General features: G+C 40.7%; 2 protein-coding genes across 13 annotated transcripts; both read right to left on the bottom strand.

The window, feature by feature from the left end:
• Nucleotides 1–33,192: 33,192 nt before the first annotated feature.
• LOC145114861 (histone deacetylase 6-like) lies at nucleotides 33,193–36,751 on the bottom strand. The gene is made up of 6 exons (XM_079050960.1): nucleotides 36,014–36,751; nucleotides 35,429–35,869; nucleotides 35,196–35,338; nucleotides 33,751–33,841; nucleotides 33,520–33,644; nucleotides 33,193–33,409 (listed from the first exon to the last, which is right to left on the bottom strand). The coding sequence occupies exons 1-6, from the start codon at nucleotides 36,557–36,559 to the stop codon at nucleotides 33,349–33,351; spliced, it is 1,407 nt and encodes a 468-aa protein (XP_078907086.1). The 5' UTR covers nucleotides 36,560–36,751; the 3' UTR covers nucleotides 33,193–33,348.
• A 1,806-nt stretch (nucleotides 36,752–38,557) lies between these two features.
• Nucleotides 38,558–42,904, bottom strand: LOC145114862 (uncharacterized). 12 transcript variants are annotated; one of them, XM_079050968.1, is made up of 12 exons: nucleotides 42,624–42,903; nucleotides 42,473–42,522; nucleotides 42,294–42,387; nucleotides 42,095–42,190; nucleotides 41,842–41,958; nucleotides 41,193–41,291; nucleotides 40,811–40,940; nucleotides 39,963–40,043; nucleotides 39,839–39,875; nucleotides 39,736–39,747; nucleotides 38,968–39,089; nucleotides 38,558–38,887 (listed from the first exon to the last, which is right to left on the bottom strand). In XM_079050968.1, the coding sequence occupies exons 6-12, from the start codon at nucleotides 41,218–41,220 to the stop codon at nucleotides 38,842–38,844; spliced, it is 456 nt and encodes a 151-aa protein (XP_078907094.1). In that variant the 5' UTR covers nucleotides 41,221–41,291; nucleotides 41,842–41,958; nucleotides 42,095–42,190; nucleotides 42,294–42,387; nucleotides 42,473–42,522; nucleotides 42,624–42,903; the 3' UTR covers nucleotides 38,558–38,841. The 12 variants fall into 12 exon arrangements, 11 of the variants coding, with proteins under 11 accessions (XP_078907094.1, XP_078907097.1, XP_078907087.1 ...); XM_079050971.1 differs by having other exon boundaries at nucleotides 40,811–40,895; XM_079050961.1 differs by having other exon boundaries at nucleotides 40,811–41,058; nucleotides 41,203–41,291.
• Nucleotides 42,905–72,089: the final 29,185 nt, after the last annotated feature.

Here is a 72,089-nt window from a genome sequence, read left to right as displayed (position 1 = left end):
CGTCGAGTCCATAAGAGGACTCGACGAGTCGAGTCGGGTTGCCCCGCGACTCGCGACCTGTGACGACCCATGGAGTATAGGGTTGACTCAGCGAGTCAAGAGAGGACCGGGGGCGAAGAGGACAGGCGTGTACTCGCCGAGTCACCCTAGTGCACTCGGCGAGTCGGGTCAAAGTTGACCGTTGACTTTTGTTGACTTTAGGGTTCTGGTCAAAACTGGTTCAGGAGAGTTCAGGGAAGGGTAGAATGGCCTTCTACCCAGTCTGTAGAGATGAGATCATGAGAGAGTATTGATCAGGAATGTTATTTGAATAATATGAGGAGGCTAAGTCGGGACGTTGAGCACGAGAGTTTATCCGACTTCATTGAGGTGAGTCTTCTCACTATACTGTACCTGGAAGGGTACCTATGTGTGACCGGAAGGTCTTGTATGCTATGATGTATGTGCTATATGCGGTTATGTGATATGTATGTGCTATGTATGAAAGTGTATGATAAGGACCGGAAGGTCAAGATGATGTATGTATGTGCTATGTATGTTATGGACCGGAAGGTCAGGATGATATGGACCGGAAGGTCAAGAGGTTACGGGCCGGAAGGTCGATACGGGTAGGACCGGAAAGTCTACCGGGATTTGGGACGGAAGTCCCCTGAGACACATGGGTCGGAAGATCCTATAGAGTTATGGCCTGGAAAGGCGTATGTGGGGTATGTGGTATTTTGGGGAACTCACTAAGCATTTATGCTTACAGTTGTTATGTTATGTGTTTCAGGTACTAGCGAGGATCGCGGGTAGGCGCCGGCATGATCCGTACACACTGAGGGGATTTATGTATATGAGATCTTGGGACATGTTTTGTTATGTTACAGTGGATACATTACATTTTTATGATTTTCGTGTGAATGAAAGTATGTTTTGAAATGAAAATTTGTTTTGAAAAATTACGTCGTTACATTTGCACCCTGAGAGAAACCCTAAATGAGCTGGTATCATCTTTCTCTATGTGTGTGTGTGAGAGAGAGAGAGAGAGAGAGAGGCTAAAAGTGTATGATTTGGTGCATTCTTTGAAGGAGTTGGAGGAGCAAAAGGCTTGGAACGAGAAGGAGCCCTTGGATCCAGTATTTTTTTAGTGTTAGCTGCCATTTGGAGGTAAAAAGCTATCACCTTGACCATTTAATTGTTAGACCTCTTCACTAGGGAGTTTTGGGCCATTTCCATCTTTTCTTTGAGTCCTTTAGTTGTTTAAGCATGCATTGAAGATGAGACTTTAGATCTGGACAATATGAGGTCCCTTAGGCCAAAAGATTCAAGCTTTATGAAGCTTTGGCCAACTTTCATGCCTTAAACCCTCTATTGAGCTTTGGGTTGGCAAACTTAGCCCTAGAAGCCATGCATGAACGTAAATCTTGCAGCTTTACATGTTATTTCAGCCTTGGGAGGCTAGATCTGGAGTATGGGGCCTTAGTTCTGCTTAAAAACGTCTGAATGATAGAATGGACTGAAGGGACTCGACGAGTTGGTGAGCTACCTCGACGAGTTGGTTAGGGTTTTCCCCAATAGTCTAGGCGTGTTACGAACTCGGCGAGTTGGTGAGACAACTCGGCGAGTTGAGATTGGATTTCCTGATTTTTCAGAAGAAGTGAAGGAACTCGATGAGTCGCATAGATGCACTCGACGAGTTGGATCAACATGGACTATTGACTCGAGTGTTGACTTCTGTTGACTTTTAGGGTTTGGTCAAGTATGGACTTAGGAGACCATGGAAGGGTAAAATGGTCTTTCGCCCTTTTCGAGAGTTAGAAAATGGGTTATCTTAGCATCGTTGGAGTTGTTGTTATAAATTGTTAATTAGAGATGATTATGACATGTAGGCGGAGATTAGACCGATCATTGAGTACGAGACCTACTTGCTTACTTACGAGTTGATTCTTCTCACTATACTTACCTGAGTGCTAATGTTGTGTGACCGGAGGGTCTTATTTGAGTTATTGGCCGAAAGGTCTTATTTGAGTTACTGACCGGAGGGTCTTATGTGCGTATTCTGAGTTATTTGATATCATGCATTTTGTCTTTGTGATTTATGATGTATATTATTCTGTGCCTTATTGAGTTAGGACTGGAGGGTCCAAACCGATTCGTGAGACCGGAGGGTCTTCACTGATATACCGGACTGGAGGGTCCAACCCAAGCTGTGAGACCGGAGGGTCTTCACTGAGACACATGACGGGAGGGTCCTTATTGAGATATAGCCATGGGAGGCTAATTATTTGTGTGTGGTATTTTGGGGGACTCACTAAGCTTCGTGCTTACAGTGTTGTGTGACATGTGTTTCAGGTACCTCTCAGGATCGTGGGAAGGCACCGGCTTGATTGTACACACCAGCTTGAGATTATGTTTTGAGGATTTGGGGATATTGTCAAACCTTTTGTTATCGTGTGTTTTGAACAACTTATAAATTTGGGTTTGAGAATTGTGAAAAATGTGTTTTGTGTGGTTTTAAAATTGAAAATTTTATTTGAAAATTTAGAGTGTTACAAGTGTTGGATTAGTTGTCTAAGCCCATAACTATTATTGGTATGTACTCGACCCGAGAGTAGCATGGTCTATTTGTGTTTCACTTTGTGACAACCCTAAATTTCTATCTTGAATAGTTATCCAAATCAATCAAGGTTGGACTCATTTTGCTATCTTCTAGCATTATTTAGGGTCTATTTGAGTGTTTTAATCATAGTACATCCAAGGATCGGGTATTAAGAAGTGACTGCTTGAGTCCATTGTGTACCAAGTATGCCATAAACTTCATCATGTGGAGTTTACGGCCACACCCCATGAGTTTACGGCCGTAAACTCAAGGTGGCCATAAACTCGGGCCTTAAACATGATATTCCACCCTTTCTTCCTCATTATTCACCATTTCAACCTCAAAAACTCGAATTCTCTCTCAAGTATCATAAGGATCTTCATTTTATTCCTCAAAAATGTAAGTGTTTCATCCTTTGTTTAGTTGATACATCTCATTATCTAGTATCAACCTTTGATTTCATCCACTAACTTCATCTTTTTGGGTTTGATCTTCAAGATCACTAAGAACACCAAGAACACCAAGAACACACACTAGTGTTTTGGGCCGAAATCAACTCTATTTGCTTCCATATTGTAAGTACCTTCTTCCTATACATGTTATCTAGTAGGAACCCTCGATTTGCACCTTGAAAACATCATTTTCCCAAGAAAAATAGGAGTTTACGTTCAAGAGCATCTCCCTTGGTTGTAAACCCTTGTTAAAGGTGCATTTGTTGGCCATAAACTCCCTTAAGCTAAGCATTGAGTCTAGAACACTTCCTTGATGTGTGCAAGGCCTTGACAACACTTTTTGGCACAAAACTTCTTGAGTTTACGGTCGTAAACTCATAGGGCCGTAAATTCTAAGGCCGTAAACCCCATGGCCGTAAACTCCAATGTTTGGCCATACACTCCTTAGATGCAATCCCTTGTGATTATAACACTTCCATATAAGTGTTTCCTAGTTCCTAAGGTGTGTTCCTTACATGATTAGTTGTTTAAACACTAATTATATACATATATGTGTCATTATATGCTTATTAGGATCCGTTGTGCTCAAGGATTCACTTGACACTTAGCATCCTTCAAATCGATCTTTCATTCGTATAACTCACTGCAGGTGAGTTCATACCCCCATAACTTACCTTTTAAATAATTTTAAATGCTTTTATGGGGTGAATACAAGTTCAAACATAATAGTTATTATATCAATCACATGTGATTAATAACTATCAAACAGATAGAATTCTTATACTTCAAACTGTGTTTTCAAAAAATTGCTTCAAATAGTTTTACAAACTCTTTAATATATGCAAAACTCTTTATCAAACTCTTTTAAACTTATATTTTGTCAAAAGCATATCTATATTGTCACAACTAGGAATTTTGATGCTTTGTAACTACAACAATTATATCAATTACGAACCAACAATGTAAAAGCATGTATGATGCTTATTCAATAACAACAAAACTTCATCAAATACCTCATTCAAGCACTACAAATGGTCAAAAAAGAATTGGAAACCCTTGAAGTCACGGTTTAAGTCCATTTTGGACTAGGATTTCCTTATTGGGCCTAATGAACCAATAAGCTTCCAATTTAACTATCTTGAACATAGAACTCTCAAATGGGCCCTAATTGGACCCATATACATGAAACTTAATATTTTGGGCCATATAAGCCTAAAATAAACTAGGTTAACCCAAATGAGCCATAAAAATCATTCCTTGATATATTTGGGCCAAAAATCATCTAAGTAAATCATAAGATGGGCCTAAGGGCAAAAAGCCCAATTTTCTTCCTTTCCCCTCTCCTTTCTCGGCCCAACAACCCAAAAGAGAAAGAGTTGACTTTAGTATTGCCACCTCACATTTACCCATAGGTCTTCCATGCATTCATCTCATGTTCCCATGCAACATCCTTTCAATTCTCTCTCTTTTTCCTCTCTCTTTTTCTCTCGGCCGAAACAACACAAACACACACACACATTTCACTCAAACTCTCTCAAAGAAACTCTCTTCATCCTTCATCAAATTTTCGAGATTTAGGAGGCCTTTCAATGAGATTATTCCACAAATTCATCATCTAAGAACACATCTAAGTCAAAAATCTTCCAAGAAGACTTGCTAGGATCGAAACTTTCTTCATTTCTCTCTTCAAAAACCGAACCCACAACACAAGGTGAGCTTCATACCCCTCTCTTTTTGGTTTTTATATGTTTTATGGGGGAGAATACAAGAAAATGTGTAGATCTATGTGTATGTGTATGCTATGTGTGATTGTATGCATGTATGTACGATTTTATGTGTTTTTGTGATGAACAAGTAACCAAAAAGGGATGATAACTCGAGATCTATGACATGAGAAAGGAAACAAACATGATCTAAGTTATTTTACAAAAAAACAAGTCAAGAATAATAACTTATAAGATTATGATAAACATATTCCAACATAAAACCCATTTTTGGGCTTAAATGGTCAAATATACAAAATTTGGGTAAAAGATTGCCAATCCACGGTTTCTTAAAGGCCAAAGAGTCAAAACAGTTTCAATAAGTGTTTTTATGTATATTATAATTTTCAAAGGACTTGAAATGTAAAGTTTTAGCTTAATGGGCTAATTTTGAATTTTTAGGCCCAATAAGCCCAAAATTGCGAAAAATGACAAGTTAAGGGGCTGAAATGAAAATTTCTTTAAAACAGGGGATAAAAAGTGTAACAAAACTATTTCAGGGGTCAAAAATGCCATTCATTTCCGAAAAGGATCAAAAATGTAAAGTTTTTGGATTTTGGGCCAAAACTGTAAAAATGGCAAATAGTTGGGTTTTAACCGGAAAATACTATTCTGAAAGGGGCTGAACTGTTAACAAAATAAGTTTTGAGTTAAAACCATCATTTCAACAAATTTAGGATACAAAAGTGTCAAGAAAATGTTTTAAAGGCTAAAAATGTCTTTTCTTTTATATAAAGGACTAAAACCGTTATTTTCATAAAAGAAAGGTGTTGAAAAGGTCAAACCACCATTTTTCTTAAGCAAACTATTTCATTAAGTCAAAATACAAATCCACGACTTACGAAAAATCGAAAGATGAATACACGTTTAACTCCAAATATCGTTATAAACGAATCGATCGGTCTCGAATCGATACAAAAACAATAACCGTTCAATCAAACCCTCCAACAGATATGCGATACCTAAGACGAGTAAATATTCAAACTTTAGGCTTGAAAGTTTCAAATCATGCTTGTTGGACCTTGCAAGTCCATTAACATGATCTTTGGGCCCAAAGGGATAACGCTTATATGTTATTGGGCCCCTTATGGCCCAATTCCATATAAAAGGACTTTCAATGGCTTTTATGTGCTATTGGGCCCTAGTGGTCCATTAGTATTGCTAGTAAGGTCAAACTAATCAAATGCGAGTTGGGCCAACGTGTCTTTCGCATCCCCGACAGCCTAAGGTACTTACGATAGTAGCAGGACTTTGTACTCCTCTTCTCTTCGTTCGCTAAGGCTTATGAGTAATCAAAGTAGACGGAAATTAGGACGTCATTCAACAGTAATCAAGGTGGTTTGGATTAAGTGAGTATCAACGGACGACACCTCTATGGGACGTTCGTAGTTGGCTGTTATAACTTGTCTTCACCGGACATCGTTACAACGACTCACTAGGTTTATCCAACACCATCCGAGTATTCAAGGATGAGTAATCAAAAGCCATTCGTGGTGGCAGTATAACAATTTGTAATCACGTACATCTTTCGACATCGGAAAACATCGGGTTTTCCGGGGAAATTAATACTACTCGCTCGGAATTTCTATAACTATAATACAAAACACCCTTTTTTTATATATGTTTTGAAATCATTCATGCATCAACTTATGGATCTTCACACTTTGATAAACTATTGTCTTTTCAGAAAATATCGGATTTTCTGGGTTTTACAAACTACACAAATCATTTTATTCACAACTTTGCTTATGAACTCACCAACATTTCATATGTTGACGTTTTCCAAAATAACTTGTATTCTCAGGTAACAGGTAAGCGGAAGAGTAATACCAAGTATGTTAGAATGTTTTGTTTTGAAAACTCTGAAACAATTTGTGTTATGAATGTGTAATAATTAAATAAATGTACTGGATGTAAACAATATCAGTTGTAATGTATTGATGCATGGTGATGTTTATGTTATGATTCATGTATATTCATTGTGATGGTATTCAATTTAAGTCACGCGAGCCCCCGGACGTTTCCGCCGTCTGGTATAAAGAGAATACTATAACGAGAGACAATACTCACTATAAAGAGAAACAGATAGAGAATACTATAACGAGAGACAATACTCACTATAAAGAGAAACAATTCATACTATAACGAGAATCAATACTCACTACCCACTATACACTAGAGAACATACTACATATTAGACAGAGAGAACATACACTACACTAGTACATACTATACAAATACAAGAATACTATAACATTAATGTGAGATACTACTTCATGGCTCGGCAAAATACTGTTGTGTCACGTTTTGAACCCAGAGTCTCCTGGAGGGAGAGCATGAATTTGTGTATAGATCTATACGGGACTGACCCTCCTACACCTTGTTGCTAGCTACAGTGGGACCTGCAGGTCTATGGGTGACGAATGTCATATCATTTCGACGTCTCGAACGTCGTGTTATACTGGTCGATGAAGTATGGTTACAATCATATCACATTTTACCTTAATTAACTAACAAGTTAAATTTAGTTAGTACATTAGTAGTTACCTAGATAAAACTACAGTACATCTTTATTTTTCCCAATTCATTCACATTGTGATCTTCTCACATAAACGGTAATGAGAAACTATATTTTGGTAATGATAGTCATACTTTGGGAAAACTCACACTTTTACAAAAGAACAAACATAGAGAACAGTTGATTCTTGGTAGAAGACTACTTTAGTAGAAAATATAGGATTTTCTAGGAAGTTTACAAACATTTACATCAAATACTTACAAACTTTTACATCAAACATTTACCAGTACATTCTTCAAACTTATACAAACAATACTAAAATACTTATGAACTCACCAGCTTTAATGTTGATCTACGCTTTCAAAATAACTTGTATTCTCAGGTCACCAGTAGTCAGGTACCGATGACCAGGTTTTGAGAAGATGGAGCACGTTCAAGACTCATCTCTTATTTTGATTATTCCTTTTTGGTGTCTTATAAACTTCAGAACACGCTTGTATTAAAATAATACTATTAATGCAATGGATGATGTTGTTGCTTGTTTACTATTATGCATTGTTGTGATACTGTACATGACGTCCTCCGCCTCCGAACGTTTCCGTCGTTCCGGTTTTGGGGTGTGACACACTTCACAGAAACAATTTGTATGGATAATCTTTTGAGAATAGTATATTTATGATTTATTAATATATTATAAGTTATAATATATTAATATGAAATCATAATATTTAATTAGTATTGATCAAGAATTAATTTGGTGATCAAAAGAGACTAGTTAAATATGGACTCTTATATATATAGAATGGGTCAATGTTCATTTAGGATGGGCTAAGCTTGCATGGATAGTCCATGGGGTTTTTAACCCATGGATCCTATGGAAATGAAAGGTCATGGGTATTAGGGTTTACATGGATGTAACCCTAATCCACCATAATATATAAAGAGGTCTTTAGCACATGAAATGGGACTAGTGTGTGTGAGAACATAAGGTGGGCCGATTTCTACAAGTGAGTTATATGCTCTCAAGTTTTCCAAGTTGTTTTGGTGATTTGTGATTCCACTTGAGGCATCCATATTATTGGTGTCAGGCTCTTGAAGCTCCAAGGAATCAACCACAAGAAAAAGGTATGTAATCCTACTAAGTTTTATATTACAAGTACCCCATGGTATGCTAGTTAGGATGAGAACCTTGGAAAAATCATATTTGCATGTATAATAGAGAAAACATAGATCCTAGGTTTCTAGGGTTGCATGTACATCATAGGAGTGTTAGAATGCTCAAAACCCATCAGTGGTATCAGAGCCTAGGCTTGGTTTTCGATTATACTTGATGCAATGCTGTAAAAATCAAATTTCTGGGCTTCTGGACTGTGGACTCGCCGAGTCCACTGGGGGACTCGCTGAGTCCAAGACTAAAATCATCCTACTCGTCGAGTAGGTTCATACACTAGGCGAGTAGGAGGCCCTGAGTGCATATTTTCGACTTTTAAGGCTGGAATTGGACTAGAATCATTACCCTAAGCTGGTTTTGAACTTATAAACCTTTTTTTTGATGTTGTAATGATCATTCTAATCCAATTCAAAAGATAATTGTCAAAAGTTTCATGTTTTGTATTAGTTTGATGGTTAAGCTAAATACATGAAAATTGTTTGATTTGAATTGTCTTGTTCATATGAGTTTAATCTAAATCATTGTTTTTCTTGACATGTTTGTTTGTTTATTAGATGATCTAAATGGCCTTTAATGGATTCCATAACTTGTCCTCAAGTTATGGAAAACCAAAAGTTTTTCTTTAAAAGAGTTATTAAAGCCATAGTTTATAGAAACTTGAAGAGTCTTTTCCCATAAATTGTTTTATGACATCCATAACTTGTCCTCAAGTTATGGATTTTCAAGAGCCTCTTCATTAAAGTCTTTAAAACCTATATTAAACTCATATGTTATGGATTCCAAAAGTTTTTGAATTGTTCAAAACTTTCCCTCAAGTTTTGGAATTTCTAAAGTTTCCCCCCATGAATACTGTAATTCCAAGTTAAACCCTTAGAATTTTTAAAAGTTAAAATTCAAACCTTATACTATTATAATATTATAGGTTTAATATTTATATATATATATAAGAGTAAGTCAGTCTTACCGTTAGTAGGCCTCATTCACGAAGCCGGTCTATAAGGGGGGTATAAGGTTACTGCCTATAAAATGGCAGTTTAATGGGTGTCCACTCTCACCCACCACTTCCATGACTGGTGGAGGGTCGTTAGCCGAACGGGTGGGACAAGGAATATAAATCTCATTAAAAGTATAATGATAAATACTAAGTAACTAAACAATTATTAATTCTCAATCTTAGTTACTTTGAAAAATGTGAATTTGGTGCTAACCCATGAAATTACACTTTGTACCTTACCAAGTCGTTAGTGGAGCGTGTGTGGTTAACCTGCACACTAACATGGACTAGTAAGTGTGGCAAAGGGTAACTTAATGTTTATCATAGATCGGTGGAGCGCGTGTGGTTAACCGGCACATCGATTAGGTTATAAAGTTAAGGGTACCAAGTTAATTTTCATGGTTATTCACACCTTGTTTGTGATCCTCGGCATCCGAGTTACAAACTTGAGAGGGCACAATCGAGATTTAAACATGCCATTGAAAAGTTCATTGAATCTCAAAAGATCTAGGATTTTCAATCCAAGTAAAACCCAATACCTATTTCGTTTTTCATGGTGGAAATTGGTGAATCGTCATTCGCCAACCTTCAAATATTTTGTAGCTTGCATTACGGCATCCCTCTTCCAAGTTATATCCTAGCCTTAATATTTCATATTGGGTGTTCTATTAAGGACTTAAATCAACTAACTTGAATTTCTCCCATTGTAGATGTCTGGTTCAAACAACTATGGTTTTCCCAAATCCCTTGGAAGAAGCTTTCCTAATGAAGATGATGTCCCACGATTGGATCGTGGAAATCATACTTCTCTTCCTCCACCTCCTCTAATTATTCTCCCTGACCCACAAGCTCAAAGACTTGAAAATTTCAAGGTCACTCCTTACTTGCAACGAAACATGAAGATGGAAGGCATGTGTGTTCTCACGTCTTGGAGATGAAGTCACATATCGACAGGCTGAGAGTGTTGGGTGTCGAAGTCTCAAGGAAGTTGGTTGTTGACTGGGTTCTTCAGTCACTTCCTAAGTCGTATAGTGAGTTCATTAAGGACTACTATGTGATAGACCACGACATGACCCTTATTGATCTTACTTATTTTCTTGTTGCTGCTGAATCAGAAATGTTTTGGCGCACTGGAAAAGTAAATTTGGGTGGAATATCTACTTCTCAAACTTCCAGGGACATTGAAAATGGTAACATTGGAAATCCGGAAAAGTTTTCTCTTCCCAATGGAAAGGGATTGGCCATGGTCAACCCGGTTGACCAAATGGTAGAGAGAAAGGCTAAGTCTGTGATAGTCCCGTGTACCATTCCCAAAGAGTCTGTATGTTTTTACTGTCAAGATAAGGGGAATTGGAAGTGAAACTGTCCTGACTACCTGAAAGATCTAAAAGAAAGTAGAGACAAAATTTTTGACTCTGCTTCAGGTAAGTATACTATCTAACTTTGTTAAGTTTCTAATTGTTGATTCTTAATACATGATGTGACTAGGTTGCATTTTGATGTTTTGTAGGATCAAACAAAGGGAAGGAAGCTTAAAAGAAGAGTATGATGAATCTGATCGCGAAGATGGATTTCAATCGCATGGTTCGAAGACCGGATTTTTGAGCTACTACTTAGGAGTTATGATAGATTGCTAGGAAATGTGTAATAGCATAGTTTTCACTTGTAAGTGCATTGTAAGGAAAAGTTTTTCCGCATTTTATAAATAAATAAAATTTTGTTTTGTTTTGTTTTATATCTCCTTGCAATGGCATTTATGAAAAATTGATGTTTGTATGTTTCTAGCAATATTGGAAATATGAATTTGATTCTTTCATTTGTGGTAGTGTCTAAATTTACCAAATAAGGAAAGATTCTCATCACCTAAGTTTCAATTGGACAGGAAGTTGGAATCATGCAAGTTGTATTGTATTATGAATGAGAATCTTCATCTTTGGAAAATTAAGACTAATTCCTTGTTCGCATGTATATGTGAGTCAAGTGAAGGACTAAGGGATCGAGTACACATTCTTGTGCACTAGTCAAGTCCACCACAAAGATCGATAAGACTATTCGTCATGATTTACTAAAGTTTAGTAAATATGGTTATACTTACAAGTTTAAATATGATTCTGAAACATTGGAAAAGTTTCAATGTATGGCAGAAGGAATGAGAAGAATCAAACTAGGCAGAAAGATAAAAGTTTCTCAAATCTGAAAAGATGGGAGAGTAATTTAGTATCATGTTTTATGATCATCTTAATGATTAAGAAACAATATCACAATTGATCCTCTAAGGACATCTTAGTGCATTCCTATGGCTAAGAAGAGGAATCATGAATTGTTGAAATGGTTAAATCAAGAAGATGAGTCATACTTCGTTCCAAAAACAATTCTTAGAGTCATACTCCAAGATTGTAACTTGAGTGACATAATCTTAAGAAGGTTTATAACACTTGTCAAATGTAGAGTAAAATGTTTTCTTACTTTTGTACATTTGAAATTGGTAAGTTGTGATGTTTTGGATAAAACAAAGACCAACTAAGGTCAATTGTGTGAAGTGTTTAACTTGATAAGAATCTGCACTAACTCTTGAATATTTTTTTTGTCAAGGAATGGTTCTTGACAAATAAAATATTATAGGTCAAGAGGTCAGTGGGAGTCTTAGAAGATCTTGAGATAGTTTCAAGAACTAATCAAGAGTATTGTTAATCACTAGCCCACAACTTGAGATTTGTAACCTATCGTGTTGACATATTCCTATTTATGTGCCCATTCCAGTTAAAGTTGACTACGCATGTGAGTTCTATGAGTTCTCGGTTGCTTGCACAACAACTTGGAAGACATGGTAGGCCCTTGTGCTGCCAAGTGGCAAGAAAATTAAGATTGAACAAGTTCGGTCCATATGAGTTTGAATTTGTCACTAACCTTGTCTTGTGATTATGGTTTTGACAAATTCACATGGATAGGAACACATACACCATAAAATATAAGTATCATTAGGTTTCTCTCCGATTCATGAAAATGATGGTGAGGAAACGCTTTCGCTAAATAGATTTTAAGTAGATAGCAATTGTGATATTTTCATTCTCAAAGTCGTTAGTGGAGCGTGTGTGGTTAACCGGCACACTAACATGGAGTTATGAGAAATGAAAAAGGTCTAAACAATTGAGACTATGATTATGGCATCCCTTTTCATAGTTCTAAAATTGTTTAGACACACATGTGAGCTATCTAAGAAAATGTGTATGATTTTGATAAAGTCTTATCAAAAGCATCTTGTATCAGAAGTCTGAACTTTGGTAAGAAAGTCAATAAAGTATTGATTTCTAGAAGTCCAGCTAATTTCTAGATACATGTCAGAGCTAGTGGGAGAATAAGTGTTATGATAATAATTATCATGTTAGTGGGCACATGATTATTATGTTTAGTATTGCAAGTTAGCAATGTTAATTATAGAAAACAAAAGGGTTTCAATTCGTGAAGTTGCGGGGGTTGAAAAGTTGTTTGCTATAATTAAGGGAGAGGAAATTATACTTCATTCCAATTCTAAAAACTTAGATTGTGAGTTTTTAATCAAATTTAGTCATAATTACATTATTTGCGTTCTAAAATTCGATTATGATTACGGCATCCCTTTTCATAATCTGAATTATGAGAACATGGCAAATAGAAATAGAAATATTATAGCAAAAGAATGGTCTAGTATCATGTCTTTATGTGAGACATCATGAATCGTGTCCCATATGCTTCGGATATAGGATCGATTACATGTGCTATAATATTCATCTGTTCTAAATTTTTCCAAATGCCTAGGGCATTAAGGGGGGAAAAGGTACTTGAAATGGATATGACTAAAATGATTAAGCAATTGTCAACGACAATCTGAGGTTTTCCAAAGATTGGTTGCTCATGGACAATTGGAAGTATAAGTGTTAATTTTTGAAGGACCATATTGACATATTCTAGAAGGAGGCAACTCTTGTTCAGAAGTGATATAAAAATGGGAATGTGGAAATGTTTCCATAGGAAGGTATTCATTAAATATGTGTAAGATTAGAAAACCTAAAGCAAGAAGGATGTTCAAAGGAATGTACTTTGAATTTGAGACTTCGTTTCCATGGAATTGCTCTCCATTGGAATACCTTTGTAATGTCTGTTGCCAAGTCTTTGTGACTTTTGTGCATAGTCATTACAAGATGATCAATGCATATAAGTTTAGAATCTAACAGATTTCAGTAAATGGCAAAGAATCTTGTATTCTTACATTTCCGGTAAGGATTTAGGATTGTGAAATGAGCATCATTGGAATCGTGTTCAATTGGTCTATTTCACAAAGTAATGATCATAGATAAACATAGTGTGCATGCTTGGAGCATGGCATGACTATTGTTTTAATTCAAGTATTAAGTTGATTATTTGAAACATTATGCAATGAATAATGTGTAATCAATATGGTAACTAAATAAAAGGTGTTTTATTTATATTCATAAGTTCTGAGACCATATTGGATTCGATTGTTCTTGTGTTTCACATTGCATGTTTTGACTTCCCGAATAACTAGGTTGTTCAAACTCTCTGCAGTCAATCATATTTTGGAAGTATGTATGAATCAAGACTGTCATGAATTGGGCTTGTAGATGTCAAAAGTGTTTAGACATAGCAAAAGTTGTTGCAACATTCATGAGCTCCTGGAATGAGATTCGAGTATTGGATTAAACCCACGCTCATTTAAATCACTTCATGGATTTTATCACGAGTGATCATGAGACGATAATATCTTATATTCTTCAAACGGAGACGTGTGAATTGTAGTTGCACGTCGGTTGCACATAGACATATGTAAACGCAACCAGTAACTTGGTTGTTATAAAACATATCGTTGTGTGTAATTTGATGAGTAAGTACGAGCGAACATTTGGGTCGAACTTTATCCATTCCTTTTACCCTTTGAGGGATAAAAGAGATATGTGTGGGCCCCTCGATGATTTAGTGGCGACACCCCTAAGTGCTTGGCCAATCCTTGACTGATTTGATTTGTTCAATTAGTCAGTCGTTATAAATCGGAAATCGGGAAACAACAAATCGACAGAGAGAATGATTATAATCCATGTCTCAGTCCATATGATATCGAGAACGGAGGAATATATGATCCCTTATCTAATGGACACGTCATTTGACTAGGTCAGAGTTCGGCAGCGGCTTTAAGAGCTACGATTGCTAGTCGGGATCTTGGAGTCATACTTGAATAATAATTTTAGACTTATCCAAGTGGGAGACTGTTGGATTAGATGTCTAAGCCCATAACTATTATTGGTATGTACTCAACCCGAGAGTAGCATGATCCATTTAGGTTGCACTTCACCGAAACAATTTGTATGGATAATCTTTTGAGAATAGTATATTTATGATTTATTAATATTCTATAAGTTATAATATATTAATATGAAATCATATTATTTAATTAGTATTGATCAAGAATTAATTTGGCAATCGAAATAGACTAATTAAATATGGACTCTTATATATATATAGAATGGGCCAATGTTCATTTAGGATGGGCTAAGCTTGCTTGGATAGTCCATGGGGTTTTTAACCCATGGATCCTATGGAAATGAAAGGTAATGGGTATTAGGGTTTACATGGATGTAACCCTAATCCACCATAATATATAAAGAGTTCTTTAGCACATGAAATTGGACTAGTGTGTGTGAGAACATAAGGTGGGCCGATTTCTACAAGTGCATTCTATTCTCTCAAGTTTTCCAAGTTGTTTTGGTGATTTGTGATTCCACTTGAGGCATCCACATTATTGGTGCTAGGCTCTTGAAGCTCCAAGGAATCAACCACAAGAAAAAGGTATGTTATCCTACTAAGTTTTATATTACAAGTACCCCATGGTATGCTAGTTAGGATGAGAACCTTGGAAAAATCATATTTGCATGTATAATAGAGAAAACATAGATCCATGGTTTCTAGGGTTGCATGTACACCATAGGAGTGTTAGAATGCTCAAAACCCATCAACAAGTTGGTATCAAAACCTTGGTTTGAGGGATTCGGATGTACTCTCGGGTATGTCTGGACTCAAACTAAGGATTTGAGAAAATTTTCTAAAAGAAATGATTTTTCTAAAACGAGTAAGAGCTTTTAAGAGAAAATGAGAGGAAGCAGTGTGTACAATCAGCCAGAGCCCGAACGGTGATTTCCCAAAATACCATTACTTTTTATACTATGAGATACTTATGAGATATTAGAGTTGCATGCTAGAGGATAGGCTAGGTATTTCAGGAATTTGGAGCTAGAGTTGCCTAATTCATGATGCCTTAGCCTAGGGGATGCTATTGATTGATATTATCTGCTATTTGCTCTGTGTATGTGCTGAGTAGGAGTACCTAGCGGGAATCTGTGACAACCCGATATTTTTAAATCAATGTAGCATTCAAAAAGTCAAATGTAATAAACTGTTTAGGATCAATGAAAATAGCGTCAAAAATAAAGTGTTCTAAAATCTTAATTGGGATGCATACAGTGTTAGATATCGTGCCAAGGTTTCCAAAAACATAAAGAACACTCAAATCCGAGTTATAACGAAGAAGTTATGACCAATCGAAAATCCACGACACACCCGGTAAAACACTGTTAAACGTAAAAAGTGAAACTTCAATAAAATACTTTTTAGCCTTAGGTATCTAAACGAAAGTTGTAGATTACATTAAACGGTGAACATACATAAAAAGAATGCCCAAATCTGACTTCGTATGAGGAAGTTATGATTTTTCTAAGTTTCGGAACAGCGGTAGACAGCTAAAAACTCGAAATAAAGATCGAGCGATTTTTAGCCGACACAACCTAAACGAGAGTTGAAGGTCTCTACAATAGTAGTTCAATGGTAAAAAGACAGATGAAAACGGACATCGGATATAGAAGTTATGGATTTTTAACGGAATTATCGTGTCCCGGCCTATTAAATAAAAAAAATAATAATAATTAAAAATAAATTCAAAATTAGCCGACGGAGTCTAAATGAAAGTTGTAGAGCATTTTCTCACCTTCGCGTGGATATAAAGAACGTCAAAAACAGAGCTTGTATGCGAAAGTTACGCATTTTTGAAGATTTTGGCACGCATTACGAAGCTTATCCGAAGTACGCCCAGCGTACGAGGGCAGTGTTCCTCACCTATAAATAGGATGCGAGACTCCCGACTTTCCTTGCCCATTTCCTCCTTCTCTCTCATTCTTACTCCACATTTAGCATCCCAAGACGATCCCGACTTCCCGGTTTCATACCTCAGCCCCGACGAAGGTCCGAAGCCCCGAGATTCCCGAGAATCTCACCACTTTCCGGTCGAGGTGCCGCCCGAGAAAAATATCGTTTTCTTCGAATCATCACACTTTCCAGGTGAGTTCATACCCCTACATTTTCACGTCTTTTTATGTTTTAGGGGGGGATACAAGTGCATTACGAGAAAAACTTATGTGCCAAGATATACATCGTTTTATACAGATTCAAATATATCATCTACATTTTTATAGATGTTAAATAAATTTGATATCAACGTTATACTTTACATGCAAAGTTAGTATCACATGAAGTTTTTATCACCAAATGGAACACACTTTCGGAAAAACTATAAGGTATATAGTTCACGGGTTATTCATTACATCTTTACGTAAACATCGTGAAAATGAAATGCTTTCATCTACATGAAATATAGACTTTTCTTTTTGTAAATCTATTAATACTAAGTGCTGTGAGACATTCAGCTTCAACGTACTCACAAGTACGCATTTCAAGTCCTGTATTATAAACCATAATCTCTTGGAGGGAGAGCGTGATACTTGTGTATAGATCTATACGGGACTGACTATCCCGCACCTAAACTGTTAGCTACAGTTAGACCGGCAGGTCTGAGGTGACAAACGTCATATCACTACAACGCCTGAAGAACGTTGTTACAGGCAGTCTGGGTCAATAGCATGGTTATAAAACTCACACGGAAGTATTAAAATAATTTTGATTTACGAGACTTTTTGATGCATTCAGTAAATACGTTATTTAAGTATAAATACACTTTCATCATTTGAGCATGAAAGATACTATTACAATGCCAGTCTTTGGAACTTTTTCAGACTATACGTAGAAAATATTGGATTTTCTGGAAAAACACGTTCGGTTATTTTTACTAAAGGACATACCAGTTTTCAGTACAAAAACGCTTATGAACTCACCAACTTAATTGTTGACACTTTTTCAAAACTACTTGTATTTCTTAGGGAATCAGTAATACATGTAACCATCAGCTTTTGGAGAAGGAACGCTAAGGCGTCTATTATCAAAACATTTTAAATCATCATATTTGTAATATTCTTTTGAAACATGTATTACACGCAACAATGTAAGTTTTTATTATATTTATGATGGTTGTGTTTACTTTCTTTACAATATTCAACTGTTATGATACTACGTGAAGTCATCCACCCCCGAATGTTTCCGCCATTCTGGTTTGGGGGTGTGACAGAATCTATTAGAGAGAGCTTTGATTCGAGGAGTAATCTTGGAGAGATACCTAGATGTGCATTAAGAAATCTACTGAGAGAGCAGTTCGATATCTATGAGGGGTAGAGTACTTGTGAATTAGGATCCCATGAGGAGGACTTGGGGCGACTACAGGTTGGCGTGGAAGGTAGTATTGGGCCCGTACTACTTAAAGCACCGTATTTGTATGCGTCCCAAGTAAGAACCTTAGGATACTAAGGAGCATGTAGGGGTGGGTAATGGCGTGTGTGCTTGAGCTAGTCTCTGATGTTTTTCGTGTTTGTGTTTCAGAGACACTATGGTGATTACCTGTAACAACCCCGGGAGCAGTGGTACTAGTGACGAGGAGATCCACAGGATCATTGCTGAGGAGGTGGCCGCAGCGATCAGGTAGGCTATACCAGAGATGTTTGGGTCTATTAAGACCATGCTGATTGAGACATTTGATGAGCGATATGTTGTTGTCACGGAGGCTGCTGCTGCAGCAGCCACCACAGTCGTAGCTGCTGCGAGGCCACAGGGGGTGACTCGTTGTTGTTACGAGAGTTTAGCAACACGAAGCACTTGAGATGGATCTCCGACATTGAGGGGTGTTTCTATACGTGTTCATGCCCGGAGCATTTGAGAGTTCGGTTTGCACTGAACCAACTTTTCTTGGGAGCGAAGGACTGGTGGAAGTTCGTGACGAATGATTTTACTCGTGCAGATCATGCTGTAGTGACTTGGGAGAGGTTTACCCATTTGTTCAGAGATGAGTATGTTCCCCAGGTGGAGAGGGAACGTTTGGCCCAGGAGTTTCTGTCTCTCAAGCAGAAGACAGAATCAATGACAGAGATTACGAGGATGTTTCATAAGAGGGCGTTGTTCTGCCCTAAGCGCGTGTCTACTGAGCAGGCACGTGTGAGCCGGTATTTGAGCATCATGAGGAGAGATATTCGGGAGTTCGTGGCTAACTCTTCATATCGGACATTGGTTGTTTTGTAGACCAATGCCAGGAGGAGAGAGATTGAGCTGGAGATTCAGACTAGAGAGGAGGGAGAGCATCAGGGGAGAGACAGGAGGCCAGTGCAGTCACAGCCGGCGATGAAGCAGGTTAAGCCCGCTGATTCGAGAGCAGGAGGCCAGAAGGTCCGCATTTGTGGCAAGTGCGGCAAGAGCCACGAGGGATCTTGTCGAGCAGGGATTTGCTACAAATGTGGCAAGGAGGGGCATATGGCGAAGGACTGCCCCAAGGGATTTTCGGTTTTCTTTCATTGCAACAAGACTAGCCACCGGAAGGCCGAGTGTCCTCAGCTCACACAGGGATCAGCCTAGGTTGTTGCTTTACGTGTTACTGATGGTCGGCCGGGGAAGGCCGAGGCTCCGAGAGCTCGTGGGAGAGCATTACAGCTGGTACGTATCTCCTTATTGCTGGTACGTATCTCCTTATTTATGTTATTTTGAGATTTGTTTATGCTTATTTTGTGTTTCATATAGGTACTTTTCTTGTGAGTTATGTGCCTGCCTTGGTGTTATTTGACTCGGGTGCGAGTCGATCTTTCATGTCTTTATCCTTTAGTCGTCACATTAGTGTTATACGTGAGGCGTTGAGTCTGCCACTGAGGGTTTCTATAGCCGTTGAGCATGCGGTTTTTCCCATTGATGTATTCCAGGGATATGTATTAGATATTTTCGGTATTGAGTTTCCGATAGATCTGGTGCCGATAGTGATGGGTGATGTCTGTGTCATAGTGGGCATGGATTGGTTGAGCCGGTTTAGAGCCGTGATTGACTGTGAGCGTCAGATGGTGACTATACGAGACCCTAGTGGGGGAGTACTTAATGTGTATGGCGTGGGAAGTAGATCGGGATCAGCTTTCTGTTATGCCGTCAGGGCGAGGCAGAGTTTACAGCAGGGATGTATGGGCTTTTTAGCGTACGTGATGGATATGTAAGTGGCTACTGAGAGGCCGAGTTCTATTTCTGATGTTCCAGTAGTGTGTGAGTTCCTAGATGTTTTCCCCGGAGAATTTTTGGGTGTGCCTCCTGAGAGACAGGTGGAGTTCCGGATCAATCTGATTCTAGGGGCGGCGCCTATTGCGAAGGCACCTTATCGCCTTGCGCCGCCTGAGATGCAGGAGTTGTCCTCGCAGCTCCAGGAGCTGCTGGGCAAGGGTTTTATTAGACCGAGTAGCTCACCGTGGGGAGCGCCGGTCCTTTTTGTCAAGAAAAAGGATGGTTCACACCGGATGTGCATCAATTACCGGGAGTTAAACAAGCTAACATTCAAGAACCATTATCCCCTACCGAGGATCGACGATTTGTTGGATCAGTTGCAGGGGGGTCTTGGTTTTCCAAGATTGATTTGACATCTAGGTATCATCATATGAGAGTTTGCGAGGAGGATATTCAGAAGACGGCCTTTAGGACTCGCTTTGGGCATTATGAGTTTGTGGTGATGTCGTTCGAGCTCACCAATGCACCGGCAGCATTCATGGACCTCATGAACCGGGTATGCAGGCCCATGTTGGATCGGTCGGTGATCGTGTTCATCAATAACATTCTGGTGTACTCGAGGTCTAGGGAACATCACGAGGAGCATCTTTGGGAGATTCTTGGAGTATTGAGGATGAAGAGGCTTTATGCCAAATTCTCCAAGTGTGATTTCTGGTTACGAGAGGTCCAGTTCTTGGGACACCTCGTTAACCAGAATGGGATTTTGGTCGACCCGACCAATATTGAGGCAGTTATGCGATCGGAGGTGTCGAGATCCCCATCCAAGATCAGGAGTTGTCTAGGTCTGGCGGGTTACTATCGGAGGTTTATCAGAGATTTCTCCAAGATTGTCGTTCCTCTCACCAGATTGACCAGCAAGGGTGTTACTTTTGTCTGGGGGCCCGAGCAGCAGGCTTCATTCGATACGCTTCGCCAGAGATTGTGTGGAGCTCCAGTATTAGCCCTTCCTTAGGAAGTGGAGGACTTCGTAGTCTACTGTGATGCATCTGTATCGGGGATGGGTGTCATGTTGATGCGGAGGGGATACGTGATAGCATATGCGTCGAGGCAGCTGAAGCCTCACGAGATGAGGTATCCCACCCATGATTTGGAGTTGGGGGCGGAGGTGTTCGCCCTCAAGATTTGGCGCCACTATCTTTATGGTGTCCAATGTACCATATACACGGACCATAAAATCCTGAAGTACCTTATGGATCAGCCCAACCTGAATATGAGACATAGGAGGTGGTTGGATGTAGTGAAAGACTATTACTGTGAGATTTTGTATCACCCTGGCAAGGCTTATGTGGTAGCCGATGCCCTGAGTCATAGAGCAGCGAGTGCTCCGATCCGAGACGTGTGCATGAGGATGACGGTGATGACTCCAGTCTTAGATACCATCCGAGAGGCCCAAGTGGTGGCCATGAGACCATAGAACCGTAAAAGAGAGCGGGTGATCGTGCAGATTTTTAAGTTTGAGACTGATATTCGGGGGCTTATGACATTCCGTGGGCGGATATGGGTGCCATATACGGGTGGAGCTCGACGTATTTTGATGGAGGAGGCCCATAGGTCGAGATTCTTGATCCATCCGAGGGCCATCAAGATGTATTTGGACTTGAAAAGTGATTATTAGTGGCCCTGTATGAAGAGAGATGTGGCATGGGTAGTCGAGAGATGCTTGACCTGTCGTCAGGTCAAGGCAGAGCACCAGCGTCCCCATGGCCAGTTGCCGCCTTTAGAGATTCCCCTGTGGAAGTGGGAACAAATCTCCATTGACTTTATTACCAAGTTACCGAGGACTGCACGAGGTGTCGATGCGATATGGGTGATTGTAGATCGGTTGACGAAGAGTGCTCATTTCTTGGCTATAAGTGAGAGTTCGTCTACGGAGAAATTAGTTGAGATCTACGTTCGAGAGGTGGTGGCACAACATGGGGTGCCCACATCGATAGTGTCATATTGGGATGTGCGTTTTACTTCCAGGTTCTAGAAGAAATTTCATGAGGAGTTGGGTACCCGATTACATTTCAGCACCACTTACCACCTACAGACACACGGGCAGAGCGAGCGGACGATTCAAACGCTCGAGGACATGCTAGGCGCATGTGTTATAGACTTCGGTGGAAGTTGGGACACTTACTTGCCCTTGGATGAGTTTTCATACAACAACAGCCATCACTCCAGTATCGGTATGCCTCCTTTTGAGCTTTTATACGGGAGGAGGTGTCGTACTCCCATCTGTTCAGGAGAGGTAGGGCAGAGAGTGATGGGGAGCACTGAGATAGTGCTCAAGATGATAGAGCAGATCCAGCAGGTCAGATAGAGGTTACTGACAGCCCAAAGTCGTTAGAAGAGTTATACGGACCGGAGACGATCCGAGCTAGAGTTCCCGGTCGGAGATTTTGTCCTCCTGAAGGTATACCCATGGAAAGGGGTGATCCGATTCAGGAAGCGGGGCAAGCTCGGCCCTAGATACATCGGTCCTTTCAGACTGGTCGCTCGAGTGGGTAAGGTAGCTTATCACTTAGAGCTGCCTGCAGAGTTGAGCCAGATTCATAACACCTTCCATGTGTCCCAGTTGAAGAAGTGTGTAGCCGACGAGACGGCAGTGGTCCCTTTAAAGGACATTCAGGTTGATGATCTCCTGAACTACATTGAGAAGCTGGTGGTGATTTTAGATAAGAAGGTGAAGGTCTTGAGGAATAAAGAGGTGCCCTTGGTTCGGGTTCAGTGGTAGCATCGGAATGGATCCGAGTGGACTTGGGAACTGGAGTCCGAGATGCGTGATCAGTACCCAAAGTTGTTTCCAGAGGATGACTTCGAGGGTGAAGTCTGATTCTAGTAGGGGAGAACTGTAACATCCCGACTCCCATGTATAATATTTATTTAATTATATTCATTTTGTCAGGGCAACTCGACGAGTTGGAGGCACCAACTCGCCGAGTAGAGATGGAGATAGCTACGTGATTTATGGGGCCTACTCGATGAGTTGGAGGACCCCAACTCGACGAGTAGGAGTTGAGTGTGAAAACTCTAATTTTTAGGGTTTGCACCCTATTTAAAGAACCTTAAGCCCTTTATTCCGCCTCCCTGATCACTTTACCACCCTGAGAGAAACCCTAAACGAGCTGGTATCATCTGAGAGAGAGAGAGAGAGAGAAAGGCTAAAAGTGTGTGATTTGGTGCATTCTTTGAAGGAGTTGGAGGAGCAAAAGGCTTGGAACGAGAAGGAGCCCTTGGATCCAGTATTCTTTCAGTGTTAGCTGCCATTTGGAGGTAAAAAGCTATCACCTTGACCATTTGTTTGTTAGATCTCTTCACTAGGGATTTTAGGGCCATTTCCATCTTCTCTTTGAGTCCTTTAGTTGTTTGAGCATGCCTTGAAGATGAGACTTCAGATCTGGAAAATATGAGGTCCCTTAGGCCAAAAGATTCATGCTTTATCAAGCTTTGGCCAACTTTCATGCCTTAAACCCTCTATTGAGCTTTGGGTTGTCAAACTTAGCCCTAGATGCCATGCATAAACGTGAAGCTTGCAGCTTTACGTGTTATTTCAGCCTTGGGAGGCTAGATCTGAAGTATGGGGCCTTAGTTCTGCTTAAAAACGTCTGAATGAGAGAATGGACTGAAGGGACTCGACGAGTTGGTGAGCTAACTCGACGAGTTGGTTAGGGTTTTCCCTAATAGTCTAGACGCGTTACGAACTCGGCGAGTTGGTGAAACAACTCAGTGAGTTGAGATTGGATTTCCTGATTTTCATAAGAAACGAAGGAACTCGACGAGTCGCATAGATGCACTCGACGAGTTGGATCAACATGGACTATTGACTCGAGTGTTGACTTCCGTTGACTTTTAGGGTTTGGTCAAGTATGGACTTAAGAGACCATGGAGGGGTAAAATGGTCTTTCACCCTTTTCGAGAGTTAGAAAAGGGGTTAGCTTAGCATCGTTGGAGTTGTTGTTATAAATTGTTAATTAGAGATGATTATGACATGTAGGCGGAGATTAGACCGATCATAGAGTACGAGACCTACTTGCTTACTTACGAGTTGATTCTTCTCACTATACTTACCTGAGTGCTAATGTTGTGTGACCGGAGGGTCTTATTTGAGTTATTGACCGAAAGGTCTTATTTGAGTTACTGACCGGAGGGTCTTATGTGCTTATTCTGAGTTATTTGGTATCATGCATTTTCTCTTTGTGATTTATGTTGTATATTATTATGTGCCTTACTGAGTTAGGACCGGAGGGTCCAAACCGAGTCGTGAGACCGGAGGGTCTTCACTGATATACCGGACTGGAGGGTCCGACCCGAGCTGTGAGACCGGTGGGTCTTCAATGAGACACATGACCGGAGGGTCCTTATTGAGATATAGCCATGGGAGGCTAATTATTTGTGTGTGGTATTTTGGGGAACTCACTAAGCTTCGTGCTTACAGTGTTGTGTGAAATGTGTTTTAGGTACCTCTCAGAATCGCAGGAAGGCGCCGGCTTGATTGTACACACCAGCTTAAGATTATGTTTTGAGGATTCTAGGATATTGTCAAACCTTTTGTTATCGTGTGTTTTGAACAACTTATAAATTTGGGTTTGAGAATTGTGAATAATGTGTTTTGTGTGGTTGTAAAAATGAAAATTTTATTTGAAAATTTAGAGTGTTACAAGTATGGCAGTGTGGAAATGCACAAGAGGATTTATGTGGTATATTTTCCTTTAGATGAGATCAAGGGTCAGTTTTCCTTGGATATGGGCAGGTCAGGTGTTGGTTGATGGAAGTGAATTGGGAGCGACAACTCTTGTTGTCTCAAATGTATCCCGACTATGAGAGTGATGCCTCTTATATATATATATATATATATATATATATATATATATATATATATATATATATATATATATATATATATATATATATATATATATACATATATATATATATATATATGATCCTCACGATGAATTGATGGTTGGGGGTTTGTGGGCAAGGTAAGTGGTAATCCATTTGTTTCGGGATATAAAATCGGTGCTATGAATAGACTGTCATAATTATTAATTGTGCATCTGCGCGGGGTTCTTAATGTTAGAATTGGTTATGATTGGAAATTTTTGAGGTCTTTATCTGAGATTCAGAATCTCTTAAGTTTTGCTTGGTCCTTATCTGGAAGATCATCTTGCATGTGTTATACATTCCAAGAGTCAGGGATGGTTTGTACTTGGTTGAGCCAGTTTGAGATATAGTTTTGTTGCAACACCAGCAGGTGGTAGTTCGAACCCTAAGTGGCGGAGAACTAGGTATTATGCTTGGAGGATCATCTATCTTTTTGAGTTTGTGGTGTCGGAAGAATACTTCATAGGGATCTATGGTGCGGGTATGCGAGACTTTGATTCGATGTTTGGTCAAGTCAGGGGTGTACAGCATGTGGCTATCGGATGTGTGTGTTCAGGAAATACAAAAGTTGTCTCGCAGTATGAAGTAGTTATTCAAGGAGATCGTTGTAGCCATTGGTTCCTTTTGGGATGTCAATGAGTAGATGAAGAGGCGCTAGGATTGCTCAGGTTAAGTATCGGTTGTTGAGGGATTTTCCAACTCGTTGTATGGATTGTTATTTATGGTCTAGATTAGGCAGTTGTCGATCGGTAAATCAATTTTAGAGATGGGTATGTTCAGCTCTGTGTGGGTTATGGTTCATTGGATTATGTGTCGATGCATTCTCGATCATTGGTCATTTCGTTCATCATCAAAGCGGAGATTCCTCGGAAGTTTTGAGCTGTATCAGTTGAAGTTCAATGGATTCATCAACCTATCATCAAGTTCGGCTCAAGTTTGGAAGATGTCCTTGGTTATCGGGAGTCTAGAATTTGGGAGAGTGTTGTTCATTTTTCCAGATGGGACATTAGATCTGTGTAGAATCTAACTTTTTGGCATGTCATGCTGACAGGGGTGGTATTTAGATGGATCCGACCAAAGTTTTAGCAGCATTTCTGGATAACTTTAAAAGTTTTATCAAGATAGTTATGTATTGATGGGGTCTGTTTAGTTTCAATCAAGGTATGGGATCTTGTTTCGATCATTCATGAGGATATTTTATGTTAATGATTGAGATTCGTCACTTCGTTAGATCTCTGGTACTTCACCATTTGGGTAAGGTTATGGGTTCTCTTAAGAGTGTGTATTAAGGTAAGTTCATTAGATATTGTCGTGAGGGGTGTATGTGGGTTGGACAAGACAGAAATGGAGCACTTGATTCTAATTATTCATGGTTATTATTTGGGTTATAACCTCTGAATTAGAACAAGAGTGCGACCGTCTATCCCAATCTCGGGTCGTGTGCGACCATGTTTTCATCGGATTTTACGTTGGTAGCAGCCTGTACTGTGAAAGGAATTATACGTAGTAAAAGAGTATGGTGGTGTTGTGTTCAGTTAGCATTGATAGGGACGTTGATTGTGTTCCTACAAGGCACTGGAATGAGGTTGAGTATCTTCAGGCCCACGTGGTGTTGTTCATTAGTTTTCAGGCGAGAGATGGAATGACGAAAGGATCGGAGTGATACCGAGAGCATTCCAGACATGGGCTGAGGGCCAGGAAGGGCATTTCAGACTCAGGATGTAGGCTCGAAGGCAATACTGACTTATGTTGAGGACCTTGTAGGGGTATTCCAGACATAGGCTGTAGGCTCAGTGATCATGATTGTTTATTTTTCTGCGTAGGGTACTTTCGGTGTTAGTGCATTGTTGGAAGTCGGGCGACTCACTGACCAGCTGATTTGGATCATGTGGGGAATTAAAGGTTGTTGGGAGTAATAGTTGTACGTCAGAAGTACCTTGCAAAGTGTTTGCATTATGAACCTCATTTGCTTGCGGGCTGTTTATTAGGAGTTTGGTTACCAAGGTTGGGTATCGGTTATGGAACCTCAAGTCATGAAGCTCATTGTGAATGACTCGAGTGATTTGCCAGGTGAAGGTACACCTTAATTGATAAAGATTCGGATACAACATGAAAATTCTTGGATTGGTCATCTTTACTCGTAGGAGCGGTGGGATGGTAATGACGTGTCAGGGAGTCAAGGGTCTATTTAAGGTTTTCTGTACAATTTCTGGATTTGGGATCGGTTGAAATTCACAATCGGTGTATTTTGAGTATTTCATTCTGCGTTTTTAGTGGTGTTCATAGTCAAAGACGACGGGTAGGTTCAACGAATGGATGAATATCAGTCCTGGAGTATGGTTTCTGAAGTTTAGAACTGATGGGTTCCTGGTCTCGGGGAGCATATTGATGGAGTTGTTTTGGTGGTCATAGTTTTGAGAGTCCTCGGATATGTGGTTCTCGCTAGAAGTTAGGTCTTATAGGTACGAAGTTATGGAATATGTTGGCGTTGTACGTGTTTCTCTACAATGGTTATCAAGTTTAGACTCGTGTTGGGAGTCGCCTTGTTTTTGAATGAATGGTTCAACAATAGTGAATAGTCAGGGGTTCTGTTTCCCAGTGGTATCAGCAAGGTAATTTAGGGTCAGAAGGGTTTCGTATGGTTCGGAATGTAAAGTAAATTCGTATTGAGTGTGTTATGAGATAGTTTTGCTTGCTTGAGAGTCAGTCGAGGTATTGGATTTCCGGATTTTGGGCAGATTATGATGGTTTTCTTCAGTGGTAAAAGTTAGTGGGTCAAGGATTCATTATTGTTCGGGATGCGTAAGTTTCGCTAAGATTGGGTTAAATATAGTATGGGAAGGCAGTTGCCTGAATGCGTCGACTTTTAGTTCGGATCGGGTTTCGAGGTGGATTGTCTAAATGGCCGAGGCGGAGATGCGAGAACACTACCCTGAGCTATTTGCGGCAGCGGACTTCGAGGAAAAAGTATGATTTAAGTTGGGGAGAATTGTAACATCTCGATTTTCAAGTATTTACCTTTTAACCCCCTTAGTATGAGAATTGTTTGCAAATTGGTCTTCAGTGGCATTTTTGTAATTTTTAGGATTGCGTGAGTACGTTGGGTGTACATGTTAGTATGATGGGCGTACATGGGTTTTATTTAGTATGTTGGGCATACATTTTGGTACGTTGGGTGTGCGTGGCCAGGGTGCAAAACCTAATTTTTAGGGTTTGGACCCTATTTAAACATCCTTAACCCCCACGACTTCTTTCTTTCATCAGCCTCCAGCCCCATTTCGACCCCTTTGCAAACCCTAATCCATTTGAGAGCATTTTGAGCCATTAGTCTGTGTTTTAGTGATCTTGAAGTAGGAAAAATGAAGAGAAGATCATCTTAGAAGAGTGGAGCACTTTGGATCCAGAATCACATCATCATTTGACACCATTTGGAGGTAAAAAGATTTGATATTGATGAAGTTCTTCTTAGATCTTGTTTAGTTATTGTTTTGTGTTCATTTTGGTCCCATAAGCTTGGTATTATGAGTATGGGTTACTCTAATTCATATGAGTTGTCCTTTCAAATATTTTGGAGTGTCTAGAAGCATAAAAATGTAGGCTTGGTCATTAGTTTCCTTCCATACATGATCTAGGTTTTCTTAATGAGTTAAGAAGTTAGGGTTTTTGGTATTGAGCACTTAATAGCCATGCAATACCATAAAGTTGGAAACTTTATGGTAAAGGACAATATTTGAGGACTAGATTTGGAATTTGGACAAAAGAGCTTAAGGATTAAGCTCTTAATAGAAGAAAAGGTGACAAGTGCGTACGTTGGGCGTACGAAATGGTATGGTGGGCATACCAGGTCAACAACCCGCTTTTCTAGTCAATATGCCAGTACGTCATGGGTACCAGCTGAGTATGATTGGCGTACTCAGCTGAGTTGACTCGGTGGACTTTTTTACTTTTTTATTTTGACCTGATTTTGACCAAATTTGACTGAGGGGTGTGTCCTGTTCAACAATCTTTTCAGACTGAGAGGTGAGTTTTCCTCACTATACTCATGGGTCGAAGGCACGAATGCAGACCCACTAGGTTATGTATCCTGGTATAGAGGATGTTGTTATGTGGTAGTGATTTGTTAGATCTGTGTCCTGGTATATAGGATGTTGCTATGCGATAGTGATCTGTAGATCTGCCTATTTGTCTGACTGGTTATATGATTATTTGTTTGTTGGATAGATGTTATCTGTTATGTATATGTCGACATGGTATGGTTGGGTTGAGGAAATCATGCTCTGCGTGGAAGCCAACGAACTTGGGATCAAGCCAGACATAATTTGTGGGCCAGTAAGGCAAGCCAGACTTATGTTGTGGGCTCGGGAGCAATCCAGACATGAGTTGTGGGTCGGAAGGCAAGTCAGACTCATGTTGTGGGCTCAGGGGTAATCCAGTCTGTTAGTTGTGGACCCAGTATGCATGTTGTTATATGTTTGTGTGGTGGTATTTTGGGGGAATTCACTAAGCTTCGTACTTACAGTTTGGTTTCATGTTTTCATGTACTTCAGATGATCGGGGCAAGGCGAAGGCGTGATCGTATACATCCTTCGGATTTTATGTTATTTGGATTTTGGGATACTCTGATTATTGAGTATCACTTTTGAAACAATGTTATGTAAACAATCATGGTCATTGGGTTGGTTTTGAAAAATGAAAATTTTACCGTGATTTTTAGGATGTTACAGTTTAAGCCCTATTTAAAAATCTTAACTCATAGAAACCCTCCCATTATTCAGCCTCCATCCCCCTCAACCTATGATTTCGAAACCCTAGAACCCTTTGAGAGCTTTCTTGACCTTTGTGGGTGTTTGGTGCATTTTGGAGAAGGGATAACTCATTAGAGAATAATTGGATTGCTTAGAGCTTGTAGATCCTAGCTTGGTTTTCCTTGTTGCGTCTTTTGAAGGTAAAAAGTCTCAAACTTGATGGTTCATTTGTTAGATCTTGCTTGTGAGTGAGTTTTTGTGCTTTTTGGTCCCCATGAGTTGATTCTTGAGAGTAAATGCTACTCCAGAGGTTTTGGGTGTTCATTTTGATGTTTTTTAGGTCCCTTGTTCATAAAGTTTGCATCTTGATGGTTGTGGACCAACCATGCATGAGTTGTTGACCTCTTGGTGAAGCTAGTAGGCCAAATTTGAGTTTTGGGTTTCTTAGAGCCATGCAAAGGCATCAAGTTATTGTATTTATTAATTAAGGCACCCATTATAATTAGATATGAGCCGTGGACGTAAAGTTAAAGGGATTAAGCACTTTTAAGTGAGTTCTTGGTCATCTTGTTATGTTAGGAAGCTTAAGTTTGGTGTTGGGCTCTATTAAGTCATGCTAGGTCATAATGTCAGGAACTTTATGACTCTTGACTTCCATTAGGCTTGAACTTGACGATTTGGACATTTGGTCTTAAAGGAATAAGACCTAAAAATGGAATTTGGCTAACTGGTTGGTATGCTGGGCGTACCTTTCTGTACGCGGCGCGTATGGAGCCTTGGTCCCATTTTTCTATTGATGCATGGTACGCTCAGCAAAAGGAGGATGTATGCAAGGCATACTCCAGGAGGAGGAATTAAGTCACTTTTGGGCCATTTTAGGGTTTGGACCATGTTTGGTTGGGTCTAGGCTTGGAGGGGTAAAATGGTCTTTTACCCAAGGAGTTGTAATTATGGAAAAGGACCTTTGGTTATTGATTATGATTTATTTTATGATTGGGGTTTAATTATTTATGTTAGTGTGGGGGTTTCTCGTTTCGGCAGCTCGAGGGGGAGATTGGGTTGTCTTCGGATCGAGGTGAGTCTCCTCACTGTACCCATGGTTCGAACACACCAATGTCGGCCCACTAGGATATGTTATGTAGGATGTTAGTTGTCTTTGTGACTCTTGCATTGTATGTTGGGTTGGGGCCCATTAGTATGCATGAAGGGTTGGTCCTAATTGCGTAAGTGGGTTTGGCCCATTGTATGTCGGGATAGGCCCATTTGTATGTTGGGTTGGGCCCATTTATTATGAAGGGATAGGCCCATTATTATGCGTTGAGCCCAATGTACAGGTTGGGCCCAATGATATGTATGGTATTTGGTATTTTGGGGAACTCACTAAGCTTTGTGCTTATAGTTTCATGTTATGGTTTCAAGTACTTCTAGTTCGAAAGGGAAGGGCCCGACATAACAACACAGCATCCCCCATAGTTTATTCCACATTTGATTATTCGTGATCTTTGCCTTTGATGTTTAAATACTATTTTTTAACATTGAATATTTTGGGATTGACATGTTATTTGTATTAATGTTTTAAAAATGAAAATTTTACTCTGAATTTTTGGGACGTTATAAAGTATGTGTGTATCATTGTTTCTAGTTTAGATCTGATGCAAAATGAAAGCCATCTAGAAGGGAAATATGATTGTCGGAAAAACAAACAACCCAAGAAGAACCAATTGAAGCTCTAAGTTACGGTAGTTCTGGAATCGATTCTGAACTTGGGACCAACATAGAGATCGTTCATTTACTTTGAATTCGCCACCGGAATCTCATCGACTTTCTTGTATCCTATAAGTGTAAGAGAAAACGATGACTCTGAAACATTTTGGGGTTTGTTTGTGATCAAGAATTCCACAAACAAATACGTGTATGATGTTGTGTGTTTTATCCCACATGATGGTTCCCCTTCTTTTGAAATCGCAGCCCCCAAAAAAATCATACCTGCAAAATTATCTTGTGCTTCTTCCTACATGTGTGTGGAGGAAATCCAGCAAACAAAATTAAGGGCTTCTTCCTACACGTCTGAATAACCCTAACCCTAGTGCAAATCTGGAAAACTCCTCCGGTTTAAAAACCCTCGGACCAGGTGGGGTCCGGTGATTTCTAGGTGAAGATGAAAGTGGTTACAGGTGGTGGTGGCGGACAGTGGTGGCAGTCGGAAGCCCTAACACAGATCTAGAAAATCCCTCCTTATATGTATTGTTAGATCTTGAAAACCCCTCCTGATGTGTATTGTTCGTGAGTAAGTATGTTCATAAGTGTGTGTGTATGTGTATTGTTAGAAAATTTGGTGTGTGTTTTTCTTGAGTATCTATGTTCATAAGTGTATGTGTGTTTTGAAGAAGTCCAGAAAATCTGATGAGTGTATGTGTTTTCAAAATAAACCCAGAAAATTTGATGGGTGTATATGTTAATGAAGAGACGTATGGTCTTGACTGTGTATCCGTCCGTGTTCATCAGATTTTCTTGAGTTATATATATATATATATATATATATATATATATATATATATATATATATATATATATATATATATATATATATATATATATATATATATAAATAAGAGAGAGAGAGAGAGAGACCCTCTTATTTTTTTAATTGTTTAAATAAATTAATAAGTATTAGATTTTAAAAAAATGAAAGAAAAATATAAAATAAATACCTCAAGGATACTACAGTCATTTCAGTTTGCTAAGGGACCAAATCCGCAACGAACCTAACTCAAAAGGACCACGAAACCAAAAAAAAAATCGAGGTTTAGACTAAACTTCAGAAAAAATACATACCACATGGACTATTTTTGCAGTTTTGTCTGAAATGTAATAAAAAAACGGTGTAAAATAAAAGGTAAATGTGTCCAAATGTATTTTTCTAGTGAATGCATAAATAAACTTTATATAATCTTGGAATTAAGTGGCGAAAGAAAATAAGTCAATATTGGTTTGCTCCATAATAGACAAGAACAATAAAATGAATTATGTTGTGTATTCAATTTCAAATGAAATTATGATTTGGATGTTCTTGAACGATTGTACTATTTTGAAGCCGACAAAACTATGAAAGCATTTGTCTCGGACAAAATAAGCCTTCACTTAGTCAACGAACTTTTGTGGTTTAATTAACTTTTAATTAAAATACAAATAAATTATTCGAATAAAAATGTGTTATACAAGATTAATTTTAAACTAGATTTAACGGATATTTAGACCCCAAAAAAACAAATTTAACTAAACCAGGTTAAAACTATCAGAAACGAAACTAAAACCCACCAAATTTTCGTATTAGGTATTTATAAATATGTACATAACACAAAACCAAAAAAGTTAAACACCAATAACAATAATTTGGTCGAATCAGCGTAGTAGATGAAACTTTTTACACCAAAAAATTTGGTTATTTTTAATCTTCAATGAACATATTAGAAATTGAAACAATCTAGTAGCATTTTTTTGTCTCAAAATAAACCACACAAATTGCACATTTTTGAGAGCTAAGATCCACAACTATAAAACATAAACTTGGAAGAACAAAAGCAGTCTAAAACAGTAAATTCATCCATGTATGCCATTCTCATACAATTAAACCAACAATTTACAAAAAAGTAAGCATTTTGACTATTACTCTTCTAAGTTTTTTTTCTACTTGAAAGCAATCTAATAGCAACTTCATAGTTTTTGTTGTTGCAGAAAACAACTCATGAGGGAGCATCCCTATCCGACATATCTTCATCTTTTATGTTTCCCCTTGCATGATCCCTGCGTTTTATTTATTCACAGTTAAATTTTTTGAAAACATTTGACTTTTGAGGTCAACCAAATTACTTTTTAAAGTTTGACTTTTGAGGTCAAACATATAGTAATACTACCTTGGATTGATATGATTTGCATTGAAGCTTTGACGCCGAGGCTTTTCTTCTTCATCAACATCTGAATCGTATTCCTGACCACTCCATATGCGTGGCTTTGCCCGTTTCTCCATGGGCTCTTCTGGCTATTTTATTTATTTATTTTTTTTTTTTAAAAAAAGTAAAACATAAAATAAGCACAAGGCAAATAAGTGAATTAATTGAATGATTTTAGATTTTAGATTTATTTACCTCTTCAGGGACTTCTGTGACAGGTGGCGTTGTCTGAAACGGGACACTAGGAGAATGTGGTAACCTTGATAGTTGCTCCAGCAGCATGTTCCTGTCATATATGATATTCAAGTCAAAATACAACACACCAAATATGTGTGTGTGTGTGTGTTTAACGTATGAGCTTTTATAATAGTTGTGGTAAGCTAAAAATAGAAACCCTTTTAGAAACTAGAAAAAAGAATAAATAAAAGATGATGAATGTGTCATTCAAGTATGTTTTGCTATGCATAATTAGACACAAGAATGAAAAGAAATTGAAGAACAAGGACAAAACTGTCTAATTTATAAAAAATGAAATCTTGATATACTACTGAATAAGTTTCACATTGATAAATTGTATGATTGTTGGAAATATATATTCTTTAGATTTAACAACTTGTAGAACAAAATTTCATTTATCACTTGAAAAATAATTTACTATAACTTAAAAACTTTAAATGAATAGAATACCATGAAATTTCAAAATTATATTATAAACAAAAAATCCTATAGTTGGTTTAATTAATATAATTATAACAATAATTTAACTTAAGGTTAGAGCTTTTTTAAACAATGGCATTATTTAATGAAGATCAGTATATAAAACTAAACCTTGTAATTATAATATATCACTCCATTCCATCACATAATTGGAATAGAATCACATTTCTTGAGGAATGCTCCATTCCATTCCTACATGGCAAACAACCATATTTTTTTCATTCCATTCCAGCTTTGATTACTGCTTATCAAGCCCTACCTAAGCTCTTGAACTAAAATTACTTATTTGTCTACTTTCAATACACGACATTTGACTCTACATGCTTCACCTATTGAGGGGTATTTAAGGCATTCCAAACTAGCATCTGTAAACCTTTCATCTAAACTGGCATGGCAAATTGGCAATGTACAGATGATATCCAAACTGGTTCTACTCTCTTTAGCAACATGTGTGTAGGCTTGTTCACAGATAACAAAAAAGTATTGAAAAAAATATATTAGTCAATTAAGGGTGTCAAAAATGAATAATAATAATATGCCATTTTTGCCTATTTGATGCCAATCCCTCACAAGGAATCAACAAGCCTAACATAACAGGATCCCTTTATATTGGCATTCGTTCATTGAAGGGTATTTATGACATTTGGTTAAATGGTAGCACATATCTTTCATCCAACCAAAAAAATATACCCAAACATAAATTTAGAAAGAAGGATACTATTGACACCCTTAAAAAAGACATTGCTATGGAAAATGTCTATCATGTGTCATTTTTAACTAAGTCCACACATCAAATCAAACATAACTCCTAAAACATACAGTGTCTACATTTATAATATAATGAACCATAAAGTTTGCAATGAATAAAACATATATGATCATCAAGGTTAGACAGACAAACAATATCTACAACACAATCTCACCTTATTTTCTCCAAATCTTTAGGAGTGTTTTGATTGTCAAGAGGACTTGGCTCAACATGAAGCGTGTAATCAGGTCCAAAATACTCATAATACTCATTGTAAGGCAGCTTATTTTCAGGTTCAACGCCAACAGCAACTGCTGTCTGAAAATTTTCAAAGAAATTAAATTAAATCATCATGCTTATGGAATAACTAATCATAAGAAAAAATGTCAAAATAGAGAAAATAAAGACCTCATAACACCAACATCGGGCCACATTGCGGATTGTATAACCACCACCTCCTAAAACCATGAGAGGAACATTGAAAGATCTAAGATACCTGAGACAATCTGCATGACCTTTCACTGACAAATTGAAGCACCCTAATCTATCACCAGCCAATGAATCTGCCCCACATTGAAGAACCACTGCATCAGGCTGATAAACCTCCATAACTTTGTGAAGAATTGGTCTAAATAGACCACGAAAGCTATCATCATCCATTCCATCATTCAAAGGTACATTTAGGGCGTAGTACTTTCCCTGGTGTGCACCAATGTCTTTGATGTGTCCAGTTCCAGGGAAAAAGTCCCCAAATTTATGAAATGAGACTGTCATCACTCTGTCAGTGGTGAAGAAAGCTTCTTCAACCCCGTCTCCATGGTGGATGTCAATATCTACATATAGCACACGCTGCAAAATAACAGTATGTTATGACCATCGGATTCTTATAATAGAATATCAGATAGCATCGTTGTAATACAGATTCTTAAAGACCTAATTTCCATATTTGCAGAATGTGAGTGAGATAGAAATACGGAGAGTGAAGATGCATACCCTGTGGACTTTAAGAAGCTCAAGAATACCCAAAACAATATCATTAACATAACAAAACCCTGAAGCTTCGGATTTCTTCGCGTGATGTAACCCTCCGGCCCAATTTATCGCAATGTCGGCGTCTTGCCGGTTAAGCTTAACAGCGGCTCCGATGGATCCACCTGAAGACGCTTGGCAAAACTCAAAAATACCATCAAAGACTGGGCAATCCTCTCCAACGTTGAACCGCTTGAGGTGGCGAGCATGAGTGTGGTCATGAAGGGTATCCGGAGTGACAGAAGCTAGAAAGTCTACATAATCGTCGGAGTGGAACCGTCGGATGTCTTCTGGGCCAGCGGGAAACGGACGGACGATCTCCATGCGACGGTGAAGGGAGTAATGCACGATGAGGTTGTGGGCCATGCGGATGCGATGGGGTTTCATTGGGTGACCTTGGCCGTAATAGTAGTCGCCGATTGAGGGTTCGTAGAAGTACGACACACGGCGTTTTCTCCCATCAGGACCTGAAGGGAGCGACGCTCCCCCAACTGAGGAGGACTCGACCATTGTGATTCGCGGCGGTGATGCGTTAACCGATAACTAGAGGGTAACCAAAAATCGCCGCCGCGATGGTGAAGACAACTGAAGAGTAGGCCTGCGGTCCGTTGGAATGGTTCGTATTCGGGTCGAAAAGAGTAGGGCAGGGTTTACCGACCCTGGACCAAAGTATGAAGCACAATCAAGACTCAAGAGAGCTAGGTTTTTAAGTATCTGGGGTAGCAAGATGAATTTTGTATTTATTTAATAAATTTTTGGGGATAGGAAAAACGAATTTTGTATTTATTTAAGGGATAATGATTTAGAAGGATAACCTAGTTTAGGTTAGGGGTGGAATTGGTACGGTACCGAGTATTTTTTTCACAAACCGTGTACCGTACCAATTATAATTGGTATGTAATTTTAGTTACCACTACCGTACCAAGTACAGTTGGTATCAACTTAATTGGCTACCAGTAAGTTCGGTTGGTACATGTTGGTAATGGTATATACCAACATGTATGGGTGTTTTTGGAATTAAGATTTATGTGTTATTGTGCACTTCAAATATAAATGTAGGTTTTGTAAATAAGAGTTTTCTGAATGGTTGGATTGAAAATTCGATAAAAAAAGATTTTATAATTTTGTACCATGAGTTTAAACTAAACAATAGAGTTAATGGGATATGTTAATATGAGTTTAAACTTTAAAAGCTACTAGACGGTAAATGCTAATATCAAAGCACTTGAACTCTTAACCGTCAAATACATTTAAAGTTAAAATATACAATACTTTATATATATGAAAAATAACTTGGTTGGTATGGTAATACCGTGGCATTTAAAACCTTGTACCATTACCGTACCAATAGTAATTAATTGGTACGGTACTACCAGCCAAACATGTTGGCTACCAAACATATTGGCTACCAACATAATTGGTTCGGTTGGTACACATGTTGGTTGGTTTTCCATAATACATATTTGCCACCCCTAGTTTAGGTTGTGTTTATGTTTAGTTTTTGAAGTTATTTTTTGTTCACATATTATCATTAAACTTGTTTAGACTGTTCACGTTACATCCTTATGACCGGTTGGTGTTACTAACATAGTTTAGGTTTTGTTCACATTTAGTCCCTTAAGTTTTTTTGTCCACATATTAGCGCTGAACTTTTTTGTTCACATTAGATCCTTATAAATTTGTTTGGACAGTTGGAATTATATCCTTATGACCTGGAAACTCTGGTGGCTTTCTATGTTGCCATTGAACTTTTTTTCAACTAGCTCGTATGAGAGGTGTTTCAGTGTGAGCACAGACCTACTCAATCTTTCATCTTTTTAAAATTGTTATAACTCATTCGTTTAAACTTTGATGTCGAAATGTCATAATATTTTTCAACACATAGTTTTATATGTGTACTTCATTTTAGACTATATAAACAATTTATTTACTTACATGTTGATTGAGTTACGGGTCCCAAAAATAGGGTGTCAAAGCTGAATTTATCTTATTTCAGCATTGAATTTACTGTTTGTACTTCAGTTGATACTATATAAACACCTTATTTCTTTATAAACTAGCTGGGGTGCCCCGCTCCGCGGGGTTCGGTTACGACCAGGGTTTAAGTTAATGACTGCCCAGTGAAGACCATTTATTAAATGTTGTGTTTCTGCAACATGAACACTAAGCTTTCCTCAATATAAAGTATAAACTGAATTCATGGAATCATCTATATGATTTACTAACTATAAAAGATGAGAACTAAAAGTATATAATTAGAATTTTAAAGCATAGGTGCTTTGTAGTGAATCTCATCTTTGGAAATTTTGAGGGCATGGTTATTAATTAGAAAATGAACCCCGTGCATATCTTCGGGCGTTTGTGTAAAAAACGGACCAAAAAGACAGATTTGAGTTGTTTCCATCCTTATGAGGTTTTAAATGATCTAAAAGGTTCCAAATAAATATTGAAACACTTGGTTCAAGCATACATTGTATTTCCTAATTTCTTCTTATTAGGACATTAAAATTGACATTGCTATAATGGGATGGATTTTAGAAAGTATAATGTTGTAACAAACATCTCAACAAAAGCAACTTGCTATTTTTTTACATTTATCAGTCAATTATACTTTAATTTTTTGCTGTTTTGAATACATGAAGAATGGTAGGAACATATATACCACATATTGCCAGCCATGCTTCTCAACAAATGCTTTGGTTGCTTCCTCACTTTCAAAACTGAGTCCTGCTTCACAAACATTAGCATACGGGTCTGCAGTCGATGTCCACCCCATTAATGGATTCTCCCACCTAAATTGATGCATCCAATGGCCAATATGGCAATATTCTCCCAAAACTCAAAAATAGAGTTTTGGACTTAATTAAAGTCATATATCATGAATTATAAGTGAATTATGCATATTATTAAATACATACTTCTGTGTCAATAAAAAATTGATTTTCCACTTTTCGACTTTCCCAGACCCTTGTTGAGATGCAGTGGGTTTTGTAACTTCCTTGGTTTCTACTTGAACTGTCCACTGGTTTTGTAGTGTTCCCTGCTTATTTTTTTTCTGTTATTATCGATTGCTTCAACATAATTTAACGAATTCTTTTTAATAAAGTTTTTGAAATCAATGGATATAATAGTAAAACAATATCCATGTTTCTCATATGACTTTCAAAGAATATGAAAGACAGATGAGCAAAGATGGATAATGAAATTTATATTTTACAAACCTACTGATTAAGAATTCTTAAATAAAAGATATGCAGAAACTAAAGATCATATGTTCTTTAAAAATTACAGCACCCTCAGTTTAATACTTTTACTGTGTCTATGTTTTTTTGTATCTTTATTCGGTACCATCAAATTCAATATTTGTCTGTTTATATATAACCGTTTCTGTTGTATTTTTTTTGCAGGTTTTAGATATAGTTTCCTTTAGGTACTCACTACATATTAGTTGAATCTTGTATGTTCTGTTTGAAGCTGATGCTTTTAAATATTTGTTTGAGTTATATGATGCTTATGTCCATGCACATGGTCCCTGTATGTGGTACCAGGTTGCTTTAGAAAAGTAAAAAAAAAGTATCTATTTTTAATCAATGTTATGTTAATTTAGCAATCATGATAGATGGTTGTACATAGTTACCTCATCTAGCATGAAGTTTTTGTTCACATATGAGGGGAATTGAATTTACCTTCACGCACTCCTGAAAGAAATTACAGGGTTTATTATTGTGTTACTGGAAGAAAAGAAAAAGGTAAATCTCACCAAAAGTAGAACACAAATAACTAACTAACCTTGATTAACTTTGTAGATATACCAACTATCGAATAACTGAAATAGCAAAAGCCAAAAGATAGCAAAACATCATGCAATTAAAAACTATCTGTCAACTTAGATGAGAAAATTATATTTTTATACCAATTATGTGTTTTTCGTGACCAGTAATTGTCTCCGGTGGTCAGCACTACCGCCATTGACAATTGCAATCCTTTTTTGTTTCTGTGACCAAACAACAACACAGGTCAGTCCTTTTAACCAAATACCCCAAAACAGTAAAATCGAAAGTAATCTACATGTTACGATGCAATAAGTACAACTCAGTAAGCTTTTAAAAGTAATAAGAAGTCAAACTTTCCTCGTCTTTTTCCACCATCTTTCTTTTACGTTAAAGTAAAAAGCTAATATGCCCTTTTAACTCTTTCACTATTCCATGTTACAAAAATACCCCTTAAAACTTTTATTGCACCAAATCTTTAAAACAACAAAGACTCCTTTTCCCATGCCAATCATCGACTCGAAGCTTCACACTGTCTTGAAAATATCTATCGCAATTAAGTGTAAGCAAAAAAGACCATAATACCCTTTATTATCATTTTCAGTCCAAAGAAGAGACATGGCAAACCAATTCTTCATTTCCTTATGACTGCACTAATTTCGATCATTCATACTACCAACTGCCAAGAAAAGACCTGTCACGTTTGACACATGTATAGTTACATGAACGAACGATATTTCTATTGAAATTGAGAAGAAATCAGAAAGCAAACAGAAAGCTATGTCATTTGATTGCAGAGATTTAAAACATCTAATTTCATGTAGATTTAGTATCCAATTCACAAAGGTTAAAAGTGGTAAATATATGAAACCTGAAAACCCCGTCTAATATGGGACAGCCTCCATGGGATTACCTGAGGATTGCTCCCGAACAAAGAAAATAGACAACATGTATGTAGACGAAAAAAATGGACTTAGATCAATGAACTCACCTGGGAAGTTGAGTCCCTTTTGGCAAGTGTTTTGCTTCCTTTGCAGGTTTTTCCATCGCCCTACTTCCCATTACTCGAATCATCACTGGTTTGCAAATCAATATGGAAAGTTCAAAGACCGACATGAAATCTGGAATATTAGAAAAATACAGAAAAGATTGATAAATGTCTACTTCCATAAGCTTTTTTGTTCCATTTGGATGCATTTCAAGACCATATACTTCGTTTTCTTCCCCATATTCATCTAACTACAGTTGAAAATACACAAAAAAAATAGAAACCTAAGCCAATAGTCAACATATCTTTTTAATTCGGTTAGAGCTTCTAAAATCATTACATACAAGAACAGTAAAATATGCAAAAAAAAATGATAAAAACATACATTTTAGCACCTGATTTGAGATCCACATAATCTTCTATCATCCTTAGTGCCCTTCCAATACCCTTTTACACCTTCTTGATTTCCTATTCAAACAACTGCCTGCAAACAAATTAAAAAAACTAACATTAAATGAAAGTGAGATAAGTTGATAAAAAATAAATGGAAGTTACAAGGCAAATGACACATGTGGCTGCATCTCCTATTTGATCTAAAAACAATAAATGGATTCTTGTTATGTTGTACGTATTTTGCTTAAAATCTATAACTAAAATATCAAAAATGGATGGCTGAAATGTCTTTAGAGCTTGCTTAAAGTCTTCCGAATGCTAATTTTCTAACATGTAAAAGTTATGAATGTGTTTAAAAATTCTAAGAAAACAATTTCAGAACAACTTCATAAAACTTCCTAAAAGCAAAATTTATTCCATTTCAGACCTTATTCCATTTCCAGGGATTTTTCGGTCATTTAGTCCTCCCGAAGATGTTTTGTTAAAACGACTTACAAACCCTTTGAATTTGACCAATAAAGCAACAGATACACTGGCATTAGCATGTACATCAAGAATTTCCACAATATCAAATTTGAATTTAGTATGGTTTTCTAGGTCTGAACACCATTCACTATCTCAGAGCCAGATTGAGGGTTTGCCTGAATGAAAATCGGAATCGTTTTCCTCAACTTCTTCGGTGTCAATCGGTATCACAGGATCGATGGACTCAAGGTAGACGCTGGCACCGTCCCCATCGTCTGCCAACCACTTCTTTTCTGTTCCGGTGACCACACAACAACATAGAAATGTCATCGAAAAAACAAAGAACCCTACATTAGATTCTAACTTCTGAATAGAAAAAAAGACAGCATGCCCTGAAAGTCGAAAAGCAAAAAACAAAAAGCAAATCACCTTTCTATGTTTGTTTGAATTTAGATAAACATATCAAATTTAAGCCAACCGTTCCCCTTCTGTTGTTCCAATGGGGACCAAATTGACCTGATTGTCCTTGCAGATACAGATAGCAGATATCATCACAATCGGGAAGATATTAGGTGAGAGAATCGGAGTGGGTAGATAGATAGAACAATCGGGATCTCGGGAAACTTACCCTGTTCCTCTTCGTTCTGCGCAATCGACTCGCTTTAGAATACGAACTGCAAAGTAAAGTAGAAGACGGAGACAAATCGATACCCTAACAAAACCTAGAAACACAATTTCTGTAGAGATTAACACCCAACTTCAATAGGATAATGAAAAACACACCTACATAAATGTGAAAATATATACCAGAATGAGAAGAGCTCTGAGCTATATTTCCCACCTATTGCTTCCAGAATCTAAACAGAAACTTAACCAGTTAGCTGAGACTGGATTTAATCTGAAGAAAGAGAAACACGCAGCAAACGTAAACAATCCAACAGTTTAAAACTCATCTTACCTTATACCTAATAAAGTACACAGAATGCGTATAGACGAAGGTAACGTTAGTCCACCTTCTTCTCCCGACGATGCCGACATGGAATGGAGGCCAAATCGAATAGAGTGAGAAGCAGATAAGCGGATGAGGCGTGATTCCATACGGACAATTTTGGGCATACATCTGATGGGAGGAACGGATCGAAAGAGGAACAGAAGACTGTTTAGGTGGACTCGCTTTAGGATAGGAACTGGAAAGCGGGTAGGGGGAAGATAAGGCAGAACCGGTGGCGGGACGTGGGAACGAAACGTATCAGCCCCATCCTTATCTTCTAAGGGACCAAATTGTCAACACCATAAAGTTTAGTGCCAAAAATCTGAACCACTAAAAATATGAAAACTTATGGGTCATTTTTGCCAAACTGTTCACCAGTTCACTATTCATCTTGCAATCCAACTTTAATATATATATATAATAATTAGGGTAATTTTTGTTGGTTGATTTGGTATTATTCTAATCATTTGGCCTCAAATCATTAACTAGTTGCACCAACTGCATAAGAACATGTGTTGATTCCAACCGGGTATTAAACCGAAAACTGGCACTAACACTGAAACCGGTATAGTCTAATTGGTCCATTTATCGGGTCTCATTATTAGTCTAAACTAGTTTCGGTTCCAAACCGGGTTCGGTCTGGTTCAGACTAGTTGTTCATCCTAGTTCTAACTAAGCATCATTGTTTGACCCACTACCTAATACCATGCAGGCTCATCAAACAACGAGATCGATCCTAAAAATATGAAAACATTTCTCTAGTGATGTGAATAAATTATTGTAGAAGGGGTTAATGAATTATAAGGGTAACATAGTTTATGTTTTGTTCACATTTGGTCCCTTATGTATTCTTGTTCATATATTACCATTGAACTTGTTTGGACTGTTCACATTACATCCTTATGACCGGTTAAAACCTACATTAACCGGTTATAAGGATGTAATGTGAACAGTCCAAACAAGTTTAATGGTAATACGTGGACAAAAATATCTTCAAGGACTAAACGTGAACACAACCTAAACTATGTTACCCTTCTAAGACATTATCCCTTTATTTAATAAACTCAAGAAATTGTGGCTGCTAAAACTATCTTAAATTGAATTTGTAAATCGAATAGATCGACACAAGTGTTCATCTCTTTCAAAGAAACGTTGCGCAGACGGTTTTACTTAACAATATTAAAAAATATCAACGAGCTTATAATCAACGGGGATGTATCATGAATGTTACGAGTTATATCCTTCTAGAATGGACCAATGTCATGTGTGATTTTAGTTCTATATTTAGCCTATATAAGAAACTTGTCATAGATTTTTTGAAAGAGGATTCCAAAAATTAAAGTTTATGTGTATTGATATGACATCCCCATTTTCACGGCCTTTTTAAAATTTTTAGTTTATGCTTATTTGAAACATTTGCTATTGTGGAATTGGTCCCAAAATAACATTGACATGATATAATAGCAAAATCAACGCATTTTAGAATATTTTATATTTTAAAAGTTTGGGATATCATAATTGATACAAGAAACATAAGCATAAACGGAGGCTTACAACATCTCAATATATTGATGGTCTACATATCCTTGAATCTTTCAGCAGACACATACATCATTATCCAAGTATATGTGATACAAATAAACTGAGTGGGTCACGTTGGGAAACATGGTGAGCACATTGGGTTTTTAACCCACAATATCATATTCTTTTAAACTAATAATCTTCAACATATAAATATCCCAATTACCCCATTCTCGTTATCTTCTAATCCTGGTGTGATGATCTCAAGGGATCATTCTTAAGTACCTTTGTTCGCAGTTGTCTATATTTCCTAAATGAATAGGCACGATAGTATGATAGTATTTTGGGTAAACGCGGCAGTACAATAGTACTTTGGATAAACACGCGGGCAAGACGGTACAATAGTACTGCGGACAAACACGACAGGCACGACAGTACAATAGTACTTTGATTAGGCACAACAAGTCACGACTTATTATTTCACACAGCTCTCACTAACCTATCACGGCCACTAACTCACACAACCTCTCCTTTATTATTTCAGACGACTCTTCACTACATAATCGTATTATTAAGTATATAGTTTAATTAAGTAATTGATGGGTTTTATAGATAACAAAAATATATTTTTGGCGGAAAAGATAAAACCCTAAATTCTCATACACCCTAAGGATCTAGGTTTTCACTATTGAATGCAATAATCGATTTGAATATCAAGAACCCTACAAGAACCCTATGATTTTCGAAATTCATAAAAGGGTATAGAAAACATACCTTTTGATTATGCTAGTAGATAAACAAAACAAAACCCTTCTTGAAATTGCTTGGAAGCTAGCATCAGAAATCTCGTGCCTCTGATGGTTCACACTCAACCTTAATAACAAAGAGGCTTAAAGAGAGAGAGCAGATGGGAGCTCAAAATTTCGGCCTTGGCTTCTTGGAAAGGAGTGGACAAAAATTATCAGGCGAGGGAGGTCTTTATATAGCTGAAGGAAACCTGAGGCCAAAGCTAGGGTTTTTGGGATAAGGCCTAGATTAATTAATATAATAATCAACCTGCCTTATCTTCTAGGCTCTTCCTAGCCAATTTTCGTCCACCCCATCCCATGGGGTTCTAGGGCCTTCCTACTTCAACTTTCAATAAATAACCAAACAGTCTTTGTACCTTTAATTAATCCAATTAATCTCAAAATGCAACATCCCAAAAATACATATAAAATTTTGTTTTTAATTTCATTCAAATCACATGACACTAATATCAAAGTAATCAAAAGAGTTCATAGTAACATATTACAATTTCCCAAAATCTCTAAATGCGGAAACCATAATGTAACATCCATAAAAATCATGCCAATTTTAAACTTTTTAAAACATTTCAAAACCAATGATTATTACAAAACTTGTTTTCAAAATAGTTCAATGTCAGAGTTTCCCATAATCAAATCAAAAAACATAAGGAGGTGCACGATCACGCCTTCATCTTCCCGCGATCAGAAGAAGTACCTGAAACAATAATCGATAAATGTAAGCTCGAAGGCTTAGTGAGTTACCCCCAAAATACCAACGTCGTACGATCATAATCATAACATATAAACAAACACAGCATGTATAATGAGCCATCAGTCTGACTGGATCGCCTCACAGGCCATCAGTTTATCTGGACCGCTCTACGAGCCTTCTGCACGTTTGGACCGCCTCTCAGGGCCTTCAGCCTATCCGGACTGCTCGACGGGCCTTCGACCTGACTATATGCCATCCCGGGTCTATAGTCTATCCGGTCCGCCCTGGGTATCTTGGCCTATAGCACAAAGCAGGACCTGCCTCAACCCAATTCCCCAACCAACAAACATGTGCACATAATAACATACGCTAGCATGCAAGTACAGATAGTCATACAGATCTAACAGATCACTAACATGGCAACCATCCTATAAACCAGAATACCGACCTACCAGGTCACTAAGCATATCACCATCCTAATTGCCAGGATGTAAATCAATAAGCATATCATGCAATAAAGTCATATACAAATCCGATAAGGGCCGACATTGGTGCCTTAGACCCTGTTGATATAGTGAGGAGAACTCACCTCACAAGTAGCTCGAAGTGATAAAGTCAAACTCCACCAAATGCAGCTCCAAGTCTAACACCTACATCCACCGATATTCCTCTCCCATAAATTCCCAAATTACCAAAATACCCCTTGAAGTCAAACTGGTCAACTTTTGGTCAAAGTCAAAGTCAAAGTCAACGGTCAAAGTCAACAACCCATGTTGACCCAACTCGTCGAGTTCCTTAATAACTCAGAAAGTCAAAAAACCCTAACTGACTCGCCGAGTTTCCAACCAACTCGTCGAGTCCATGCGTGTCCAGAAGTCGGGGAAAACCCTTACCGACTCGTCGAGTCCCCTTACTGACTCGCCGAGTCCGTGTAGAACCCAACCACAGTAAATCTTCATCGGACTCGCCGAGTCGTCTATGCGAATCGTCGAGTTCATGCAGTCCATTTCTTATACATATGTTTTTAAGCCACCTCAAAGCTCCATATTGCAGATCCAACCTCCTAGGGCATGTTTTCCATGTAAAGTTGCAAACTTTACGTGCATGTATGGTCCTAAATGCCAAAACTAGACTAAGTGAAAGGTTAAATCAAATGGAAGGACCCAAGTTTGCCAAATCTCATAACCTTATAGCTAAAGGGACCAAGGGGAGTCCAGATCTGAAGTTGAAACTTCAAATCTTGCCCCAATACTCGAAATGACTCCCAAATGTGCTAAAGATGGCCCTAAACCCAAACATGAAGGGAACTAGCTAAAGATAAGTCAAGGTAACGACTTGTTACCTTCAAAATGATGCCAAGAAGAAGTAGAGTCAGATCCACAAGCTCCTCTTTGCTCCAAGCTTCTTATACTTCACACCTTCTTCATAAAATGCACCAAAAATCACTCTTTAAGCCTCACAACACTCAAGAACAAAGTTAATAGCGATTAGGGTTTCTTCTAGTCGTCAAGGGGGGTGATAAGGGACTGGAGGAAAGGACTTAAGGTCCTTTAAATAGGGTGCAAACCCTAAAAATTAGGGTTTCATTTCCCAGCTCCTACTCGTCGAGTCCAGGTCCTCCGACTCGCCGAGTAGATCCAGCAATCCACGCAGGTTATCCCGCCTCTACAAGACGAGTTGGGGGCAACCAACTCGTCTAGTAGGTCCATAAATATATATATAATGCTTTAAAACTTGTACCTGGGAGTCGGGGTGTTACACATAGGGTGATACGGTGCGATCATGTCGGACCCTTCCCCTTCAAACTAGAGGTACCTGCAACATTAACTGAAAATGTAAGCACAAAGCTTAGTGATTTCCCCCAAAATACCACATACTAAACAAACATACTGTCAAGCATATCTGGGTGCTTGCATACCCCTTCGGTCTATTTCAACCGTATACTATCAAACATATTTTGGTGCTTGTCTACCCCTTCTGTCTATTTCAACCGGATACTATTAAGCATATTTGGGTGCTTGCAATCCCCTTAGGTCTATTTCAACTAGATATCAGGTCTATTTCACCCATACTACTACCACATAATATCATAACCGAAATCACATAGTCATCAAGCAAATACAAGCATAACTGACAATTGTCACAAAGACAATCATCATACTACATCATAAGCTAGTGGGCCGGAAAATTTGCCTTCTACCCACGGATACTGCGAAGGAAGACTCACCTCAGACTGAAGATATCAAATCGCACTCGGCGGATGACTCGCGAAAACCTCTTCCTAAGACACAAGCATAAAACCCTAATTAGAAATTAGGCCACACTCTAATTTAAAGGTCCAAACCTTAATTCTTGACTTAAGGAAAAAGGGCTTCTTTATCCTTGCCTCATTGGGCCTCCCTCCCGCCAAGGCCCAAACCATACAAAGTCCAAAATGGCATCCAAGCCCAACTATGAGGTCTCTAAGGCCCAATATGGCCCAAGAACACCTAAGATGGCCTTAGGCCCAAATATGTCATGATACAACTGGTGGGCATGAGGCCCAACCTAAACAAGTCCAAAAGCCCATCACTAATCGACCCCAAAAATCATCTAAGCCCACAAACTGCATATGCGTGACATACACAGCTCGTACGCCCAGCGTATGCTGATGACCATCCGGAGTCAGGACACTGATCCAATACACGCAGCGTACTCTAGAGTACGCCCAACGTATTGGCTAGTCAGCCCAAACTCATTCCCATGTCTTAATCCATTCAACCTTTACGTCCACAACTTAGATCCAAGCTCAAAATAACGTCTTAAGACATAAAGTTGCAAACTTTATGCTTTTGCATGCATGGATGAGGCTCAAACCATGAATTAAGTCCATTAACTCGCTTAGATGGTTACTAACAATTGAATGGTTGAGTCTTAACCACCAATATCTGATTTTTATGACTCGAAACACTTTCAAGAGTCCAAAAGGACAACTCAAATGTCCTGGAGTTGCTCATACTCCAAGAAACCAAGCTATGGACCAAAAGATGCCATATTCTACCCTAAACCTAGATCTAAGCTTGTAATGATCAAGATTCAAACTTTACTCCTTCAATAGGCTAGAAATGGTTCACAACCTCTGGATCTACAAACTCTTTCTTCTCCTTTGCTTCTTCCCAAACCTCCTTCTTCTTCAAAACCACCAAAGAACACCAAAATACTCAAGGTAAGCTCAAAGATGCACTCAAGAAGGCTAGGGTTCGAGATTGACACTAAAAGGGAAGTGGAGGTTGAGAGGGTAATGGACTTGGGGGACAAAAGTTCTTTAAATAGGGTGCAAACCCGAAAAATTAGGGTTTTCCCCTTACTTGAGTACACCCAACGTACGCATGGATATGCCCAACGTATGTCGGGGATCACCCAATGATGCGCATGCAAGGAGTACGCCATGCATACCAAATGTACGCCCAACATACTCACGAGTCCTCCGCCACTGTAACACCTATAAAAATCAAGCCAAATTTAAACTTTTAAAAACATTTAGAAACCAAGAGTTATTACAAATTTGTTTTCAAAATAGTTCTATATCTGAGAATCCCAGAAACATAGTCATAAAATGTGAGGAGTTGTACGATCACGCCTTTGCCTTCCCACGATCCTCTGAGGTACCTGAAACCAAAACTGAAACTATAAGCCCGAAGCTTAGTGAGTTCCCCCAAAATACTGAAACATAACAAACAACACACATAATAACAACATGCAATTGTCCATAGCTCTACAGACTGGATTACCCCTTTGGGCCCACAGTGTGAGTCTGGCTTGCTTCCCCTGCATTCCTACAACTGAAACATATATGACTTGCCCTCAGTACGATTCTGGTATACCACTTGGTCCTCAACTCGTATCTAGTATGCTAATGAGTCCTCAGTATGAGTCTGGTATGCCTTCCCGACCCTCAGCTCATATCTGGCATACTCCAGGGTTTGTTGGTCACTGCACGAGACAGTGCAACCTTAACCCTACCCACACAACATGTCTACATACATAGCTACTTGCACATACATATAATCAAACAATAACACAGGTAGTCCTACAGATCTACCTAACTGGCATTGCAACTAGCATGTATAATCATCTCATACTCAACATGTAATCACTACTGGGATATCAAATCCAATGGGCCGGCCTTGGTGCCTTAGACCCCTTAGTATAGTGAGGATAACTCACCTCGCAAGTAGTGTTGAAGTACCGAAAACCCCTGATTGCTGTCTCACCGGAAATCCCGAACTATCACATAATAAATACCAAGTCAACACACCATATAACAGTCTTGACTAAGGGTCCATACAATCCATCATGTCCATTCTCCTTATTGGGCCAAGGCCCAATGTTAAGTCCATAACTTTGAAAGTCCTTATACAAAGCCCATTATTGGCCCAATTTACCAAATTGGGCCCCACTCCCTAATTGGGCCCTAATTCCAATATCCATTATCAAAACTTGGCCCAAAACATCATATTCATAAAGTCCAGCAAAGGCCCAAATCCAAATAGTCCATAAACAGCCCAAAACCCAAAGCCTAAATGACAAAAGCCTAACAGAGGACGTACGCGGGGCGTACTCCTCTCGTACGCTGGGCGTACTCGTTCTGATGTTGACCACCATCGGGCTGGTTGACCCAATACGTTGGGTGTACTAGATTTACGCTGGGCGTACGTCGCATTTTGCCAAAAACTAAATAAGTGCTTAATGACTCAAGCACTTAAGCCCAAACTTCAGATCCAGTGACCAAATGTGCCTAGGACCCATAAAGTCACGAACTTTATCACTTTGGACGTCCATAAAGTTCTTAATACTTGGTCTTAATCCATTAATACCTTCCTACTCCATGCATGGGACATCTTAAGCCATTGAAACCTCATTTTTATCACTCAAAACTCCTTCAAGAGTCTAGAAGGATAGTTCATTTCGTCCAAATCACATCATGCACCATCTTGGGACTTTTTGGGACAAGAAATGGTTCTTTAAAGCAAAATGGCTAGATCTATACATATAAGCATAAATTTTGAAGCTTTTTTACCTTCTGGAGCTTCTAGGGCACAAACCAACTTCAGATCTACAAGCTTGGTCTTCTTCTCCAACTCCTTGATGCAACACGTTCTTCTTAAAATGCTCAAGAAACACTCAAAAAGCTCACACACTCAAGAAAATAGCTAGGGTTTGGGGAAAACGACTCTAAACAGTGGAAGCTGAGGTAAGGGAGGGTTTGGTGCTCATAATGTTGCTTATATAGTCACCAAACCCTAAATATTAGGGTTTCATCCTGATATAAGTACGCCCAACGTACACAAGTGTACGTCCAGCGTACTAAGGCGGACCTTAGTACGCTTAGCGTACTCTTATGTACGCTCAACGTACTCCTTCTTGACCCAAGGTTGCAACCTTGGCCCTTATACTTGGCTTGGCTCTACACTTCCAACCCCAAGGACTATAAATGACAAAGTAATGATAGAAGAGGGTTTGGAAATACCTGCAAAATCTCGGGATGTTACAATTCTCCCCCACTTGACCTAGACTTTGTCCTTGAAGTCTGCTGCGGTAAATAAATGTGGGTAATGCTCCCGCATCTCGGAATCGGGCTCCCAAGTCCACTCGGATCCTCTCCGATTCTCCCACTGTACCTTTACCAAAGGTATCTCCTTGTTCCTTAGAACCTTCATTTTCCTCTCCAGAATGGCCACGAGCCTCTCCACATAATTCAGGCGCTCATCGACCTGAATATCATCCAACAATACTACTGCATCCTGATCCATAATGCATTTTCGCAATTGCAAAACGTGAAAAGTGTGGTGTATCGGACGGAGCTCCTCCGAAAGATCCAGTCTGTATGCAACCTTGCCAACCTTGGTGATAACCCGAAATGGTCCAGTGTATCGGGGACCCAACTTTCCCCTCTTCCTAAAGCGAATCACACCCTTCCAGGGTGAAACCTTCAGTAACACCATGTCACCTACCTGGAACTCCAACTCAGATCGGCGTAACTCTTCTGCCGACTCTGAGCGGTCTGCAGTCGTTGTCTAATATGTTGAATCTTCTCGGTAGTTTGCAAGACTATCTCTGTCCGTCCCATCACTCTGTGACCAACCTCACCCCAACAGACCGGGGTGCAACATCCCCGCCCGTACAACAACTCAAAAGGCGGGGCGCCAATGCTGGAATGGTAGTTGTTGTTGTAGGCGAACTCCGCAAGGGACAGGTGGGAATCCCAACTCCCACCGAAATCGATGACACAAGCCCTCAACATATCCTCGAGGGTCTGTATGGTCCGCTCGCTCTGACCGTCGGTCTGTGGACGATATGTTGTGCTAAAGTGCAGTCGTGTGCCTAGTTCCTCGTGGAACTTCTGCCAGAATCGGGAGGTAAATCTAACATCTCGATCGGAAACAATGGAGACCGGAACTCCATGGCGAGCAACGATATCGCGGACATACACATAGGCCAACTTCTTGGCCGATGAACTCTCCCGTGTGGCCAAGAAATGGGCACTCTTGGTCAATCGATCAACGATGACCCATATAGCATCAAACCCCTTCGCCGTCCTCGGCAGCTTGGTAATGAAGTCTATTGTGATATGTTCCCATTTCCACATGGGAATCTCCAGGGGTTGCAGCTTTCCATGCGGCCTTTGATGCTCGACCTTGACCATCCTACAGGTCAAGCACCTCTCGACGTACCAAGCGATTTCTCGCTTCATGCACGAACACCAGTAACTCAAACTCAAGTCCCAGTACATCTTGGTGGCCCCCGGGTGAATAGAGAAGTGAGACTTTTGAGCCTCCTCCATAACTGTCTGTCTGACCCCACCAGACATCGGAACCCATACCCGACCGCATCGGGTCAATAATCCCCGGCTATCCTGCACAAACCGGGCGTTCTCGCCCCTGATCCTCTCCATTTTCCAATTCTCTGGTCGCATTCCCTCAACCTGAGCATCCCTAATCAAAATCACGAGTGGATAATCCACTGCTATCCTCATACATATCGCTAGGGTGGAAGACCCAGCTGACTTGCGGCTTAGAGCGTCCGCCACCACATTCGCTTTACCGGGGTGGTAAAGGATCTCACAATCGTAGTCCTTGACTACATCCAGCCACCTGCGCTGTCTCATGTTCAGGTTTGGCTGATCCATGATATGTCTCGGGCTCTTGTGATCCGTGTATATGGTACAGCAGACCCCATAGAGGTAATGTCTCCAAATATTGAGAGCGAAAACCACCGCTACCAACTCCAGATCATGAGTAGGGTATCTCGTCTCATGCGGCTTCAACTGTCGCAGTGCGTATGCTAGCACCCGTCCTATCTGCATGAGGACTGCTCCCATACCTGTGATGGATGCATCACAGTAAACCACAAAATCCTCCACTCCCTCGGGGAGGGTCAAAACTGGAGCCTCGCACAACCGCTGTCTAAGGGTCTCAAACGCCCTCTTCTGCTCAGGGCCCCACCTGAAGTCCACCCCCTTCCTCGTCAGACGAGTGAGGGGTACTACAATCTTGGAGAAATCCTGTATGAATCTCTGGTAGTACCCTGCCAATCCCAGAAAACTCCTGATGTCTGAGGGAGATTTCGAAACCTCCCACTGCATGACTGCCTTGATTTTGGCCTGGTCGACCAAAATCCCCTCCTGGTTAACGAGATGTCCAAGGAACTGGACCTCTCGTAACCAAAACTCACACTTCGAGAACTTGGCGTACAGCCGTTCCCGTCTCAGAACTCCTAGTAACTCCCTGAGGTGCTCCTCGTGCTGCTCTCGGGTCTTGGAATTCACCAAGATATCGTCGATGAATACTATAACCGAGCGATCGAGCATCGGTTTGCAGACTCGATTCATCAGGTCCATAAACATTGTTGGCGCATTGGTGAGCCCAAATGGCATCACCACGAACTTGTAATGTCCATAACAAGTCCGAAACGCGGTCCTCTCCACGTCATCCTCTCTGACCCTGGCCTGATGATACCCAGATCTCAAGTCTATATTGGAAAACCAAGATGCACCCTGTAACTGGTCAAATAAATCATCTATCCTCGGGAGTGGATAACGGTTTTTCACCGACAGCTTGTTCAACTCCAGGTAATTAATGCACATCCGGTGTGAACCATCCTTCTTCCAAACGAAAAGGATCGGTGCTCCCCATGGAGAACTGCTCGGACGAATGAACTGCTTGCCCAACAGTTCCTGCAGCTATGATGATAGCTCCTACATCTTTGGCGGCGCCAATCGGTACGACGCCTTGGCGATAGGGGCCGCACCCGGCACCAGGTCGATCCGGAACTCGACCTGCCTCTCCGGAGGTATCCCCGATAACTCCTCCGGCAACACGTCAGCGAACTCTCTAACCACTAGAACCTCTGAAACTGGAGTCTGATCCCTGACCCGCGTATCCACCACATACGCTAGATAACCCGCACACCCGTGCTGAATATACTGTCGAGCCTTGGTAGCTGAACAAAACCCTGATCCCACTCTGGTGCCCTCACCATGTATAATCAGTTCTCCCCCACTTGGGGTTCGAACTACTACCTACTGACCCTCACAATCAATCATGACACCGAATCGATTGAGCCAGTCCATCCCCACAATCACGCACACATCCCCCATGGGAATTGGAATCAAGTCTATCGGAAAGGATACCCCGAAGATCTCCAACTCACATCCTCGGTAGACCGAAAAATCAGAAACCCCGTGTTCGTTGGCGATAGAGACTCGTAACGGACACTCTAGCTCGCCTACCAGCACACTGAACTCCCTACTGAAAGTCTGTGATACAAATGAACGACTTGCCCCCGAGTCAAATAAAACCAATGCAGGCAAGGAGTTAACAAAAAACGTACCTAAACACAGGTATAGACTAGATAAGCATAAAACATATAAGATCAGTAAGATAAGGGATAGAAACATACCAACAACCACATTTGGTGCTACCCTGGCCTCCTCTGCGGTTGGAAGGCGCGTCCCTGAGCCTTCGGAGGCGCTGCTCGACCCTGACCCCCATCGGTGATCCTCAATGTAGCTGGTGTGGGGGTCTGCGCCGGCTTAGCGGCAAGCAACGGGCAGTTGGCCTTCACATGACCAATCTGCTCACAGTGGTAACATAACCTCACACTCGAAACTGGGGCGGGCTGGAGACAATCCTTCGCATAATTACCCTCCTTGCTACACTTGTGGCACCCACTACCTAATCGACAAACTCCAAAATGACCCTTTCCGCACTTTCCACAAGTGCGGCCACGCTGACCTCCGGTCCTAGTATCAGTGGTATTGGGCCGCTTCGGCACAGGCTGTGACTGTGCCGGGGCCCGCCTCTGCTCCCGTAACTGTAACTCGATCTCCAACTCATGCCGCTTGGTGGCCTCCTGTAAATCTAGCAAAGTGTCACATCACTGGGTAGCAACAAACTGTCGGATGTCAGTCTTGAGCATGCTCAGATAACGTGTCATCTAAGCCTGCTCCGAAGCAAACTTTAGGCAAAAACTCGCCCTCTCTGTTAACATACGGGTGATCTCAGTCACAGTCTCACCCTCCAGCCTCAACTCCAAGAACTCCTGAGCTAGACGCTCCTGCTCGACCCATGGAATATAGCGAGCACGAAACATATCCCTGAACTGCTCCCAAGTAACAACAACTCTCTGATCATCTGAATAAGACCCATTCATCAGTCTCCACCAGTCCTTTGCCCCGAACCTCAGCAGGTTCAGGGCACATCTGACCTTCTGGTCAGTAGGACACGAGCACGTGAAGAAACAGCCCTCCACGTCAGACAGCCACCTCATGGCTCTGATCGGATCCTGAGTACCATCAAATGTCGGGGGCTTCGTGTTATCGAAGTCCCAGTACTGAAAAGCTCTGCCAGCTCCTCCCCTTGCCCCTGTTACAGCCGTTGTAGCTGCTGCGGCAGCCGTCTCGGCTAGGGCTGCATATATGTCGTCAATAAATACTCCATCATGGCGGTCTTAATAGACCCAAACATCTCCGGAATCTGACCCCGGACAATCCCGACCACCTCCTCGTGGATGATCTCCCTGACTCGATCCTCTGTCACTGCTGGCCCACCCTGGCCGATAACCTTGGGCTCTGCTGGAGCACCCTGATCACCCTGCCCTGATCCCGATCCGGATACGGTCACAAAACGCCTCGTAACCACCATACTGAAAATACACCAGGAAGATATCAGATAATTCGCATAAACAACAGGGAACCAACTCCCAACTAAACCCTAGGGATTGTGACTTCCTTGCTACGTGTATGGGTCCTGTGCTTTCAGTAGTACGAGCCCATAATACCTTCCACACCTACCCATATTTGTCTCAAGTATCACCACAACACCCTAACAGTGTACATAAACATAGCGAGCGCTCAATCCTCACCCCTAGAGGAATGCTAAATATCTCATAACTGGCCTACCGACCTCGTATAACCCACCCATGAAACTTCCACCAACCCTGCAACACTCGTGTATGCTAGCCCTACATAACGCTGGACCCAATAAACTTTCGAATACCTGATCCTACCCTAAGCCCTTCATCAAACAAGAACAAGAAATAAGGCCAAACCAAACATTCTCAGGCTATCAGATCTTAATTATGTACAGCCGTGATGCATACACAAGCAACTACAGTAATGATGTCAATTTCATGTAAAGAAAACTCTAGGCTATCAGGCATCATCTAATCAGACAATTCTATCATGCAATTCCTGAAGATCCCTAGCCTAGTACTAGCATGTTGTTCTAACATATCACATTATCAAATAACTGTATGGTATTTTGGGGTTTGCTTACTGGCTTCGGCTGATCATACACTCTACATCCTCCTTTAGTATTTTCAAAACCATTAAAAAAACTCATTTTGAAAATCCTTTCCTTGATTTGAGACTGGATTCACACGAGTGTTCCTCCAATTCACTCAAACCAAGGCTCTGATACCAACTTGTAACACCCATAAAAATCAAGCCAATTTTAAACTTTTAAAAATATTTAGAAACCAAGAGTTATTACAAATTTGTTTTCAAAATAGTTATATATTATAGAATCCCAGAAACATAGTCATAAAATGTGAGGAGTTGTACGATCACGCCTTTGCCTTCCCGCGATCCTCTGAGGTACCTGAAACCAAAACTGAAACTGTAAGCCCGAAGCTTAGTGAGTTCCCCCAAAATACCGAAACATAACAAACAACTCACATAATAACAACATGCAATGGGTCTACAACTCTACAGACTGGATTACCCCTCTGGGCCCACAACGTGAGTCCGACTTGCCTTCTGGGCCCACAACTCACAACTGGCTTTCCTACCCTGCAGTCCTACAACTGAAACATATATGACTTGCCCTCAGTACGAGTCTGGTATACCACTTGGTCCTCAGCTCGTATACGGTATGCTAATGAGTACTCAGTATGAGTCTGGTATGCCATCCCGGACCTCAGCTCATATCTGGCATACTCCAGGCTTTGTTGGTCACTGCACGAGACAGTGCAACCTCAACCCTACCCACACAACATGTCTACATACATAGCCCATTATTGGCCCAATTTGAAAGTCCTTATACAAAGCCCATTATTGGCCCAATTTACCAAATTGGGCCCCACTCCCTAATTGGGCCTAATTCCAAGGTCCATTATCAAAACTTGGCCCAAAACATCATATTCATAAAGTCCAGCAAAGGCCCAAATCCAAATAGTCCATAAACAGCCCAAATGACAAAAGCCCAACAGAAGACGTACGCGGGGCGTACTCCTCTGGTACGCTGGGCGTACTCGTTCTGATGTTGACCACCATCGGGGTGGTTGACCCAGTACATTGGGCGTACTATATTTATGCTTGGGGTATGTCGTGTTTTGCCAAAAACTTAATAAGTGCTTAATGACTTAAGCACTTAAGCCCAAACTTCAGATCCAGTGACCAAATGTGCCTAGGACCCATAAAGTCACGAACTTTATCACTTTGGACGTCCAGAAAGTTCTTAATACTTGGTCTTAATCCATTAAGACCTTCATACTCCATGCATGAGACATCTTAAGCCATTGAGACCTCATTTTTATCACTCAAAACTCCTTCAAGAGTCTAGAAGGACAGTTCATTTCGTCCAAATCACATCATGCACCATCTTGGGACTTTTTGAGACAAGAAATGGTTCTTTAAAGCAAAATGGATAAATCTATACATATATGCATAAAGTTTGAAGCTTTTTACCTTCTGGAGCTTCTAGGGCACAAACCAACTTCAGATCTACAACCTTGATCTTCTTCTCTAACTCCTTGATGCAACACCTTCTTCTTAAAACACTCAAGAAACACTCAATAAGCTCACACACTCAAGGAAATAGCTAGGGTTTCGGGAAAACGACTCTAAACTGTAACGCCCGTAGATCCGGGCCAGTCAATTTAGAGACGATAAGCATCAAAAATGACTTTTTGATGGAAGTTTATTTAGAATGAATAATCTTAAGCAAGTTGAGGTATATGTCACAAGGTTTCCGAAAATATAAAGAATGCCGAAATCCGAGTTATAACGGAGAAGTTATGACCTGTCGAAGTTTCGCGACAGAACCGGCACGACACAGCGCGACGTAAATAGTGAATTTACGTTAGAGCGATATTTGGCCTTAGATATCTAAATGAAAGTTGTAGAATACGTTAAACCGAGAGCGTGCATAAAAAGAACGTCTAAATCTGACTTCGTATGAGGAAGTTATGATTTTTCTAAGATTCGACTTAGCAGTATGCAGCCCGAAATCTCGAAATTGAGATCAAGTGATTTTTTGCCAAAACAATCTAAACGATAATCGAGGATCTCGTCATTAGTAGTCCAACGGTAAAAAGACAGACGAAAACGGACGTCAGATGAAGAAGTTATGATTTTATAACGAAGTTTTCCTGTCCCGGCCTACTAAAAATAATATAATAAAAATAAAGTCAAAATTAGCCGACGGAGTCTAAATGAAAGTTGTAGAGCATAATCTCACCTACACGTGGATATAAAGAACGTCGAAAACGGAGCTCGTATGCGAAAGTTATGAATTTTTGAAGATCGTGGCATGCATACCAAAGCTTATCCGAAGAGTACGCCCAGCGTACTGCTTACGCCCAGCGTACTCTGAAATTACGCCCAACGTAAATCGAGTTTCAGCACCCTATAAATAGAATGCGAGGGCAGCCGATTCCTTTGCTCATTTTCTCATCTCTCTCTCTCCCATTTTGCATCAATTTTCGTGCAAGAGATATCCCGAAGCCCCGATATCATTCCCGAGCCCCGAAGCAAGTCCCGAAGCCTCGAAGATGGAAGATCCCGAGAAGCGAAGTTTCCGAGCCGAAACTCTGCCCGCGAAAGGCCCGGTTTTCAAGGAAAACATCCCGGTTTTTATCGGAAAACTTTATTTTAAGAGACGAGGTGCTGTCCGATCATTTTCTTATCAAGTGAGTGTATATTCGTTTTCTTCTAACACATAGATATGAAGTATTCTTATAAGATATGTGCTATGTGTTTGCATATTATTTGTTTATTTGAACTAGTTGTTGAATGGATGTTTTGTACAGGTTTTAAGCTGTATATAAATGTATATATTTTATCTACAAATATGTTGGGTAGAACATGGGTAGATGAAATAGTTGGTGTGTGATGAAAGATGAGTTTGAGGATGAGACGTAAGATGATATAGATCATGAGATGAGGGTGACAGGTGAAAAATGAGTGAAACCTTTACCCAAACGATGGCCCCGTCATTAAGCAGAGTAGGGATGACAACCACAGACTATTCTAGACAGTCCTGTGGAACAATAGCAAACTTGCAACTTGTAGGTGTTGTGGACTTGATGTTCACCGGTGTACTCTAAAAACCCTGGCAGCTATGGACTTAGTGCCTTATACAATGGTAGCTATGCATTTAGTACTGTGTAGATGAACCTTGGTAGCTATGGATTTAGTACTGTATGGATGAACCTTGGTAGCTATGGATTTAGTACTGCGTAGATGAATCTCGGGCAGCAATGGACTTTGTGCCAATTCCTTAGGTCAATCCTTAGGAACGAATGAATGAATGATAGTGGATTCTTAAGGTAAGAACTTAAGAAATAAAGATGGTAATGGGGAAGGGTAATTGGATTGTTTGTTTGATGATTAAATATAAAAATTATATTATTGTGGGTTGAAAACCCTATATGCTCACCAGGCTCCCAAGCCTGACCCACTCAGTTTTCTTTGCATTACAGGTAATGGCACAAGAGTATAAGTTGGTGGACTTGACGAGAGATTTTGGATTATAGATTAGTAGTTATAAATAACTGTTGTAAGGTCTATTTTATACTGTTTATGCTTTTGGTCTGTATCGGAACATGACATCCCGAGATTTTATTATTTAATGAAAAGTAAATTCTCTTTGAGAAATGTTTTGATAAAGTTTTATCATATCTTGTTTGGGAACAAATTCCGCAACCGTTTTCTTTAAAAGATTACTCTGATTTATAAAACAAAGCATAAACAAATCGGTCTTTTTTGGCCGAGAAATTGGGGATGTCACATAAACAGTGGAGGTTGCGGTAAGGGAGGGTTTGGTGCTCATAATGTTGCTTATATAGTCCCCAAACGCTAAATATTAGGGTTTCATCCTAATATAAGTACACCCAGCATACACAAGTGTACGCCCAACGTACTAAGGCGGACCTTAGTACGCTTAGCGTACTCTTATGTACGCTCATCATACTCCTTCTTGACCCAAGGTTGCAACCTTGTCCCTTATACTTGGCTTGGCTCTACACTTCCAATTCCAAGGACAATAAATGACAAACTAATGATAAAAGAGGGTTTGGAAATACCTGCCAAATCTCGAGATGTTACAACCACCTTTTTACTTGAACTGAAATAGAATAAATCGATAACTTCATAGATGGCGACTCGGGTGCTAAAAATCGCCCCCACTTGAATAAGACTTCATCCTCGAAGTCCGCTTTCGGAAATAACTCTAGGTAATGTTCCCTCATCTCGTCCTTTTGGAAACGCCGATGTTTAGGTGTAACACCCGGTTTTAGATTGGCCTTATTAATTGGGGTTGCGGCTCAATCATTAGTTGTCATGGGGATTAGAGTTTTGGGAAAGGAAGGATTTAGCCCATTTCGGATGAAGTTGCTATGATTCAAGTGACCCTGTATTCGATTGTGTCTTCGGGAGCCAAGGGTATGACTGAAAATTGATATCTCAGCCTGTTATGCATTTTAGGCTTTATTCAAAAGGTTTTAAGGCTCGGTTGTGATGCTAGGAGCGTAGGGCTTCCCGCCACATTTTCGTGGATATAAAGTTCGTCGGAAACGGACTTAGAATGGAAGAGTTATAGCACTTTGAAGTTATTGTCAATTTTAGCATTCTAACACTCCTAAGGTGTTCATGAAACCATAGAAACCTTGGATCTATGTTTGACTAAAATACATGCAAAATAATTTTCCAAGGTTCATAACCTATCTAGCATGGCATGGGGTACTTTTAAACATAAAAGATACTAGAAGAATTACATACCTTTAGTAGTGAGTTGATTCCTTAGGAGTTTGAGAGCCTAGCACCAATAATGTGAATGCCTCAAATGGAAATCACAAAACACCACAAACTTGGAAAACTTTATGAGAGAGTATGTTTGCTCTAGAAATCAGCCACTCTTATGCACACACACATAGTGTCATTTCAAGCATCACAAGCCTCTTTATATAGTGTAGATGATTAGGGTTATGAACCATGTAAACCCTAATAACCCATGTCTTTTCCTTTTCCAAGGATCCATGGGTTAAAAGCCCCATGGATCATCCATGGACTCCCATGCAAGCTTTAGCCCATTTCCTAATGAGTATTAGCCCACACTATATAAATATAATAGCCCATATTTAATTAGTCACCTTTTGATCACTAAATTAATTCATAATTAATTTAAGATCAATACTAATTAAATAATATGATTTCATATTAATATATTATAACTTATAATATATTAATAAGTCATAAACATACTATTCTCATAATATTATCCATATAAATAGTTCGGGTGAAGTGCAACCCAAATGGACCATGCCGGGTCGGGTAAGTATATACCAAATAAGTTATAGACTTACACACCTTATCCAATAGTCTCCCACTTGGATAAGTCTGATAACTGTATTTGCCTATATAGCTTCAGGAAACAACCGACAATCGTAGCTCTCGAAAACTCTATTGAACTATGAAGCGCCATTTTAGATAAGTGATCATGTAATCCTCTACTCTCATGATATCAGCTGGACAAATACATGGAACAATGTCTTATTTATTGTCCAGCAGTTTGTTTCCCGATTTCCGATTTGTTTGACAAAGAACTTAATCGAACACATCAATTTAGTTCTGACCGGGCCCGGTACATAGGTCAAAACAAAATCATTGAGGGGCCCATATATCGCTTCTAATCCAAGAAGGAACAGATAAACTTCGACTCATATTCTTGTTCTACTACTTGTTGAATTGTACACAAAGGCACGTTTTATAACATCAAGTTACTGATGCGTTTTCGTACAATCAATGCACAACCAACTCATAGGCAACAACTCATATCTCTAGGTTTGAAGACTTATATGATATTACCGTCTCACGATCACTCGAGATAAATTCCATGAAGTGATACAAGTGAGCGTGGGTTTATTCCAATACTCATAACTTATGAGCACTCATGAATGTTGTAGCAACCATTGTTATGCCTAAACACTTTTAGTCATCTACAAACCTAATTCATGACAGTCTTGATTCATACCTACTTCCGACATATGACCGACTGTGGAGAATTTGAATAAATTTATTATTCTGGAAGTCAAAACATGCAAAACTGAAACAATAGTAAATAATTGACAATGATAGCAACACCTTACTCATAAATAAATCACAATTTTTATTCATCATCAAACGTCGATAACATTTTACAAGTTTCAGTAATAACTATCTAATCCATAAAACTAATATCGTCCCTCAGTCCGATGCGCCTCGCATGCTACAAATGCCTAACCCTCGTCAGTCCCTTCGTAAGGGGGTCCGCGTGGTTCTCATCCGACGATACCCTCTTTGCCACGAGGAGTCCTTCTTCTATCTTGTGTCTTATGAAGTGATTTTTTCTGTCAATGTGTCGGGATCTGCCATAATCTCTTGGTTCCTTGGCTAAGGCAACCGTACTATTGCTGTCATAGAAAATCTCCATAGGCTCCTTAATAGCTGGTACAACTCCAAGGTCTCCGATGAAGTTCTTCAGCCATATCGCCTCCTTTGCCGCTTCACTCGCTGCTATGTACTCTGATTCACAAGTCGAATCAGCTACCGTCTCCTGCTTGGAACTCTTTCAAGTGATTGCCCCTCCATTTAGGGTAAAGACCCAGCCCGACTGAGAGCGGAAGTTATCCCTATCAGTCTGAAAACTAGCATCACTATACCCTACTACCCTCAAGTCATCACTCCCACCCGAGGATAAGGATCCAATCCTTAGTCCTCAGTAGGTACTTGAGAATATTCTTTACCGCAGTCCAGTGAGCCTTGCCAGGGTTCCCTTGATCTCTGCTGACCATGCTCAAAGCAAAGGCCACATCAGGGTGGGTACAAGTCATAGCATACATGATCGAGCCAACAGTGGAAGCATATGGTAGTTGACTCATCTCAGCTATCTCAGTCTCTGTACTCGGACTCTGAGTCTTGCTCAGCTTAGCATTGCTTTGGATGGGTAAATCTCCTTTCTTGGAATTCTGCATGTTGAACCTTTTCAACACCTGATCCAGGTAAGTACTCTGACTAAGTCCAATTAGTGTTTAACTCCTTTCTCTTAATATCCTTATCCCTAGGATATAGGCAGCTTTGCCCAAGGTCCTTCATAGCAAAGCATTTCCCAAGCCAGGACTTAACCTCCTGCAAGGTTGGGATGTCATTTCCTATGAGTAGTATGTCATCTACATACAGTACCAAAAAGCTAACTATACTCCCACTAGCTCTGACATACACACAGGACTCATCTTCACTTCTCGAGAAGCCAAACTCTTTGACCTTTTCATCGAAACAAAGATTCCAGCTTCGAGATGCTTATTTCAATCCATAAATGGATTTCTTAAGCTTGCTGTAACATCCATAAATTTCATGCCAAATTCAAACTTTTTAAATCATTGATAAAAGTCAAATAGTATTGTTTACAAAATGTTTTCAAATCAATATCCATATGAGTGTCCCAAAATCATAACATAAGGATGAGGAGCGGTACGGTCACGCCTTCGCCTTGCCACGATCTCCTGAAGTACCTGAAACAATAAACTGAAAACTGTAAGCCCGAGGGCTTAGTGAGCTACCCCCAAAATACCAATACCACACTGACAATACCATATCAGTAACAATCAATCAATCAATCATGCATACTGGGCCATCGGCCTGACTGGTCCACCCTACTGGGCCTACAGTCTATCTGAACCTATCCAAACATACTAGGCCATCGGCCTGACTGGACCGCCCTACTGGGCCTACAGTCTATCTGAATCTATCCCGAGCCTTCGGCATGACTGGTCCGCCTCGTGGGCCTGCAATCTCCCCGGACCGCTCGTAAGGTATGTTGGCCTTCAGCACAAAGCAGGACCGCCTCAACCCAACCAATAAGCAAATAACCAAATTCGCATACTATCATATACTGGTACATACAAACATCAAACATATCTGTCATACTGATCATCAACCATAGAATCCTCTCATAACTAGAGTACCGACCTAACAGGTCACTAACATACCAATCCTTACGGATCATAAGGCATAACATACTGTCTACCCTGATTCCGATCTAGCAGACCAAACCATGTAGCATACCATAACAATAACAACTAAAAGGGCCGGCATTGGTGCCGTAGACCCTATCGATATAGTGGGGATAACTCACCTCTCAGATGTCGACTCGGAAGATAAACTCCAGCTCTCGGATCACTTGACACAGGCTCCACCACCTATGATTATAGTACAATATACTCATAAGTCCTTAACCTTATAAAGTACTCCACAGCCCACTAGTCAACCCCTGGTCAAAGTCAAAGTCCTCAGTCAAGGTCAACAATCCATGTTGACCCCCAATTCGCCGAGTACCCTTGGCTACTCGCCGAGTTCCTCGAAGCACATTCCACTCGCCGAGTCATCGAGGTGACTCGTCGAGTTCCTTCGATTCTCGTTCAAACTCTAAGGCCACCCTTCGAGTTCCCTCCTTGCAACTCGACAGACACACGCGCATACAGGTTCCAGGGAAAACTCATCCGACTCGCCGAGTTGTTCTTCAACTCGTCGAATCTTATGGTGATCTTCATCGGACTCGCTGAGTTGTTCATCAAACTCGTCGAGTTCACGACTATCTTCATGTGACTCGCCGAGTCAACCTTGCGACTCGCCGAGTCCATTCAGTCCTCTTTCCATACAGACTTGTTTTGAGCCATGCAGCGGCTCCAAATCACAGATCCAAGCTTCTAGGGCATACTTATCACGTAAAGTTGCAAACTTTACGTGCATGCATGGCTATAAAGGCTCTAAATGTCTGTTTTAAGTTCTTAATGGAGCTTTAAGTCCAAGAGGGACCTCAATCACAACCAATACAACAACTTTATGATTCTAGCATCCAAGGAGGGTCCAGATCTGAAGTTACAACTTCAGATCTAGCCCATAGCTCATCTTTCCAACTTAACATTTCACCAAAAACCCTAAAACTCATCAATAGAAGAGATTCACAAGAAGAAAGGCGATTTGGTTACCTCCAGAAGATGATGTCTGAGATAAGAGTTGATTCCCACACTCCACTTGCTCCAATCTCCTTCTCCTCTAAGCCTTCTCCCTCCAAAGATCCTCTTTTCAAGCTTCAATCACACAATGGTCACACACACATGTATTAGGGTTTTAAGGGCTCTCAAAGACTGCAAGGAGGCCAAAGGAGGCTGAGGCTCCTTTAAATAGGGGTGCAAACCCCGGGATTTAGGGTTTCATCTGCCAGCTCCTACTCACCGATTCCCAATATGGACTCGCCGAGTAGGTCACTTAACACGCGATCCCACCCCGCTGCTACTCGACGAGTAGGTCGACCGACTCGTCGAGTAGGGCTTCATCCAATAATTCTTATTTAAATAATACCTGAGAATCGGGGTGTTACAACTCTCCCCCACTTGAACTAGACTTCGCCCTCGAAGTCCGTCGGAATAAACAATGTCGGGTAATGCTCGCGCATCTCCGCTTCCGGCTCCCATGTCCACTCGGATCCCCTCCGATGTTCCCACTATACCTTTACCAAAGGTATTTCCTTGTTCCGCAAAATCTTCTTCTTCCTTTCCAAAATAGCCACCGGTCTCTCCACATAGTTCAGGCGCTCATCGACCTGAATGTCATCCATCGATACCACTGCCTCCTGGTCCATAACGTATTTTCGTAATTGCGAAACATGAAATGTGCTGTGGATCCGGCTAAGCTCCTCCGGAAGCTCTAGCCTATAAGCCACCCTGCCAACCCTGGCAACAATCCTGAACGGCCCGATGTAGCGAGGACCCAATTTTCCCCTCTTCCTGAAGCGGATCACTCCCTTCCAGGGTGAAACCTTCAGGAGAACCATGTCACCCACCTGAAACTCCAGCTCAGATCGGCGTCGTTCGGCATAACTTTTCTGCCGACTCTGAGCGGTCTGCAGTCGATGTCTAATCTGCTGTATCATCTCGGTAGTTTGCAGAACTACCTCTGTACGACCCATCACCCTGTGCCCAATCTCGCCCCAACAGACTGGGGTCCTACACTTCCGCCCATACAACAGCTCGAAAGGCGGGGCACCAATACTGGAATGATAGCTGTTGTTGTAGGCGAACTCTACAAGTGTTAGGTGGGAATCCCAACTCCCACCGAAATCAATGACGCACGCCCTCAGCATATCCTCGAGGGTCTGTATGGTCCGCTCACTCTGCCCATCGGTCTGCGGATGGAACGCTGTACTAAAATGCAACCTCGTACCTAGTTCCTCGTGGAACTTCTGCCAAAAACGGGAAGTAAATCGGACATCCCGGTCGGAAACTATGGAAACTGGGACCCCATGGCGAGAGACAATCTCGCGGACGTACATGTCGACCAACTTCTCCACTGACGAATTCTCCCCTACAGCTAGGAAGTGGGCACTCTTGGTCAATCGATCCACGATGACCCATATAACGTCGAAACCCTTTGCCGTCTTTGGCAACTTCGTGATGAAATCCATCGTGATCCGTTCCCATTTCCACATGGGAATCTCCAGGGGCCGCAACTTACCAGCGGCCTCTAGTGCTCGGCCTTGACCATCCTACAGGTCAAGCACTTCTCAACAAACCAAGCGATATCTCGCTTCATACCCGGCCACCAATAACTCGAACTCAGGTCACGGTACATCTTGGTGGCTCCCGGATGAATAGAGAAGCGAGACTTATGAGCCTCCTCCATCACTGTCTGTCGGACCCCTCCGGTCATCGGAACCCAAACCCGACCGTAATGGGTCAACAATCCGCGGCTATCCTGAACAAACCGGGCGCTTTCGCCCTTAATCTTCTCCAACTTCCAGTTCTCTGGCCTCATACCCTCAATCTGAGCAACCCTGACCAGACCCACCAGCGGGGAATCCACCGCTATCCTCATACACCTGGCTGGGGTCGAGGACCCAGCTGACTTGCGGCTCAGAGCATCCGCAACCACGTTCGCTTTACCAGGATGGTAAAGGATCTCACAATCATAGTCCTTGACTATATCCAGCCACCTGTGCTGCCTCATATTCAGGTTTGGCTGATCCATAATGTGCCTCAAACTCTTGTGATCCGTGTATATGGTACAACGGACCCCGTACAGATAGTGCCTCCAAATCTTGAGAGCGAAGACCACCGCTCCCAACTCAAGATCGTGCGTAGGGTATCTCGTCTCATGCGGCTTTAACTGCCGCGATGCATAAGCTATCACTCGCCCCTCTGCATGAGGACTACCCCTAAGCCTGTGATGGATGCATCACAATATACCACGAAATCCTCCACTCCCTCGGGGAGTGTCAACACTGGCGCCTCGCATAACCGCTGCCGAAGGGTCTCAAACGCCCTCTGCTGCTCAGGGCCCCACCGGAAATCCACTCCCTTCCTCGTTAGACGAGTGAGGGGTACGACAACCTTGGAGAAATCACGAATGAATCTCCAATAATACCCTACTAAACCCAAGAAACTCCTGATGTCTGAGGGAGATCTCGGAGTCTCCCACTGCATAACTGCCTCCACCTTGGCTGGATTGACCAAAATCCCATCCTGGTTAACGAGATGTCCGAGGAACTGAACCTCTCGTAACCAAAACTCACACTTCGAGAACTTGGCATACATCCGTTCTCGTCGCAGTACCTCCAGCAGCTCCCTGAGATGCTCCTCATGCTGCTCTCGGGTCTTGGAATATACCAAGATATCATCTATAAACACAATGACCGAGCGATCGAGCATCGGTCTGCAGACTCGGTTCATCAGATCCATGAACACTGCTGGCGCGTTGGTGAGCCCAAACGACATCACCACGAACTCGTAATGACCATAACGAGTCCGAAACGCGGTCTTCTCCACGTCTTCCTCCCTCACCCTGACCTGGTGGTATCCTGATCTCAAATCAATCTTGGAAAACCAAGATGCACCCTGCAGCTGATCGAAAAGATCGTCTATCCTCGGAAGCGGATAACGGTTCTTCACCGTTAACTTGTTCAGCTCCCTATAGTCAATGCACATCCTGTGCGAACCGTCCTTCTTCCTGACGAAAAGGATCGGTGCTCCCCAGGGTGAGCTACTCGAACGAATAAACTGCTTCCCCAGCAGCTCCTGCAACTGAGATGACAACTCCTGCATCTCTGGCGGTGCCATTCGGTACGGCGCCTTAGCGATAGGGGCCGCACCCGGCACTAGATCAATCCTAAACTCAACTTGCCTCTCCGGAGGCACTCCGGGCAACTCCTCCGGAAACACGTCAACAAACTCTCTAACCACCAGAACCTCCGAAACTGAGAGTTGCTCCCTAACCCGCGTATCTACCACATACGCCAAATAACCGGCACACCCGTGCTGTATATACTGTCGAGCCCTGGCTGCCGAACAAAACCCGGATCCCAACCTAGTGCCTTCACCATATACTATCAGTTCTCCCCCACTTGGGGTTCGAACCACTACCTGCTGCCCCTCACAGTCGATCATGGCGCCAAAACGGCTAATCCAATCCATCCCCACAATTACGCATACATCCCCCATGGGGATAGGAATCAAATCTATCGGGAAGGACACCCCGAAAATCTCCAACACACATCCCCGGTAGACCGAAGAAGCAGAAACTCCGTGCTCGTTAGCGATCGAAACTCGCAACGGACACTCAAGATCATCTATCGGCGCACTGAACCCTCCAGAGAAGGTCTGAGATACAAACGACCGACTCGCCCCCGAGCCAAATAATACCAAAGCAGGCAAGGAATTCACTAAAAACGTACCTAACCACCGGTACAATCAATAAGCATAACACCAATACAATAACTGAGACAGAGAATAGAAACGTACCAGCAACCACATCCGGTGCTGCCTTGGCCTCCTCGGCCGTGAGCTGGAAGGCGCGACCCTGAGCCTTCGGAGGCTCCACCCTGCCTAGCCTCCTATCTCCAATCCTCACAGTGGCTGGCGCGGGACCCGACGCCGGCTTGGCGGCGAGCTACGGACAGTTGGTCTTCACATGACCAACCTGATGACAATGGTAACAAATCCTCATATCTGCTGGAGGGGCGGACTGACGGCAGTCCCTGGCATAGTGCCCCTCCTTGCCACATTTGTGGCACCCACCTCCTGCTCGACAAACTCCCGAATGACCCCTGCCACACTTTCCACAAGTGCGGCTCTGCTGGCTCCCAGATCGAGTATCAGCGGTCTTAGACCGCTTAGGCGCCGGCTGAGTCTGTGCCGGTGCCTGACGCTGCTCCTGTAGCTGCAGCTCTATCTCCAACTCACACCGCCTCGCGACTTCCTGTAGATCCAGGAGGGTCTCACAACGCTGTGTAGCCACAAATTGCCGTATATCCGTCTTGAGTATACTCAGATAACGAGTCATCTGAGACTGCTCTGACGCAAACTCCGGGTAAAACATAGCCCTCTCTGTGAACATCCGGGTAATCTCCATCATAGACTCCCCATCATGTCTCAATGTCAAAAACACCTGAGCAAGCCGCTCCCGTTCCACGCGCGGAACGTAGCGGGTGCGAAACATATCCCGGAACTGCTCCCACGTAACAGCAGCCCGCTGCTCATCAGAATATGAACCTGTTGTCAATCTCCACCAGTCCTTTGCTCCGAGCCTAAGCAGGTTCAGAGCACACCTGACCTTCTGGTCAGCAGGACATGAGCACGTGAAGAAACAGCCCTCCACGTCAGACAACCACTGCATAGCCCTAATCGCATCCTGAGTACCATCAAATGTCGGGGGCTTCGTATTATCGAAGTCCCGGTACTGGAAATCCCTGTCGGCTCCTCCTCCAACCCCTGTCGCAGTTACAGACGAAGTGGCTGCAGCGGCTGCTGTCTCTGCCAGAGCTGCATATCGCTCATCAAAATACTCGACCATCGCGGTCTTGATCGACCCAAACATCTCTGGTAGCTGCGCTCGGAAAGCCGCAGCGACCTCATCGTGCAGAATCTCCCGGATCCTGGCATCCAGCTCCTCAGTCCCCATCTGAACCACGGGCTCAGGTGCTACTGGCACCTCTGGCCCTCTGTCCCCCTGTCCCGACCCTGATCCGGATCCCGATCCTGACCCGGACCCAGCAAAACGTCTCGTCACCACCATACTGAAAGATACATTCAAGACATCAGATACACAACATAATATCGAGGGACCAAAACTCACAATTCCTAGGGGTTGTGACTGTTGGGTTTTGGTATACTACAACATCCTATGGTGCACATACAACCCTAAATACCTTGGATCTATGTTTTCACTAATTATACATGCAAATGGTTTCCAAGGTATTAATCTTACAACTAGCATGCATTTAACATAAAATTATAATATACTAGTTAGCATGACATACCTTTTGATGGAGCTTGAATTCTTGGTGTATTTGGCCTTAAAGAGCTTAGCCCCAATAGTGTGGAAGCCTCAAATGGAATCACAACACACCATGGACAAAGGATGAACTTGAGAGAGAATTCCATGCACACAAAAGACACCATGAACTCTAAAAAGATACAAGTGGCGATTTTGGGCAATGAAGTATCTATTTATATGTGGGATTTCTAGGGTCATGGATATAACCCAAATCCATACCCATGGGTTTTATGATCCATGGTTCATGTGGCCCAACTCTTTATGTATCCATACATAAACTTGGTCCAACATGGATCATAAGCCCAACACATATAAATATAACTAATTATCATAATTAGTCCCCATAGATTTAATTAGTCTCTTTCGACCACTAAATTAATTCCAAATTAATTCTTGATCACTACTAATTAAAACATATGATTTCATATTAATATATTATTACTTATAATATATTAATAAACCATAAATAACCTTCTCTCAAAAGTCCATCCTAACAAATTGTCCTGGTGATATGCAACCCAAATGGACCATGCTACTCTCGGGTCGAATACATACCAATAATAGTTATGGGCTTAGACACCTAATCCAACAGTCTCCCACTTGGATAAGTCTAAAACTATTATTCAAGTATGACTCCAAGATCCCGACTAGCAATCGTAGCTCTTAAAGCCGCTGTCAAACTCTGAATAAATCAAATGACATGTCCATTAGATAAGGGATCATATATTCCTCCATTCTAGATATCATATGGACTGAGACATGGATTATAATCATTCTCTCTGTCCATTTGTTGTTTCCCGATTTCCGATTTATGACGACTGACTAATTGAACAAATCAAATCAGTCCAGGCCCGGCCGAGCACTTACGTTTGTCATCACCAAATCATCGAGGGGCCCACAGATATCGCTTTTATCCCGAAGGTAAAAGGAATGGATAAACTTCGACTCATATGGCTTGTTCTACTACTTGTTGAATCATACACAAAGGCACGTTTTATAACATCGAGTTACCAATGCGTTTTCGTGCAATCAATGTATAACCAACTCATAGTAACAACTCATATCTCTAGGTTTGAAGAATATAAGATATTATCGTCTCATGATCACTCGTGATAAAATCCATGAAGTGATTCCAATGAGCGCGGGTTGAATCCAATACTCAGAACTTATGAGCACTCATGAGTGTTGTAGCCCTTTGTCCAACATCTTAGACCTATACAAGCCAACCCATGACAGTCTTAATTCATATCTACTTCCAACATATGACCGACTGTGGATGGTTTGAA

This window comes from Lactuca virosa, chromosome 5, assembly GCF_052849685.1.
Source record: "Lactuca virosa cultivar CGN04683 chromosome 5, Lactuca_virosa_CGN04683_v6, whole genome shotgun sequence".
NCBI classification, from domain to species: domain Eukaryota; kingdom Viridiplantae; phylum Streptophyta; class Magnoliopsida; order Asterales; family Asteraceae; genus Lactuca; species Lactuca virosa.
Note: the sequence above shows the minus strand (reverse complement) of the source record. Positions and strands in the feature narration are given on the sequence as shown.

What these genes read in the sequence shown, in the direction of transcription:
- LOC145114861 (XM_079050960.1), bottom strand. Translation starts at nt 36,559, where the DNA reads ATGGTCGAGTCCTCCTCAGTTGGGGGAGCGTCGCTCCCTTCAGGTCCT. An exon ending in AGCTTCTTAAAGTCCACAGG is followed by an intron (nt 35,870 to 36,013) that starts GTATGCATCTTC and finishes GTTATTTTGCAG; the next exon opens with CGTGTGCTATATGTAGATAT. An exon ending in AAAGATTTGGAGAAAATAAG is followed by an intron (nt 33,842 to 35,195) that starts GTGAGATTGTGT and finishes CATATATGACAG; the next exon opens with GAACATGCTGCTGGAGCAAC.
- LOC145114862 (XM_079050961.1), bottom strand. An exon ending in AAAGGGACTCAACTTCCCAG is followed by an intron (nt 40,044 to 40,810) that starts GTGAGTTCATTG and finishes GTTTGGTCACAG; the next exon opens with AAACAAAAAAGGATTGCAAT. An exon ending in TCACGAAAAACACATAATTG is followed by an intron (nt 39,876 to 39,962) that starts GTATAAAAATAT and finishes TTGCTATTTCAG; the next exon opens with TTATTCGATAGTTGGTATAT.